The sequence below is a fragment of the Odocoileus virginianus genome, chromosome 15 (genome assembly GCF_023699985.2).
Source record: "Odocoileus virginianus isolate 20LAN1187 ecotype Illinois chromosome 15, Ovbor_1.2, whole genome shotgun sequence".
NCBI lineage: Eukaryota > Metazoa > Chordata > Mammalia > Artiodactyla > Cervidae > Odocoileus > Odocoileus virginianus.
In genome coordinates, this window is record NC_069688.1 from 49,025,540 (window position 1) to 49,097,628 (window position 72,089).

A 72,089-nucleotide genomic window follows, 5' to 3' on the forward strand; every position below is an offset into this window, starting at 1 on the left:
CCATCCCCTCAGAACTACCTTTTGACAATTAAAATAGCCTAAGAAATTGCTTTGCTAAATCCAGCTCATTAGCTGAAGACAGTTCTTTCTCCTAAAAGAGGTTCTGTTGACTGCTTTTAACATTAGGAATTTTTCTCCCCACTACAGAGATGGAGAAGGAGAAGGATGGAGAAGTTTGGACTACAGTGGGCTATCAAGGTGGCCAGGCCTAGCCCAGGCCTGCAGGCAGAGTTTAGGGCCTGAAGAAGCTTCCTGAGTGTGCTGGAATCCTGAAGGAAAGGAACCAGCCTTGAGGGTGCTGGGAAGGAAGTGTGGTACTGGAATCTGGCTGACTATACTTTCACAAAGAAAGCTGACCCCCTTAATTTTGGATGCCAAGAGAGAGGCCAACAACTAAAGACCCAGAGGCCAAGAGACACTCTTCCCAAAGAGAAACCTCCTAGCTAAGAAGGTAAATCCAAACATTTCTTGGGAATGTGCTCCTGGATTTGTTTGGGATAACATAATTGTTTTCTTACTGAAAATGCATCTCTTAATCCTGGGAAGGTTTAGAATTAAACAGAGATAGTGAAGGAAATCAAACCTCATGATGTTGTAGCTCTCTATTAAAGAAATCTCTGTATTTTAAATGCTTCCATTTTTTTTAATTTTATTTTTTGACTACACTTTGAAAATTATAGGATCTTAGTTCCCCATCCAGGGATTGAACATGAGCCCCAGCAGTGAAAGCTGAATCCTAACCACTGGGCCACCATGGAATTCCCTGTTTGATGTTTTAAATACTTCTAATTTTTAATAGATTCGTTAAAAGGACTGGTGCTGAAGCTGAAGCTCCAATACTTTGGCCACCTGATGTGAAGAGCCAACTCATTGGAAAAAAACCTGATGTTGGGAAAGATTGCAGGCAGGAGGGGAAGGGGGCGATGGAGGATGAGATGGTTGGATGGCGTCACTGACTCCAATGGACATGAGTTTGAGTAAGCTTCAGGAGATAGTGAAGGACAGGGAAACCTGGCGTGCTGCAGTTCACAGGGTTGCAAAGAGTGAGACATGACTTAGTGATTAAACAACAACAGTTTAAAATATCTGAAAATTAACTTTGCAATGCTGATTTAAAGTATGTAACTGACTAATTAGTTTCAACATTTGATATCAAGTTTAAAATCTTCAAAAAACTTATACACCATATTGAAATTTTTAACAGAAGTTGTAGTTCAGTTGCTAAGTTGTGTCCAACTCTTTGGTGACACCATGGACTGTAGCCTGCCAGGCTCCTCTATCCATGGAATTTCCCAAGCAAGAATACTATTTACCATATTTATTTGTTTGATTTATTAGTTTTATGAGAATTACTTAAGTATTTTGGAAGCTGTGTTAATCAGAAAATCAATGTGTTTGAAAAATAAACAAATTATTAAATGAACAAATGCAGTTTAAAATGATTAACCAAGTAGATCAGACATCAGTTTATTAGATTTACAAATAGAATAATAAATAGGTATACTTAATGTAAAGCTGAAGAACAAATTTGAAATTTAAAAGTAATGAATTTTTAAAATCTAAAGTAACTTCTTAATAAATGTTTCAGGGTGAAAAGTTTAATGCGTTTTTAAAATCCTTTCTCCTATTTTTTTATGCTATCATAGAGAAAGTTCATAAGGAAATATACAAATTTATAAATGTAAATTCTTCTGAATAGTGAATTGCTGAGAAAGGAGCATTTGAGGCTATGTGAGTAGGCAGTGAGTGTATAGTTTGAGAAAGAGAGACAGAGATTGATGAAAATGACACAGTATAAACTTTGATGTCTCACCTTCTTTCCAGACTTGGTTCTCTGTTGCCTTCAACTAAATATCCTGCACCACCTTCAACTTTGTATTTTAAAAACTTAGCTCATGTTTTTTTATACCCAGCCCTCTACTCCTGGCCTCAGCTAAAGCCTTCCCTGTAGAAATCACACATTACTGCACCACAGCCAGTCCAGGTCAATAGACTGGAAACCTTAAGCCAGTTTTCATTCTTTCCTGTCCTCCCTCACTCTAAATTCATCACCTAGTCCTGATGGGCCTTCCTTTGCAAGGTCCACTTTCCTTCCCATTTTCTCAGTCATCACCACAGTCTGTGACCAATGTGACCCTACACCAGGATTACTGCGCCAGCCTTAGTCTCCGCTGCTGCAGTTCGCTCTACACAGAGCTGCCAGAAGAGCCATAAACTTTGTTTTCATCCCCAATGTTTATTTGCATGAGGCTTTACCAGCTTCCCAGTGTCTGTCAAATAAAATCTAAGCTCCCCTTGACATCTCAGGCCTTCTGTCATCTAGGAGTATGCCTCATCTGAGCATTCTCAGCTTTCACTATTTCTTCATGGAGCCCCCTCTCTTTTTGTCAAGCTAATTTGCTGGTGTGTTTTCTACATGACACTGTGCCTTAAAGCACCATATAAATGTATGTTTTTCAGTAATGATGCAAGGTAAGCATGTGACTAACAAATGTTAACATAATGACCAATACATGCTGACCTAATGACTCAAAAAGATTACGAGATGAAGAGCGTGAACCATTATGTCATAAGCAGCATCACTTCATAGAAGGCATGTCATAGCTGAATCAAGTAGATTTAGTGATTCAAACATACTGAACATATCTGACTTACAAAAGAAGTAAATAGGACTCCAGATAGATGTTAGTAGAATCAAAGTCCTCATACAAAAACAGCTTATTTTTAGAGTAATTTACTGTGTTTGTTCAATTATGTGGGACAATTTGAAAGGCATAGCACTTGACCGAATTCTCTCAGGTTCTGGGCACTATTTTTGAAATGAATTCAATATTTGCTCATTCAATGTTTTTTTGTTTTAGCAAATATTAATTGTTCCCCAATTGTATACCAAGCAGTGTTTTAGGTCCTAGAGTTACCCTGGCGAAGAGAGTCCAAGTTCCTGTTCTGAAGGATCTTACATTCCAATGGGAAAGAGAGGACATGTAAATAAAATAATTGCAGATTATAACAAGGGCCACGAAGAATGCAGTGGTGAGGGGACAACTGCAAGGGAGTCCTGTAGATGGCACACTCAAAGGCATCAAGAAGGTGACATTTAAGCTGAGACTCGATGAAGCAGAGAGTGACAGAAAGAGCCCAGAAAAGAGCATGCCAGAGTGAGTGCAAAGGCTCTGAAGCAGGAAGGGGCTGGCTTGTGTTAAGAGGCCTATGTGATTGGAGCCTAGTGATAAAAACATCTGGAGTCAGATCATGCAAAGTCCAGTGGGTCTCTGTGAGAAGTTTGGATTTTATTCTACATGTAATGGAAAGCTGCTAACATGGCTTACATATTATTGAAATTATAATCATAATATTAAAAAATCATAGTCAGTTTATAAACATTTTGGGCCACTTCACAAAACTTAGCATGATTTGGTTCAAAATACAAGTTTAGAAGAAAAATGTCTAGGCATTTTAAAATTTGGGCCTCCTCCATAAGGATGGACGAGCTGGCTATACTATGCCTATGCTATGCGATGGTTGCCATAGGTTCTACCTGCTATTAGCCTTACCTGTCTTGTGAAATTAAGATTCTTCACATTCCAAGTGCAAGCCATCTCATCAACAGAGAGGCCACCTTCAGGGATCCTTTAAAATAGATTCTTATGGCTATGCAGTCATAACAAAGGAGACTGCTGATGTACTAATATGAAATATCCCTAAACAATGTTAGGGGAAAAAAGCCTTGTGCAAAACAAAGGTGTCCTTGTATATGCGTGGGATCCATAAGAAATTGATAGCATTAGTCACAATGACAGTGAAGAGACCTGGGTAGCTGGGGAAGAGAGTGGGAGAGAATTCTTACTGTATACTTAAAAAAATTTTTTTAATGTTTTAAATAATGTAAACGTGCTACCTTTTCAAAAAAAATTTTATCAAAGTATAGCTAACTAATAATGTTAGTTTCTCAAAAAAGAATGTTTAATCCTAAGTTTTTTTCAATATAGATGTTTTATCTTAAAGGAAATGAACAATGTCCTAAATTGATGAGAAGGAATTTGCATTTCTGAGTAAATCTAAAGGTATTTTATGTAATTAAAAAGAAGTTTAAAATCTAGACCTGTGCTGTTCAGTACAGTAGTTGCAAGCCATGTGTCTATTTAATTTTAACTTTAAACAAATTAAATTTAATTTAAAATTCCATTTCTTGGTCACACTAGCCACATTTCAAGGCTTAATAGCTTTTAGCTGCATGTGACCAATGTCTACCATACTGGACAGCACTGATATAGAACATTTCCATAGCATGGAAAATTCATTCAGGTAGTCTGCTCTATAGACTTATGCAAAGTACCACCAGGGGTCTGATCTAGCTCTCAAGACTTAATCTTGCTGATTAATACATAGAGACTCAGGAGTACAGTAGTTCAAATATATTCCAATGCTAATTTCCCCAAGATGACTCACTAGAATGGTACTTTGAGGTACAATCTAAACTCTCACCACTAGGTTTCTAAGGCAGACAGGGATATAATTTTGTCACCACAAAAAATCAGTTTGCACTAGTGTAGACACTGACAGTTATGGCCTGGGAGTTAAAAATTATTTTCCTAAATGTAAATTTAGATTAAGTAAAACTAACATACTTGATATTTACTGAATTTGTTATTCTGCACTGATTCAATAAATGAGTCAGTAGTGCTAACATGATAAGGGTGAGTAATGAGATTTAATTATATTCAACTTCTTTAGTACAATTTGCCAACTTTTCTCATTTTTGCTATCATTTATTTATTTTTTATCTTTTATCTTGAGAATGTGTCACATTTTTCTGGTACTTCATATATCACATAATACTGGACTGTAACCTGGACAGTTTAAATGTTATGTTACAGAAACTCCAATTTTTTTTTTTATATATTCCTAAAAGGTGGGCTTCCCTGGTAGCTCAGCTGGTAAAGAAACTGCCTGCAATGCAGGAGACCCCAGTTCGATTCCTGGGTCGGGAAGATCCCCTGGAGAAGCGATAGGCTACCCACTCCAGTATTCTTGGGCTTCCCTGATGACTCAGATGGTAAAGAATCCTCCTGCAATGCGTGAGACCTGGGTTCAATCCTTGGGTTGGGAAGATCCCCTAGAGGAGGGCATGGCAACCCACTCCATTATTCTTGCCTGGAGAATCCCCATGGACAAAGGAGCCTGGTGGGTCATGTACAAGGGATCACAAGGAGTTGGACACAACCAAGCGACCAAGCACAGCACAACATAGCACAAAAGGTATTGAACTGTTTGCTTTAGTGGACAATTAACTTGTTTAAAGTCAAACTGCAAACATTATAATGCCTGTGTTGAGTGCCATTTATATCTCAGTTCAGATTTTAATAAGTCATTCCCGTATGTGCACAGTTGACAACTCAGAGGGGTTTGGGACAAGTTTCTATATGACTGGGTTTCCCTTTTTTAGTGGTCTCCTATCCTGCCTTCCTCTTTATTCTCCTATGTTCTTAGTTTTTTCCCTGGTACATTTTTGCTATCATTTATGACCACAGCTTTTCACAGATTAGCACATTTTAACTGACTATAGTCATCATTTTCTTTTGATACTCTAATTGATGGAAGTTAGTCATGAGTGTCCCTTTAAGTTGGCATTTGTGTTCTTCCATGCAATACCATTATTATTGACCAATAAAATGTTTCACGGCTCACCTGTGCCTTCCCAGGCCCAGGCTTGAATCTGTCAGTTTTCTTAAGCATGTTGTTTTCTTTAAGTGTAAAATAGCATCAGACCCCAACTTTCAGAAATTAGGAGTGCATAGCATCAGTCTCATGATGGTGGAGTAATATTGTTCCTTGACCATTTCATTGAACAGAGCTGGAAAAGATATGTTTTATTAAATGGCATTAGTTTATATTAATGTTTCTAACTTAGCCTCACATTGAAATATGCCTACCTCCATTTTTTATTCTTCATTCAAATTATATTTCTTTTTTAATAATTCAGTGAAACATTATCACTCTAAGTAAAAATGTTGGCTCCCTAACAAAGTTACTATAATCACTAATTTCTTTTATCTGATGATAAAAGCATAAAACAGTAATACAAAGAGTGGAACTACTACATAATGTTTGAATTTTCTTTGCTTTTCTCTTCAAATACATCTCACTAAGGATGTCAACACCAATCATTTTGCCGCTCAGTAAGTCTTCATTTCGCATGCTTACACTACACTCACCAGTGTAGGGCCTGGTTCTTTTCTCTTGGTCCATCTGACTGCGTCAGGAGGCAGATGACTGACACTTCTGAGTTCTTGGATGAAGTGACTTTCAGCTTCTCACTTTTGCCTCTTGAGAAATTAGGATTTTTTTCTCTTAATATATATATTTTATTGAAGTATAGTTCACTTACAATGCTTCAGATGCGCAGCAAGATGATTGAGTTATATATATGCACATATATTATTTTTGAAATTATTTTCCACTGTATGTTATTACAAGATATTGACTATAGCTCCCTGTGCTATACAGTAAACCTTTGTTGCTTGATACAGATCTATTTTTTAACTATAAATCTAGCATTCTATTTATATGAAGTCAAATAAGTGGAATCAAAATATCATAAAATTTTTAGGCAAAAATTTGTAAGTTTTCTAAAATATATATATTACATGTATTATTCATATATATGTATGCAAAGCTTTTCTACTATGCTTGATAAAGCCTTGAGAATATCAGAAAAAAGAAGAGATGGAGAAATTAGAAAACATAAACTAAATTAAATGAGAGCACTGAATATGAAATACAAAAAGTGAAACAAGCCTGATAAAAGTAAAAGATCATTATATAACCCATTGTTTTTAAACATGGTTGTTCAATAGAGACCTATCTGGAACTCTGGGGAAAAAAAGCAATACCTGGGCTTTGGTATTTTTCAAAAAATTTCAAGATAATTCTGATATGCATCTGGGTTTTAGAAAGTGATTACAGGTTTTCGTATTAAATCATAGTTTTGGTGATATAGAGTTCTATTATTTTTATTTGACCAATCATACACAATGGTATTAAATGAGTAATAGGTACATAATCACAATAGTGAAAGATATTTATCAGTTTTCATAATCAATCTGTGACCTGTGACGTTGCTCAGTGGTGTCTGACTCTTTGCGACGTCATGGACTGTAGCCTACCAGGCTCCTCAGTCCATGGAATTTTCCAGGCAAGAGTACTGGAGTGGGTTGCCATTTCCTTCTCCAGGGGATCTTCCCAACCCAGGAATCTAACCCGGGTCTCCCGCACTCCAAGCAGACGCTTTACCGTCTGAGCCACCAGGGAAGCCCTCACAATCAACAGCCAGACAAAAAATAAAAGATAATTGCAATTGCAAGCCATAATGGGAACATGATTAACTTAACAATATAAAATAATTACATACAATCTGGGGGGGTCAAGCAGAGTGCTGTGGTAAGTGGAAGTGCATACATGCACATGTTTTCATACTCCCAGCCAGTCTGTGTCTTTTGGTGGGTGCATTTAATCTATTTACATTTAAGATATGTATGATCCTATTACTGTTTTCTTAATTGTTTTGAGTTTATTTTCTGTAGAACTTTTCCTTTTGTGTTTCCTGCCTAGAGAAATTCCTTTAGCATTTGTTGTAAAGCTGGTTTCATGGTGCTGAATTCTCTTAACTTTTGCTTGTCTGGAAAACTTTTGATTTCTCCGTCAAATTTGAATGAGAGTCTTACTGGGTTAAGTATTCTTGGTTGTAGGTTCTTCTCTTTCATCACTTTAAAGATATCATGCCACTTCCTTCTGGCTTGTAGTTTCCCTTGAGAAATCAGACTGATGGGACTTCCCTTGTGTATTTTTTGTCATTATCCCCCCTGCTGCTTTTAATATTTTATCTCTGTCTTTATTTTCGTCAGTTTGATGACTGTGTGTCTCGGTGTTCCTCCTTGGGTTTATCCTGCCCTGGCCTCTCTGTGCTTCCTGGACTTGGTTGACTGTTTCCTTTCCCATGTTAGGGAAGTTTTCAGTTATTGTCCCTTCAAATATTTTCTCAGATCCTTACTCTCTCTCTTCTCCTTCTGGACCCCTATAATGTGAATATTGGTGCCTTTAATATTGTCCCAGAAGTCTCTTAGGCTACCTTCATTTCTTTTCATTCTTTTTTCTATACTCTGTTCTGTGGCAGTGATTTCCACCATTCTGTCCTCCAGGTTATTTATCCATCCTTCTGCTTCAACTATTCTGCTATTGATTCCTTCTAGTGTGTTATTCATCTCTGATGGTTTGTCCTTTAGTTCTTGTAGGTATTTGGTAAGCATTTCTTGCATCTTCACCATTGTTTTCCCAAGATCCTGGATCATCTTCACTATCATTATTCTGAGTTCTTTCTCTGGAAGGCTACCTATCTCCATTTTATTCAGTTATTTTTCTGAGATTTTATCCTGTCCCTTCTGTGATTGTGATTTTCATTCTGTCTGCCCTCTGATGGATAAGGATAAGAGGCTTGTGCAAGCTTTCTAATGGGAGGGACTAACTGTGGGGGAAACTGGGTCTTACTCTGGTGGGCATGGCCATGCTCAGTAAATCTTTAATCTAATTTTCTGCTGATGGGTGAGGCTGTGTTACTTCCCTGTGGTTTACGTCCCTGAGGCCAATCTATAGTAGGGGTAGTGGCAACCTCCTCCAAAAGGACTTATGCCAGCTGGGCCTCCCAGGACAGCTGCTTTCAGTGCCTGTGACCCTGCACTGACCCTGAAGCAGGGCATTGTTGACCCATGCCTCTACCAGAGACACCCAAACACTCACAGGCAAGTCTGACTCAGTCTCTTGTAGGGTGCTCCTTTCTCCTGGGCCCTGGTGTGCACAAGATTTTGTTTGTGCCCTCCGATAGTCTGTTTCCCCAGTCCTGTGTAAGTTCTATAATTGCAAAATTCAGACTTGAATTGAAGAAAGTAGGGAAAACCACTAGGTCATTCAGGTATGACCTAAATCAAATCCCTTATGGTTATACAGTGGAAGTGACAAAGAGGTTCAAGGGATTAGATTTGATACACAGAGGGCCTGAAGAACTATGGACAGGGGTTTGGAACATTGTATAGGAGGCAGTGATCAAAACCATACCCAAGAAAAAGAAATGCAGCAAGGCAAATGATTGTCTGAGGAGGGCTTAAAAATAGCTGAGAAAAGAAGAGAAGTGAAAGGCAAAGGAGAAAAGGAAAGATATATCCATCTGAATGCAGAGTTCCAAAGTATAGCAAGGAGAGAGAAGCCTTCTTAAGTAAACAATGCAAAGAAATAGAGGAAAAGGATAAAATGGGAAATAAAACCATTTAGCTCAGATTGGGACTTGAAACCACCTGGCTGGGACTGGAACCCAGCCAAACCTATGCTACCTGGTTTCAGGACCTAATGAAGCTCAGGTTCTTGATGTCTCATTGCAGAAAGAATTCAGTGAGAAACAAAGTAATAGGTAAGAAATGGATTTGTTTGAACACACTCTACATACAGAGTGTGGGCCATGTAGCATAGTTCATTTTTATGGTTTGGGTAACATCATATGTTAATAAGTGGGAGAATTATTCCAATGATTTTGGGGGAAGGATGGAGATTTCCAGGAATTGGGCCACTTCCCACTCCTTGGTCTTTTGACAGTGCCTTGGAACTGTCATGGTTCTGTGTCATTTAGCTTGTTGATTGAGGATTAAGGTCTAGTCAAAGCCATCTTGGACCCATTTGATTCTAATCTGTCTATGTTGTGTCCTTGGGCTATGTCATTCTTTCATAAGTTGTGCCTTGCCCCTTTCCCTCCTGTTACAGAGAGACTAGCAATCTCTTCAGGAAAATTAGAGATACCAAAGGAACATTCACCCAAAGATGGGCACAATAAAGAACAGAAATGGTGTGGACCTAACAGGACCAGAAGATGTTAAGAAGAGGTGGCAAGAGCAAACAGAAGAACTATACAAAAAAAGATCCTAATGACCCGGATAACCACAATGGTGTGATCACTCACCTAGAGCCAGACATCCTGGAGTGTGAAGTCAAGTGGGCCTTAGGAAGCATTACTATGAACAAAGCTAGTGGAGGTGATGGAATTCCAGCTGAGTTATTTCAAATCCTGAAAGATGATGCTGTTAGAGTGCTGCACTCAATATGCCAGCAAATTTGGAAAACTCAGCAGTGGCCACAGGACTGGAAAAGGTCAGTTTTCATTCCAGTCACAAAGAAGGGCATTGGCAAAGAATGTTCAGACTACTGCACAATTGTACTGATTTCACATGCTAGCAAGGTAATGCTCAAATTCCTTCCAGCCAGGCTTCAAAAGAATGTGAACCGAAAACTTCCAGATGTATAAGCTGGATTTAGAGAAGATCCAACTGCCAACATCTGTTGGATCATAGAAAAAGCAAGGGAATCCCCAAAAAAAATTTGTTTCTGCTTCATTGACTATGCTAAAGCCTTTGACTATGTCAATCATAACAAACTGTAGAAAATTCTTAAAGGGGTGGTAATACCAGACCACTTTACCTGCCTTCTGAGAAATCTGTATACAGGTCAAGAAGCAACAGTTAGAACCAGACATGGAAAAATGGACTGGTTCCAAATTGGGAAAGGAGTATGTCAAGGCTGTATATTGTCACCCTGCTTATTTAACTTGTATGCAGAGTACATCAGGAGAAACGCTGGGCTGGATGAAGCACAAGCTGGAATCAAGATTGCTGGGAGAAATATCAATAACCTCATATATGCAGATGACACTACCCTTCTGGTAGAAAGCAAAGAGGAACTAAAGAGCCTCTTCATGAAAGTGAAAAGAGGAGAGTGAAAAAGCGGGCTTAAAACTCAACATTCAAAAAATTAAGATTATGGCAGCCGGTCTCATCACTTCATGGCAAATAGATGGGGAAAAAATGGAAACAATGAGAGACTTTATTTTCTTGGGCTCCAAAATCACTGTGGATGGTGAATGGAGCCGTGAAATTAAGACGCTTGCTCCTTGGAAGAAAAGCTATGACAAACCTAGACAGTGTATTAAAAAGCAGAAACATCACTTTGCTGACAAAGATCTGTGTAGTCAAAGCTGTAGTTTTTCCAGTAGTCATGTACAGATGTGATAGTTGGACCATAAAGAAGGCTAAGCACCAAAGAATTGATGCTTTCACACTGTGGTGCTGGAGAAGACTCTTGAGAGTCCCTTGGACAGCAAGGGACTCCAATAAATCTTAAAGGAGAAACCTTAAAAGGAGAACCAGTAAACCTTAAAGGAAATAAACCCTGAAAATTTATTGGAAGGACTGATGCTGAAGCTAAACCTCCAATACTTTGGCCACCTGATGCAAAGAGCTGACTCACTGGAAAAGACCCTGATGCAGGGAAAGATTGCAGGCAGGAGGAGAAGGGGGTGACAGAGGATGAGATGGTTGGATGGCATCATCAACTCAATGGACTTGAGTCTGAGCAAACTGCAGGCAATTATGAAGGACGGGGAGGCCTGGCGTGCTGCAGTCCGTGGAGTCACAGAGTCAGACACCACTGAGCAACGGAACAAGAGCAATCTTGTCTCTTCATCTGGGACATAACTTTCTGCTTTTTCATCATGATTAACTTTCTGTAGTATGGTTTTTTAGTGCTGTGGGACCGTGCTTCTTGCTTCCTCAGTCTCCCTCTGATGGAAGAGGCTAAGTGTAAGCTTCCTGATGAGAGGAACCGCCATGGGAAAAACTGGCTCCTGCTCTGGTGGGCAGGGCCTTGCTCGTTTGCTGACGGCTGGGGTTGTGCTCCCTCCCAGTTGGTTGTTTGGCCTGAGGCAACCCAACCCGGGGTCTAGGGATAGTGTTTTAAAATTATTAGTGAAAAGGACATGATATGCCTGGGTAAATCTGAAGTAACTCTAACCAAGTAAAAGTAGGTTTACCATCCAAATTATATAGATATAGTTTTCCAAGTCAGAGACATAACTGGACTGGTACTTACCTAATTTTGTCACTATAACCATTCAACATACATGTGAGGACATAGGCAGCTATCCATCACTTACTGTAAACTTTTTTTTTTTTTGGCTTAACCTATGAAGGAACCCAAAGAATGATATCTATACGGAAGTTGTTCATACCTGTTGGTTTCCTAGAAGAAGAAACAAAATAAACCAGTGAACCACAGTTACAGGAGCTGTCTAATCATTAATGATACAGAACCGGAACTGATTATCTTCATTTAATCTGACAGGTAGGTCACTAATGACTCACGAGAGCAGCTGCAGTGCTCTGTCAGGGCCTGACCCAGTGGAGGTGGCACCATCGCCGAATGCATTGCTAGTGGGCTGGCTCTGTGCTGACCTTCCCTAGGCCTCACTTTGTTTCTCCCTTGAGCTATGTGTTGAGTAAAGGAGCTTGCTAAATCGTGGCTGTTATTAAATTAGGAAAAGTCAACTTGATTGCTTCTCTCATGTCTCTGGCCCCAGATGCCCAAAGCTGAGTTCAGTGTACCTGTTTGTGTACCCAGAACGCCCTGTGCTCACCTACTCCTACACCACTTACAGTGCTGCCTTGCCATTGGTAGCAATCATGTCTGTGTCCCCACTCGACTACATTTCCTTCATGAAATATTTTACCATTAAAGCAAAAAAAAAAAAAAGAAATATCTTACCATTAAAGAGTCTCCAGAAAGTCTGCCTTTTCAGTTAGGAGATGCTATATTCCCTCTCTATTCATAGCAAGTGCGTTAGTAGTAAAGTTGTGTCTGACTCTTTGCAACCCTGTGGACTGTTCATGGAATTCCCTAGGCAAGAACACTGGAGTGGGTTGCCATGTCCTTCTCCAGGCGATCTTCCCAGTTTAGGGATCGAACCTGGATCTCCCATATTGCAGATGGCAGATTCTTTACCATCTGAGCCACCAGGGAAGCAGTTCATAGCAAAGAGGCTTCTTACTGTTAGACTTGAACGCATCATGAAACCATTCAACCCTGATTTATCTTATATAATAAAGTATATTGTATAATATATAATGCTTATATAATAAAGTATTTTTATGTATATCCTAGAGAGTAATAGTTTGAAAATTATTTGTAAATCACTAAGGAAGTTCAATGGGGTTTCCCTGGTGGCTCAGTGGTGAAGAATTTGCCTGCAAATGCAGGACAGGTGGATTTGGTGTCTGGATCAGGAAGATCCTCTGAGAAGGAAACAGCAACCCACTCCAGTATTCTTGCCTGGGAAATCCCAGGACAGAGGAAACTGATGGGCTACAGTCCATGGGGTCACAGAGTTGGACACGACTTAGCAACAACAAGAAGGAAGTTCAAATGTCAAGTTTTCTAGAGAACTTTTCAATCCACACACTAAGCTTAAATCAATATCTACACCAGAGCTGAATTAAATGATGTTAATGTCATTATGCATTCTTTAAGGTAGAGAGTCTCTTGTCCGTTTCTGTATCCACAGTGTTTCAAAGTTCTTAACATATCACTCAGTAAGTATATGTCCAGTGAATTAAGACACATGTAAATGTAGAGCCAGTATAGTTGTCCTTTAGTCACTCACGAGAAACCTCAGAGACTTCAGTCTAGCTTTTTTAAAGAGCCCATGCATGTTTGAGATATGTTGCCTAATGGCTACAAGACCATCAGTTTCTATAGAGTTGGTAAGCTTTATGTAGAGCCTTAAACAAGCATACACCATGGGCCTAAATGAATATTTGGTTTGTAGTAAACAAAGGGATGAATTCTATAATTCAGTGTCCTTTATATAAAGATACATAATAATTTTTAAAGAGAGTCCCAAGGAGACTTTTAAGACACCAAGGAGATCAAACCAGTCAATCCTAAGGATATCAACCCTGAATATTCATTGGAAGGACTGGACTGATGCTGAAGTGAAGCTCCAATACTTTGGCCACGACGCAAAGAGCTGACTCACTGGAAAAGACCCTAATGCTGGGAAAGACTGGGGACAGAAGGAGAAGGGGGCGACAGAGGATAAGATGGTTAGATGGCATCACCAACTCAATGGACATGAGTTTGAGCAAACTCCAGGAGATAGTGAAGGACAGGGAAGTCATGGGGTTTCAAAGAGTCAGACACAAGTTAGTAGCTGAACAACAACAAGATTTATTACAGGAAAAAAGTTTGTATTCCTGAAAAAAACTTGCGTGCTTCTTTTCATTAGGCAGTAAGAACTTGTCTTCTCCCAACTTCTTGGGAGAGCAAAGTGAGATGGTTCCAAGAATATCTTAATTGGTCTCCCTTTTCTCCTCTTTCAAACCAATACTTCTACACTGCCACCAGAATTACCTTCTGATAATCCACAGATGGCAAGATTAGATCCCATGCCCCAGTTTATTTTTCTAGTAATAAATCCCCAATCTAGTTTTCCAATATTTAAGCCCTAATCTATTTTTCCCTTGTTATGCCCCTCTCTTTCACTCTTTCACTTGCCTTTACTGCAATTTGTGTGCCATGTTTCAACCATAAGATTTTCTCATACGCTCAGCACATCTTGCTTATTCCCACCTCCATGACATTCCTGATGTTATTTCCTCCACCTTACAATGCTCTTTCTTCTTTTTATTCCAAGTATTAGTTCCCTAATTCCCAGATCAAAGATTTTATCCTTTGATCTTGCACTACCTATGTTTGAATCAAGGTTATTTGACTTCTTTAAGCCTTGGTTTCCTCACTGGCAGTATTGTTTCATATCTGATAGAGTCGTTGTGAAGAGGCTTGTAAGTACTCAACAAATATTAGCTCTTAGTATTAATAAAATTTCTATTTACCTGAAATATATTTTTGTCATTCTCTATAGCTTAATTTATGTACTTAGATTATTAGTGCCATGGTCCTCGAATAGAATCCATTTCAAAGTTCTCTTGTTGAGCCCCTCCTCACATAATCCACAACCTAGATAATTGACTTTAGTTTTACTATTGTTATTCATCTGACATTTAACACTGTCTTAATGTAGCCATTGCGATTTTCTGTTCTCCAGATTGGCTTAGGACAGTAATGGTTGTATCTTTTGTATGTCTGTATATGTATGTCTCTGAGTAATATTTCTGCCATGGATTTGAATTTAGAATCTGCCAAATTGATATGTGCTTATATTTGCAAAACTAGGAACTGTTCAATCAATGGTAGCATTGCGCATTATATAATTTAAGCTTACATATCATATCCTATTTGGGTCTCACAATAATCCTATTAGGTGGTGGTATGCCTATGGTAGCAGTATTCCTGTTATTATCATTATACCAAAGAATGATAGTGATTTAACTAACACAGATGGCTATGCCATCAGAAGAGCATTTTGTAAGAGACCTAAGTATGCTGAAATTTCTCTAAGTTTCTTATTCTCTTTCACTATAAAGCCATTAATTATCCTTTTCTCCCAAGATTGCTTCTCTGCTTATGAGTCAACGTTTATGACTCTAAGTGGGTCTTTGTTTCAAGATCTGTATCTTTGTACATGGCAGCCATTTTCTCAGAACTAATGTCATGTTACATCATCTGACACACAATGTCAGAACCACTTTCAAACTTGTATAAATCCCTTTGTTCTTTTGGTATGAGGAAAATATGTAATGTATATGGAAGAAAACGTAAAATCTGAATGGGACTCATAGGAAATCTTTCTGATTATGAGCATGACAGTTTACAAATTTGAGTAGGTGCTATATTCTTCACCAACCCAGCAAACCAATGAAGCAGTAGTTAATATTCTTAAACATTGTATAGCTTGGGTCTTATCATGGACATTGTTTAATATTTTTTTCTTTCAAGGATCTATGCAAAGTATATCCTTTCAGTTGGGAGGCACTATTATATTACTTTATTATTCAGCTCAAATGTATCTCTCAGTATTATCCAAAGATCTTATAAGGCCAGTCAACTTTAGTTTGTCATATATTACGTGAAGGTACTATAAATTGTTTTGGATATATTCTAAATATATCCTAGATATAGCCTGAAAATTATTTATAAATCTCTAGTGAGGTTCAAATGAACAAGTTCTCTAGAGAATTTCACATTTTATTTCCTAAGATTAAAAACAGGTTAATTGAATGATGTTGATGTCATTAGACATTCTTAGGCACCCACAGTGAGATGCTACACATATGAAGACATTATCCTGTCCCACAGCTTGCAATCTAAAATTAGAAATACACAGGCAAGCCAGATAAACATAGACAGCACGCTTTTTTTTTAAGACCAAAAAAAAAAAAAAATGATGGGAGAGAAAAATGAGAGTGGTGAATCAAAAAGTCAAAGGGAATTGACACGTATTCTATCTTCTACCTTTTACCTGTAGCCTTAATTCTCTTTGTCAGAAATGATCACACTATTGAAGTCAGAGAGGGAAGCTGTCTGATAACCTCTGACAGGTGATAGAACACTAATGGCACTGCCATGCACAGTGTCCTCTGCTTCGGAGATCCCCAAATTCCTTTTATCCAGAAGTTCCGTTTGGGAGTGCACTTAAACATACTTCCTATTAGCTTGTCCCATGTGTGCAGAGTTTGGGAGTAGTGCACTGTGGCAGGCCACGAAGTCTGGACTTGAACCCAGCCCTAGCTTCCCACGTGAACGTCAGACTGAGAGCCCACTATTAACCCCCAACCTATGTGGTTAGTCTACAAGCCTGTCTGGCCTTCTCCCTGAAGTAGGTTAAAAAAGAAAAAAGCATCTCCATTGTGCCAGCCTTCATGCTCCATGTTGGGAATACAGATAAATAGAATCTAGACCCCCACTCCAGTATTCTTGCCTAGAGAATCCCATGAACAGAAGCCTGGCGGGTTACAGTCCACAGGGTCGCAAAGAGTCGGACACAACTAGCACGTAGACTCTCTTTTGGAGCTTACAGCCTATTCTGGAGAGACAGCTTAAGAACAGACTATTTTGCTCGATAACATAATGTGCTAGATGTAGCAGCACAATAGTGGTGAGGGTAAAGATCAGAAGAAGAGTACCCAGCCCAATCTGGTGGTCCGGGGTTGGGGGCAAGGAGACAGGGGATAAGTCTGAGAGCAGGACAAGACCAGGAGAGTTGCCTCCCAGAAGTCAAGAGAATGTGTTGAAAAAAGAGAGACGGAGGAGAAAAACAGAGTCAGATCCTTCAGGTACTGAACAGTATGGACAAGGCAACCCATTGGATTGACAGATGGAGGTCATTGATGACTGTTGATAGGGCAATAATTGGGGAGGTGCAGGGCAGAAAGTCAGTGTAGTGCTCATGCTGAGGAATTAAAGGGAAGTGGAAATGAAAATCTTTGCTGTGAAAAGAGTAAGTTAGAAATCTGTCACTGAGGGAAAGTTTGTCTTGACTTTTAATCAGAAAAACAGGTTTCTAATTGGAGAGAAAGGAGCTGGCTGAAGCTAAAGAGGTGAATGATGGATCAAGGGAACAGGTTCTTGATTCCAGTTCCAGATCCCACTCTTCTTCCTCCTAAGGTGGCCTGTCTCCTCCTGACTCTATTAGCTTCCTCCTCTCACGGATGGACTTTGCTTCTAGTCTCCCTGTACAGACTCAGCTGTAGCTCCCTAAAATATGACAGTGACACCAACTAAATGTCAAGAACCACAGCTGCACAGGAATCCTGACCAACTTGATTCCCACAGTATTTACTAATCTACAAAGAACTGATACACCTTTCCAGACAAAAATACTTTTGTCTACCACCTAGAGCATCTTTTCCTGGGTCAAGGTGCCCTGGGGGTTCAACTAGTAATTGGGAGGTTGTTTGTTCAAAATTGATTATAACAAAGAGAAGTCTTCTGTGAGTTATTTAATCCAGCAGCTAGTGAAACCTGAGAGTAAGCCCTTTCTAGTGACTGGAGAACCCACATCCACTTTAGAGTGCTTGCCAAAGTTTCCGCTCTCTTACAAAATTTTCTAGATTCAAAGCAGACCATCCCCCCCCCCCCTCCTTTATTACTTACAATGATGTTTCAGTGAGCTCCATCAGAAATTGCACCCTCATCTTTCTCTACCAGAGGTGTGGATACTCTTAGCAATTATATATGTTTTTTGGTGGTTTCAGCTCTTGGTGTGATTGAATTTCCAAGTTATAGGTGGTGATTTCATTTCACATTTCTTTTAATTAGTGTACTTCTTCTTTCATTCGTCTGATTTTTTTATACTCTGTTCAGTAATTTAATGAAAATACTAAAATGAAGTCATATTTTCTTTTTAAGTAAACAATGGAATTTCCATCCTCATTTTTTAAGAAAACAAATTTAGAATCTTAATAGAAAATCATCACAGCCAGATAAAACACTGGGATTGGATGTTTACTGTACTCACTGTAATGCTTATATTTATATGATTACCAGAGAGCTCATTAGAAGACTCCTGAGGAAAGAAACTTGTGTCTGTCAAGTATCTTCCTTACATCCAGATGCACTTGGTAGGTATTCAATAAACCTATGGATGGACTGACTTTAACTACAGAGTTCTAATAATGGTGATTTGTCATCTAGATAAGATCTGTCTTCCTAATGCAGAGTCCTCAGTCTCCAGTCTTGCTCTTTTACCTAATAAAATACATAAGGTAACTTGTTTTCCAAAATATCAGTATTATCCTCTTCCTACCAAGATAGGGGCAAAATAGCACTTATGTGGGATTCTGCAGGTTTAAATTTGAATTGAGAATAAAGTACCAGTCCACAACCAAAGATATATTTAACGTGCCTTAAAGTTTACTGAATTAAAGAATGAATTGGACAGTCATTTGAGACCGTTCTCTTAACAGTAAAATAAAATTATTACTTCTCGCTTCACCTTTCACACAAGATTGCTGTAGGGAACAAAAGATGCTAAAGCTTTAAAAATTGTAAAGTACATCGCTTTTCTCAGCCTTTTGGCTAAGATCAAGTGTAAAAATTGTAAAGTTCAGTACTACTTTGAAGTGGGATTTGTATGTTCACTTAATGTCTTTCCTATCAACTGGTATTTTTGCAGTAACCTTCCTATTAAAGCCCCCAACTAACTCCACAACTGTTGTACACATTTTTAATACTGCGTTTAGGCGATTTCTAATTATGCCTGGTTGCAAGTCTGTGAAGCCATGTACGACTGTGACAGAGTCGCACTTTGCAGGAAAACATTTTTCTGGAGTCGTGTTCTCGGTTTCAAATTGCTGGCAGAAGTAGCACGAAATCAGTGACTCCACCCTGTGATCACGGTACTTTAAAAACGGAAGCGGACAAAGACCTCAAAATAGTTTGCCCAAATTAAAATCACGCTGACCAACGACAGCACCCAGATGGGAGACCCGGGAAGAGTCTTAAGGGCTCGGAGTGGAGAGGCCCGGGAGTCCGAGAGCCCCTCCGCTCCCCGGTCCTCTATTGGAAGCACGACCTAGGTCCGGAGCTGAACGGTTGCGGGGGGCGGGGATGAGTGGGCCCCCGAGCGGGCGGCCAGGACCCGCGGCCGGTTGGGGGTCAGCGAGCGCCGCGGCCGTTGAAGACTCCAGCTCCCAGCAGGCACCGCTTCCGCGGCCAAGGCGCGTGGCGGCGCTGCCCGCTGGGACTCGTAGTGCGGTCTGGTAGGAGAACTCGGGAGCCAGCTTGGGCTCCTTTTCGCCCACGTTGCGGAAACTAGGCCTGGGGGTATCACGCCGGCCCACTCTCGCCTGGCGGCCCTAGGGGACGGGGTGGGGGGGGCGAGTGGAACGACTGGCTGCGGCGGGAAGAGGGCTCTTGGGGGTCGCGCACGTGGGGGGTAGTTAAGCGCCGAGAAACCCGGAAGCCCCGAGCACCGCCCACCGCCCTGGTGACGGCTCAACGCCTCTCCCGGGTGGAGGTGGGGCGGGGTGTGTGGGAGGAGGGGCCGGCCCACCCGGCTCCTCAGAGAGCCGCCCGCGAGCCGGCCCTCATCTCCCCTCCCCCACGGGCCCTACGCCACGCGGGGCCCGCCCACACCCCCACCCCCGACCCCGGCGCGTGCGCAGAAGCCCCGCCCCGTCCCAGCCCCACCCCCTACACCCGCAGTCGCCGCCGCCGCCGCCGCCACCACCACCACCGCCTCCTCTCCCTTCCTCTCTGCTCTTTTCCCCCTCCTGTTTTTCTCTTCCCTCCTCCCCCTCCGCCTCCTTGTCTCCTCCCCCTCCGGTGCTGACGCTCGCGTAGGGCCCTGGCGTCAGACGCGCGGGGGGCGGGGCGAGTGCGGCGGGGGGTATAAGTAGAGGGTGCAGGAGGCGGTGCTTCCCCTTCTCCCCGGCGGTTAGTGCTGAGAGTGCGGAGTGTGTGCTCCGGGCTCGGAACACACATTTATTATTAAAAAAATCCAAAAAAAATCTAAAAAAATCTTTTAAAAAACCCCAAAAAAAATTTACAAAAAAATCCGCGTCTCCCCCGCCGGAGACTTTTATTTTTTTTTTTCCTTCCTCTTTTATAAAATAACCCGGTGAAGCAGCCGAGACCGACCCGCCCGCCCGCGGCCCCGCAGCAGCTCCAAGAAGGAACCAAGAGACCGAGGCCTTCTCCCGCTGCCCGGACCCGACACCGCCACCCTCGCTCCCCAGCCGGCAGCCAGCAGCCAAACCTCCAGCGGCAGCGGATCGACCCGATTCTGCGGCCGTTGAGTAGTTCCCGATTCCGGTTGATTTTTGTCCCTCTGCGCTTGCCCCCGTTCCCCTCCCCCCGGCTCCGGCCCCCCGGCCCCGGCACTCTCTCCCTTCCTCTGACGGGAAAGGTCGCGCGGCCTGTGGCCCTGCAGGCAGCCGTGCCGAGATGAACCCCAGCGCCCCCAGCTACCCCATGGCCTCGCTCTACGTGGGGGACCTACACCCCGATGTGACCGAGGCGATGCTCTATGAGAAGTTCAGCCCGGCCGGGCCCATCCTCTCCATCCGGGTCTGCAGGGACATGATCACCCGCCGCTCCTTGGGCTACGCGTATGTGAACTTCCAGCAGCCGGCGGACGGTGAGAGCCGGGCCCGGCGGGCGGGCGGCCATGAGGCTCAGGCGGCGGCGGGCGGGCTAGGCCGGCGGGCCCGCGGGGGGAGGGGGCGGGAGGGCATGTCACCCCACCCGAGGCCAGCGGGCAGAGGCTGGGGCGTCAGGACCCCGGCTCCCCGCGCCGGCCGGGGCCCGCGCCGCCGGCAGCCGCACGCCCCTCGCGCGCCCGGCCACTTCCTTTTCCGCGACCATTTTCTCGGCCTCAGCAGCGCTCAAACTTTAGGGTGATGACGCGCCCGGAGGGTTGGTGAGGTTGGGTTCTAACACGACGCGGTGCTCCCCCCCGGTAGCGGCGAGATCTTGGGGGGTGTCGAGCGCCGATCCCCTTCTCCGGTAGTCGGTGGAGGCGCTCCCACCACCCCCAGGCTCCTGCCGGCGCCCCAGGACAGGGAGGAAGTGCATTTCGGTGCTCGAAAAATACCACGTGTTGAACCCGGTAACCTCCCAGGCCCGAGGCCTGTACCCTGTCGCGGGTCCAGTCGCCTGAGGGAGCCGCGGGGACTTGGAATAAAGTTAATCTGGTGCTCTGGTGGTCGTCCTCAGGTTTCTGCGACCACTCTCACTAACGTGTGTGTGACTGACGGCTCCAGAAGTGTAAATTACCAACGAGACGTTGCTTTGGGTGTTTTCCCTTAGTTCAGACAGTTCTTGAAGCAGCAAGTTCGGAGAGAGGGAGGGGATGTAGAAGATGACCCATCGTTTTCTCAGGCAATTTAGTTAGTTTTGATTTTTAAAATCTAGTTAGTTTCGTGGTACTGGTAATTCGGGGTTTGTTTTTTTCCATCTCCTGAAATCGTCTCTGGTTTTGAAGGATTTTACTTAAAAATGTCGTCCCCAATTTTGACTGTAAAATGTTGCTTGTGAGTGTAGTGTGTACTAGACCATTATACTTCTGTGGTATTCTCGTGGTGATTATAAAAGTGGTCCATTATATTCATACATCATGGGGAATGATTGAGTGAAAAGTAAGGGATTAATTAGTTTGAATGTATGGGAAAAAGATTCGATTAACCTTATATTTTTAAACAGTTCACAAAAATTCGAATATTTGGCAAATAGATATGTGGCCTGAATGAGTTGCCAGGATTTTTCTTTATAGCTGAATCAATTGACTTGGAAAAGCCATTTTCACTTAATTTTATGATCCATTTTTGCCCTTTTTTCCCTTGGCTACTTGAATATATGTCAAGTATTATAAAACATAAGGAATTAGTTTTTGTAGGAAAGGCCTTGAAGGTGGAATTTAAAACTTTTATCTCGTTAAGGAATTATTTTGTGATCAGTTTTTCACTAGGTAAAGTTAATACTGAGATTTGGGGGTAGACAGGCTGTTGAACCACACCAAGTTGTAAAACTGCGCTGCAGGTTTTCTGCCCTTTGCTCTGTAGGCAGTAGTTCCAAATGCCTCTCTGTAAGGATTCTTCCCAATTCTGATCAAGTTTATCACTAAATGGAAGATCAGGGAAGGTAATTTGGGTGCAGATAATCAGAAACTGAAAGCTTGATAGAGAAAATTTGAATGAACAAATTCTAGAAATGTGAACTTTTGAAACTGACTGTTAATAGTTTCTAAACTTAACAATTTTAAATCAGAAAAAAATTTTTTTTTAATTTCTTGGGATTCTAAAAGTTGAACTTCAGGTTACCGTGGTTACAGTACACTCACTGTGTATTATCCTCAATACCAATAGACCTGTACTGTCACTACTGCAAAGAAGGTAGCATTTTTCCATCTTCAGTTTATTTTATTCCTATACTTATACAGATACAAATTATACAAATTATTATACAAATTATTTACAAATAATTAAGTGATTTTCCTTCTACTCTCCTTATTTTGCTACATTGGTGCACTTGTAGAATAGCTTCTAAAAGTGATCAGTTTCCAATTTAACAGGAAAAGGTGACTCATTCAAAAGAAGCTCAAGCAAAGTCAGCTAAAAAACTAGGGGAGCTGAGTAGGTGTGGCCAATTGATAAATGAGCTGACAGCTGGTTGTCACTATCTTCTAGAAACTGAAATTTTCATTTATAGAGAGAAATGGCTGGAAAATTTGTTTCTCACTAACTTTACAGTTAACACTAGCATGGCATTTGTGAAAATTGATGTTTCAGAACTTCATATGGACTGTTTGTGTCCCTTGAGGAACTAGTCTTTTCTACTTAAAGATACATTTTTCCATTTAGAGTCCAAACTACTTTAATAAGTGTTTCTTTAATGGTACAGGTGTGCATAATTTGATCCTTTGTAGACTCTGAACTCAGATTTTGAAATTTTCTAGCACTATGCAGAAGTAACTAATCATTAGTTCTTAAGTAAATGATCTAAGATAAAACTGGTTTTATATGTATTAATAGTGAGTTGGACTATTGTAAACCAGGTTATTTTAAAAATTTTGTTAATAGCTAAATAAGCTCAACTTCACATTAGTTTTTAAAGGCATGACTCAAATATTTCTGAATGGATAGAACCTTTCTTTTTTTTTTTAACATGGTAGTAGGAAGTTGTGCCATGAGTCACTGAAACCCCCCCCCAATAAGTCAGGAACTTTCTTAGAAGATGGGCTAGCTTTTGTGTAATACTGACAGTAATAAGTAATAAAACATTTTTAACAAGTAGTAGGGAATAAGTTAAAATGCTTGAAAATCTGTAAACTGCTCTGCTTGTGGATAATCTATAGTTGCTTTTAGTGTCTTTTTATATTGCTTATCAAGCAGATTGTGAAGGAAATCTGTTTTTATAGTTGATTAGGAACAAAAAAGCACTTTTAAATTTCATGGCAATTAAAGGAAGAGATTGCTTCAGAAATATGTTAGTTCTAAACAATATGTCAACTGTTAACATGTGGGAAATTTGCGATTTCTTGATACTTGTGTCTTTTTTGTGTTGTATGATATAAATCTAGACTGACAGGTGTAAAGTCCAGTCATCTTCAGTTTAAAGAGGTAGAGGGGTTATGTGCTCAATTATTCCCTCCACAGTAGATTATATTAAGTAGACTGTAAAAGTTTTGAATAATATTTACTTTGAAAATGTCCTGTTTTGCAGCGGAGCGTGCTTTGGACACCATGAATTTTGATGTGATAAAGGGCAAGCCAGTACGCATCATGTGGTCTCAGCGTGATCCATCACTTCGCAAAAGTGGAGTGGGCAACATATTCATTAAAAATTTGGATAAATCCATTGATAATAAAGCACTGTATGATACATTTTCTGCTTTTGGTAACATCCTTTCATGTAAGGTGAGCAAAAATGTGACAAGTAAACATAATTTACTGTTCATGTGGTTCTCAAGGCAAGAATACTGGTTTGCTATTCCCTTCTCCAGTGGACCACGTTTTGTCAGAACTCTCCGCCATGACCCATCTTGGGTGGCCCTGCATAGCATGGCTCATAGTTTCATAGAATTAGACAAGGCTGTGGTCCATGTGATCAGATTGGTTAGTTTTCTTTGATTGTGGTTTTCAGTCTGTCCGCCCTCTGATGGAGAACGGTAAGAGGTTTATGGAAGCTTCCTGATGGGAGAGACTGACTGAGGGGGAAACTGAATCTTGTTCTGATGGGCAGGGCCATGCTCAGTAAATCTTAATCCAATTTTCTGTTGATGATCAGGGCTGTGTTCCCTCCCAGCTGTTTGACATGAGGCCAAACTATGGTGGAGGTAATAAAGATAATGCGCAACCTCCTTCAGAAGGTCCCATGCACTGCTGAACTCTGCCCCTAACCCTCCAGCAGGCCACCACTGACCCAGACCTCTACGGGAGAATCCTGGACCCTCGGGGGCAAGTCTGGGTCGGTCTGTTGTGGAGTCACTGCTCCTTTCTCCTGGGTCCTGTTTACAAGGTTTTGTTTGGGCCCTCTCAGAGTCTGTTTCCCCAGTCCTGTGTAAGTTCTGGTGGCTCTAAGGTAGGGTTAATGGTGACCTCCTCCAAAAGGGCTTGCTGCACCCAGAGCCCCTGCCCCACAGCAGTCTGCTGCTGACCCGTACTTCGCAGGAGACACTCGAACACAGTCCGGGCTCGGTCTCTGGGTCCTGGTGCATGCAGGCTTTGTTTGAGCCCTCTGAGCATCTCTGGCGAGTATGGGGTTTGATTCTAAATGTGATTTTGCCCCTCCTGCCATCATGCTGGGCTTCTCCTTTGCCCTTGGACGTGGGGTATCTTTTTGGTGGGATCCAGCATTCTGTTAACTCCTGTCAGAGCCTAAATAGGCCCCAAAGGTGAAAGTTGGATAAGACAGGGTTCTTGCTCTTACTGAGCATAGTCATCTTTCACTAGATTATCAGAAACCAAATTTGGAAGATAATTGGAAACACTGGTGTAGGTCAAAGAACCCTGTGTGAAATACTTGGTCAAAACAACAAACTATCAGTGGTGGAATTTGTCTAGTAATAGTAGGTTATAAAAATGAAAATTAAACGAGTAATAAAAAATTTTAAAGTGATGCTAGTAAAAATATATCTAGAAATTTCTCTGGAGCTGTTGTGGGTAGTGTGAGCGACTGAACTGAACACTCATTACAGTGTTGTAGCCGTGTGCTTAGTCACTCAGTCTCATCCGACTCTTTGCAGTCCTTTGGACGATAGCCTGCCAGGCTCCTCTGTTCATTGGGTTTTTCAGGCAAGAATACTGGAGTGGGTTGCCAATCCTTTCTCCAGGGGATCTTCCTAACCTAGAGATCAAACCCCCATCTCCTGTACCTCTTGCATTGTAGGCACACTTTACCCATCGAGCTTTGGGGAAGCTACTTATAGTGTATTCCTTAAGATAGCAACTGTGCTTTCTGTTAATGGATATCTTTATTTCCCAAACACCGAGGTAAGGTAGCTGACAAGTTATCTGAACATTGGAAAAATCCTAAATCAGTAGTAAGTAATGAAAAATTGGTATACATTTTCCCCTAGGTGGTTTGTGATGAAAATGGTTCCAAGGGTTATGGATTTGTGCATTTTGAGACACAGGAAGCAGCTGAAAGAGCTATTGAAAAAATGAATGGGATGCTTCTAAATGATCGCAAAGTGTAAGTATAAATATGAAGTTAATCATACTTCAAATCTGTTTTTAATAGTTAAAATCAATTCATCCATTTTATAAGAAATATATTTGTGCTCAAAAGAGATAACAGCTAGAGTGAAAATTAATAAACCATATCTTGGTAGATTTTATAATTGTCTTTTCTCCATAGTTACTGTAACATACATATAACAGGGAATACATACAACTGGTCAACATTCAAACTGAAAAGAAAAAGGAGAAGCTAGGTATGCTGAAATATAAAGCTTTCCCAGAAATAAGTGCATAGTTGAAAAACTTAAGAAATGCAGGCAGAAACTTGGTCATATTCTCAAGGTGATAATTAGCCCATTTTACATTCAAAGCTGGGGCTAAAGTGATTTGCCTATGTTTTACATGCTGGTATGAGAGAGAAACTGGGATACAAATTCGTTGCATAAATTCGGAGCCCGGGGTAGCTCTTTACTTGGCCTTGTTGGTCGCTCAGTTGTGTCCTAACTCTCGGTGGCCCCCATGGACTGTCACCTGCCCAGCTCCTCTGTTCAGTGGAATTCTCTGGGCAAGAATACTGGAGTAGGTTGCCATTTCCTTCTTCAAGAGATCTTCACGACCCAGGGATCAAACCCAGGTCTCTTGATTTACAGGCAGATTCTTTACTCCTATAACAATTGTTGTAGTTGTGACAATTTGGCTCCCTTTTCTCTGTGAAGATAAATCAGAAATAAATCAAAAGTCTTCATGGTTTATCTTTTCTGAAATAAACTTGTTATTAAAAGTTGAAAACTGATTAAACCTCTGTAAGGCTTTCTGCTACAGGTTGTAAAAATAGAGGTTTTTATGAGCCCAAAGAAATTACAGATCTCAATTTTCTTATATCTTCTATGCCAGTGGGTTTTTCTTATCTGGGCAGATTCTGCCTTGAGGTCACCTTGTAAGTGATGTGTGAGTTCATGTTGCCGTGTAAGCTGGGGTAACGGCGCACACAGTGGCTTTGGCTCTAGAAGTCCGCTGCATCACTTACATCTGTGGCAGGTGGTCCGGTCAGTCTGTCCACGAAGGAGTCGTGCACGTGGTGTTAGCTGTTTTGAGTTCTGTCACCTGCTGCTTAAGGAAAGATTAGGAATATGTAACGAGCCTCCAATATGTGTAAGAAAATCAGCAACTCCTCAGTATGAACAATGTTTACAAAGGATGATTCTTAAAGTTAGTACATCTTTAGATGAGAAAAATGTTCAGCATCGCCATCATTTACAGATGAAAATATCTTTGGCCTGTCAGCAATGGTTTAGAGGAGAAAATGGCCACCACTGGTGACAGTCTAGATTAAGAACTTGATTTATTGCTGTTTTCTGAGTATAAAATGATATAACCCTATTTTGGAAAGCAGTTTGTAGGTATAAACTTAAGGTTATTTATATAACCTTTAAACTGCCGTGATTTCTACAGTGCTATCCTAAGAAAAAGTAACAGTCTTGTAAAAAGTTATGGCATTATTTATAAAAGCAAAAAGTTGTGCTATCCACAATGGAATATTATGTTCCCATTGAGAACATTTATAAAACTAATTGCATGGAGAAGCACCACCGTGTGGGAGGAGGGAGATGGGGGGGGGGGGGGTTCTAAGGGAATAAAATCATAGGTATCTTCTCTGAAAAGAAATTGTGCTAGATAGACTTAAACACAGAAAACAAAAAGACACTAAATTCAGTCATGTTCCGGGTGGAATTATCTGAGATGGATCTTTACTTTGATGTTTATTCTCCTATTCTGTAGTGACGTACATATTACTTTTATACTGGGGAAAGTCTTAATTTTTAAAACACTTTTGTTGATAATGTCACAAAGAAATTCGTCCCAGGCTGTTAGGTGTATGAGGACAGAATTCAGTAGCGTAAATTTCTGTTTTGGAAGAAGCCATGTTGGAAGCGCAGTGATGAAAGTTTTGTCTCCTCACTGGCCTGTTCCGTGCGTACTTCCATTCCGTTGCATTTCTGGACATAATCTTCTTAACCCAGGTTAGCTAGAAGGACGGCAAAGGGGTATATTAGGGAAAATATCCTTTTTTGTGGTTATAGTTGAGAGGCTTGTTACATTTGGTGCTTTTATTTTTTCACTTAAGACCCTATTTCTGTTTTATAGTGTGCTCTTTATTAGAGATTCTGAAATTAGCACTGACTATTACAGAATCACCTATCAGGCTTAGTTAAGCTGAACTTCATAAAGTAGAACCTAATTTTATAGTTCTTACATATTTTATTAGATTTGTTGGAAGATTTAAGTCTCGTAAAGAACGAGAAGCAGAACTTGGAGCTAGGGCAAAAGAGTTCACCAATGTTTACATCAAGAATTTTGGAGAAGACATGGACGATGAGCGCCTTAAGGATCTCTTTGGCAAGTTTGGTAATGTGTCTGAATTAAATTTTTATATTCACATTGTTAGTTTTGGATAATATTTTATACTAAAAATAAATGAGACTTCATGGTACTTAAATTTTGTAGTTAATTTGGATTAAGCTACTGATAGTCCATTATTCTAGCATATAAGTAAAATTCTATCCAGTTTAAAGGTTAATAGCCTTGCGTTAGCACAGTAAGTTGTCACTGTGTAATTGGAACAGACTTTAAAAGGTTTTGCTATGTTAAGAAATTGTGCTAGATTTATGCACTAACAGATCCCATCTGATGAGAGGCATTGCATGTGACACAACCAACTTAGGTTGAAATGTAGTCTTTAATTATGGGTTAGGAAAGCTGGTCAGCTTTAGGATATTTGGCCAGTCTCAGCATCATGTTTGAGCAATTTAAAATAATAACTTTGAATGATCCAGATTTTCCAGTGAAGTGTAACCAGTCTCACTTTAGATAGTTGTATAGCTAATCAGAAGATGAACCTCACATTGTACTCTTGCAGATGATTTGCTTGCCCCTTAACTTTGCTTTCTCTTTTGGTTAACTTAAACAGGTGTCCTGTTTTTTTAAGAGCATTTCAAATCATAAAGAATTAGGAAATGTAATACTTGATTATTGCCAAGCCGTCATGCCACATTGAACCCTCTAAACAGTCGTATCTCTGCCCATAAATCTTGCAGATTCTCTGTAATTAGATTTTTTTTTTTTTTAAACTTTCCCCCACCTCCCTAAAATAATACCCAGTTCAGTTAAGTATTTTATTGAGGGGGCTGGTGGGGAAGAAGTGTGTCTCAGAAACATGCCATCTCTAGGTGCCTCTGTCTCGTCTTCCCCAAAGGTCAAGGCCTTTGTCTCCTCTCCTCCCTGGTGAAAATAAAGTGGGCCAAGGCTTAAGGAATTCTTAAGAAAATCAAGTTGTTTTAGAGCAATGCATCTGTTTTGTACTAAATGCTAAGAATAAATTAACTTTGTCATTTACATTTGTCTGAAACATACCTCCTTAAATGGAAGGAGGAATATTTCAGAGAAAGAGTTTACTTAGCTTCTTAGAAGAAGTAAAGGGTCTTTGAAGAGAATGTTTAGTGCCTGTGATAGGAGAGAGGGTAGTAAGAGGAAGAATAAATTTTTGGAGGTTTGGGATTTTTTTTAATCCCCATTTTTATATTCTTTTCTGCACAACTTTTTTGAAACTTGAAATGTATAAACTAAATGTTGTATGGAATATAGTTGAATCATTAAATTTTTTTTCAGGACCTGCCTTAAGTGTGAAAGTAATGACTGATGAGAGTGGAAAATCCAAAGGCTTTGGATTTGTAAGCTTTGAAAGGCATGAAGATGCACAAAAAGTAAGACTTATATACTTATCAGAGGCAGTGTGGGTTTTCCGTATTTTATAATAAGAAATGGGGGATATAAAGTTGAGTTGCTCTTGCATCAAAATACACAAGCATACCACTGGCTAGTCTACATGTTGTTTTTCACATGTATTGTTTTGAATTGCTTGCATTTCATGTATTAGTTTTGAGAGTATAAATTGAAAACCTATATTATGTCTTAAAACCTCAAAGTTTAGTTTTTGTGATGGCTTTTTTTTTATCTTTAGCTTTTATAATCTAACATTTTCTTTATTGTTAAAAAATGAACTTACATATAGTGCAAGCTAGTAATTAAAAATTTTTTTTTTCCATAAGGCTGTGGATGAGATGAATGGAAAAGAGCTCAATGGAAAACAAATTTATGTTGGTCGAGCCCAGAAAAAAGTGGAACGACAGACAGAACTTAAGCGCAAATTTGAACAGATGAAGCAGGATAGGATCACCAGATACCAGGTTCATTTTTTAACTGAACAAGTAAAACTAAGGCAGGAGTGAGGAAGCCTATTCTATATTCATTTCAATTGCTGCCAGGCAACCAGAGGGTGTGAGGGGAACACGGAGGAAACAGGATAAGCTAATAGGAAGTATGTTTAAGTACCACTGTGGTTTTCTTTTTCCAATTTTTTTTTTTTTTTAAGGGTGTTAACCTTTATGTGAAAAATCTTGATGATGGTATTGATGATGAACGTCTCCGGAAAGAGTTTTCTCCATTTGGCACAATCACCAGTGCAAAGGTAAAGCATATGATGCATATCTTTTTTTAAGATTTGAGAAAAATCTGTGCTCATGGATGTATGTATATAAATTTTATATTTCATACTGGAGTGTTGTAAGAGAACCTGGAGTATGACAATATTTATTCCTGAGTGTGTTTGTCCTTTATGTTCCCTGAAAAGCATTTAAGTGGAGTCTTGTGCATCCATTTATTTTGAATGTATGAAGAAGCATGCATGTTTTACAGAGGAGAGTCTTTATAAAAAGTCCTTTTAAAAAGAAGTCCTTTGTGGATCACTATATCACTGTTAGCAAGAAGATAAAAAGTTTGGCAAGAATTTATTTTGAGAGAGGAGATCTTCATGTTAATTTGATAACACTTGCTGAAAAAACATTGATCAAGACTGAAAGGTGACAACTCCATGCTAAAGTCTGGCAAAGGACTTGGTTGGCTATCCTGGATATTTTTCCATGCTTGTATACTTACTGTATGCATATAAAATTTTTATAAAACAGTCATAGTATACCTATTCTGCAATTTGTCTTTTTATTTTACAGATCTGGATACATATTTATCTCAGACATTTTCTCATTTTTCACTAAGGGCTGGCTGTTCATGGTGTCTAAGTGTACCATAATTTATTCTGCTGTGCCCATATTGTTGGACACTTGGGTTACTTGCATGTTAACACTATTAGACCTACCACTGTAACATCCTCATATATCTTTGCACACATACATACCAGTATTTCTGAAGTCCTAGAGTTGAAATTGCTGGTTAGTGGGTATGTATATTTAATATGACAGAATTGTTCAAAAAGGCTGAACAAATTACTACTAGTCTTGTCGAGTTAGTAGAAAGTGATACACATCTTTTTAAATGAGACATGCTATTTATGTGTTTACTTGTTTAGCCTATTCTTTGCCTGTTTTTACATTGCATTGTTTATTGATTTCATAGGGAGAATTTTATGTCAGCTCTTTGTTTTATATTGCAAAAATTTTTTCTAGGTCTTCCATTTAGGACTTGGGGGTCTTGTGTCATCTTAGATTTTCCCTGTATTTTGCATTTTTTGTTTGGAGTCAGAATCTATCTGGCAATTGAAACTGTTTCAATGTGATGTGAATATAAGCTCTACGTTAATTCAGAATTATCCCGTTGTACCATATGCCAGATAGTCCAAAGTCCGTCTTTTACCCACTGTTTTAAAATGTAAGCTTAACATCCCAAGTTCCCATACTTGCATGGGTATATTTCTAGACTCTTTCTGAGATGTAACTGACATAAAACATATTCAAATGTACAACATAGTTGTTTAATATTTGTGTATACTGCAGAGTGATCACCACAATAAGTCTAGTTAACATTTATTACCATAGATTAAAAATATTTTTTTCTTGTAATGGTAACTTTAAAGATCCACTCTATACAACTTTCAGATAAGTAACTCATATTAACTATAGTTCCCACACTGTCCCTATACATCCTATTCATTGCGTCCCTAGTCATTGCTTCCCTGTGACTTTATGCCTAGGAGTTTGTACTTTTTAAACACCTTCATGTGTTTCCTGAAGCCCGCTGTCTCTCTGGCAGCCACCAATCTGTTCTCTGTATCCCTGAGGCCAGTGTTTTGTTTTGTTTTGATTCCACATTTATGTACGATCATGAGTCTGTTTTATTGCTCTTCTGTTTGCTCCTGTGTCACCAGCATGCTGTTTTGATACAGCTGTATAGCATGCTTATATGTAGGTCTACTGAGTAGTTCATTTCCTTACTGCTTCTTTAAAAAATCTTTGGAGTTATTGTGAAGTTTTCTGAATGTTTATACCCCAATATTTATGGCCCTTACGGTTGTGAATGTGAAATTTTAATTGTAAAATGAGACTCAACTGCTTCCTCCCCTCAAAGAGTAATAAAGCATCTTGTCAGCTTGACTTGTTAGAATAGTCAGATTTTAATTGTGCATTTTTCTAAATTTTTTACTAAGTAAATTTAGTAGGCTTTGAATGTATTTAGAAATTAAACCTTAATATTGAAAATCTAGAAACCTTAAAGTTTCTGTTGTGTCTCTGCCTCTACTTTTGCTTGGCTAGGATAATGCTTACATGTAGTTTACCCTTAGTATTTGGATATTAACGGGAAAGTTGTGGGGAAAAGGATGAAAGTATTGACAGGGTTTAGTTAAGTGTGAGTTGGTGGCTCAAGTTGATACTGTTCTTAATGCCTCATCCTTCCATTGCATTAATTGTGTGGTTTTTTAATTTTCTTTCAATAGGTTATGATGGAGGGTGGTCGCAGCAAAGGTTTTGGTTTTGTATGTTTCTCCTCCCCAGAAGAAGCCACTAAAGCAGTTACGGAAATGAACGGTAGAATTGTGGCCACCAAGCCATTGTATGTAGCTTTAGCTCAGCGCAAAGAAGAGCGCCAGGCTCACCTCACTAACCAGTATATGCAGAGGATGGCAAGTGTAAGAGCTGTGCCCAACCCCGTAATCAACCCCTACCAGCCAGCACCTCCTTCAGGTTACTTCATGGCAGCTATCCCACAGGTAGGTTCTAGAAGAGGACAAAAACCTCATGAAGGTTTTCCTGTTTGGTCACCTTTAATGTTTTGTGTCCCCCCCCCCCCCCCCAAAAAAAGAGTAAAGTCTTAAGATGAAAACATTGAGATGTGAATTATGATTGGATTTGAAAAAGGCTTAAAAGTGTGCATGCTGTGTACTAAGTCACTTCAGTCGTGTCTGACTTTGCGACCCTATGGACTGTAGCCCACCAGGCTCCTCTGTCCTTGGGATTCTGTAGGCAAGAAAATGGGAGTGGGTTGCTGTGCCCTCTTGGGGATGTTTCCTGGAGTGATGACCTGTTAAATATTTTGAACATGCATAATGTGTTGTATTATTTGCTTTTTCTATGATTGATACATTTGCTTGCTTCCTACAGACTCAGAACCGTGCTGCATACTATCCTCCTAGCCAAATTGCTCAACTAAGACCAAGTCCTCGCTGGACTGCTCAGGGTGCCAGACCTCATCGTAAGCCTTTTTTTTAAGTTGCAAAGTATTTGAACTAAAAACATAAATGAGGCAAATTAGCTGTTATATCCCAATGGTATATTAGCTGTTGCTTTCCATAATTTATAGTTACAGGTGTTCATTTGGGGCATCTTTAGCATTTTGTTCTTTAAAAAGAATCTTAAAATGTTAGTAAAATATATGCTGGTTTGATTTTTTTTTTCTCTTTTTATCACAAGTTTGAGAATGCATCCAACTCCATTTCATATTTTTATGATCTGATATGAAGTGGCATAAAAGTCTGAAGAAATGGCAAATAGGAGCCTAAGCTTTTAAAAAATATACTTGTTTATATTTGATCATTTTTAGTCTTTTGTGCAAATCTGAAAAAGCAAGATGAACACAGTTTTTCCCAGTTAATGTGTGTTCATATCTTTAAATGTAGCATTCCAAAATATGCCCGGTGCTATCCGCCCAGCCGCTCCTAGACCACCATTTAGTACTATGAGACCAGCTTCTTCACAGGTTCCACGAGTCATGTCGACACAGCGTGTTGGTGAGTCTTAACCCTTCCCATAAAAGTTGGTCTCCAATTGGAAATACGAAGATAAATACAAAAAATGTTTCTATTTTTTTAGCTAACACATCAACACAGACGATGGGTCCACGTCCCGCAGCTGCTGCTGCTGCAGCTACTCCTGCTGTTCGCACCGTTCCACAGTACAAATACGCTGCGGGAGTTCGCAATCCTCAACAACATCTTAATGCACAGCCACAAGTCACCATGCAACAGGTGTGGACTTGATGGCTTCTTTATGATAAAGATGACAGTCCTTGATTGCAGAGACTTTGAGGACAGCTGTATGATGTGTGAGAGCTTAAGCTATCTAGAACATCTTGTTGAAGTCCTACTAATGGCTAGTATGTAAAAATATGTGCTATACTCAAGCTAGAGCAGCGTTTTCCCTTCCTGAATTGCTTATGTGATTTGAGAGTTTTATTTGGCATAGTTGTAAGAAAGGGTGAAATAAAGTTTAGGTTGTAAGATTTGGCTTACTGTTTTTTTGGTTTTTTGACCCCTGGGACCAAAATTGTGGTTGATTATACTAGAAGTACGGATCCAAAGACTACCCCAGATAAAGAAAATTCAACATCCCTATGCTTATAATACTTCAGCACTTAGGTGTTAATAGCTGCCTTAGGCTGCATTTTCTGATTCACTCAGCTTCTCCTGTTTATGTTTAGATTATAGTCTTTATCCAGTTATTTTCCAGTGATGACTGTATTTGTGCTTGTCATTACTTCTGTACTTAGGAATTTTCCCATTTTCTTTCTAGCCCGCTGTTCATGTACAAGGTCAGGAGCCTCTGACTGCTTCCATGTTGGCATCTGCCCCTCCTCAAGAGCAGAAGCAAATGTTGGGTAAGTACCTTTGTCCCACCTGGTCAGTTATAGTAAGAGACTAGAAAATAGGAAGGCACTTAGACTGCCTTTGCACCTAAAAATGACAGACAGCGTGGCGGGATCTGAATTGGTATGAATGATTACCATGGCAGTTTGTCTGCCTAACTCATTAAAAGCCTGGAAAACTATTTAAATGTTGCCTTTGAGGGACAGGGTAATGGGGCATGACTTGCCAGGTATCCTACCACATTTTCTGAAGGAGGAGTTTGAAATTTGAACCAAATGAGTAAGTCACTTTGGTTTTGACTGAGCACAGATTTAACACATAGCTTCATTTCATCTTTGTTCGGCAAACTGATGCTTCCAAGAATTAATTGCCTTGTGGTAGATCTTAATCCATTTTATACTGATCATCTCATGAAAGATACTGAAATGGTGGATTATGGGTTCACATTTATTTGCTGTATACGAAGGGTTCATAAACCCCAGTTTTACTATAGTAGATGCCTTAAAAAATTTTTTTTTTGATTGAAGGAGTTTTTGAATGTTTTTGTTCCTAGGTGAACGGCTCTTTCCTCTAATTCAAGCCATGCACCCTACTCTTGCTGGTAAAATCACTGGCATGTTGTTGGAAATTGATAATTCAGAACTTCTTCATATGCTTGAGTCTCCAGAGTCTCTCCGTTCTAAAGTAATTTAAATTTATCATTTACCTACCAGCTTCTTATACTACATATTCCAGGATGTTTTGTAGAACATTTATAAGTGCTTTGTACAAGTCACGCACAGTTCTAAGAGCTTTATAAATATTAATTGAAAATCCTAATAACTATAGTGCTGTTACCCCTATTTTATAGACACAGACAGGAAACCTGAAGCAGAGAGAGGTTGAATAATTTGTCCAGTTGCTCACAAAGCAGCTAGTGAATGGCAGAGCTCGGCTTCAGATCCAGTCACTGTAACTCCAGTGTCCATTAACTCTTAGCTGTGCTCATCTGTATTTAAGAAAGGGATATTTGCTGATATTTCTGAACTTTGGGGGATTTTTGGTGGGGGGAGAGTAGGAAGTACAAGAGGTTAATAATTCCAAAACAGTGGTGGAATAGAGCCCGAAGGATACAGATGTATAGTTGGAATGTTGGTTTTTTTTTTTGTAGCAGTCATTAACACTTTGATCTGAGGAAAGAAGTTTGCTTTTGTTGGACATTTGTAGGTTGGCGGTTTGAAGCTATCTTCTAATTATTGTTTTTCAGAACCAGTTTGTTTTCGTTTTTTCAGGTTGATGAAGCTGTAGCTGTACTACAAGCCCACCAAGCAAAAGAGGCTGCCCAGAAAGCAGTTAACAGTGCCACCGGGGTTCCGACTGTCTAAAGTGAGCCTGCCTTGTCTTTCTTATTCTCACAGTTTGAGCATGTATTGAAACGTAGCAGAAACTCATTTTATCACTAATCCAAATGCCTTGCCAGTTTTTCAAAGAGAAGTAAAGATACAGAGGAATTAACTACCTGTTAACCCTGGTATAGACTTGAATTTTTGAGATTAAGACCCCTTCAGACATTTTGCATAGTAATTTGTGTTAAATGGCTGTAACATGGATTGGCCCTGTGTAGATAGCTATTCTTGAAGGACTTTCATAGCTTAATACATTTTCTTGGGTGGCAGTGATGAAGTTGTTTTTTGGTCTCTAATACTGCCTTTCATTACCCCCAAGAAATAGGGTGATATAGCTGTGTAGCCAGAGCCAGGCGTGTACAAAGCTTTCCTATAAAATACGAAATCGCTGGGGCTGTGCAGGCCATGTTCCATGTTGAAGCTCCTCTGCCCCGCTGTCACCATGGGAGAGCCGCCCCGCAGCTTGAGCGGGGGTGGCTGTGGTTCGTAGAGCTTTTCAGAGACAGCCTCTCAACAGGCTGAGCGTGGCTGAGGGCTTGCATACTGCCAAGTGCCAGTATTGGTCCTCTTACTTGTGTTTTTATTCAAATACTTGACATAACAACATTGTTTAAATTTTAAGGTGTGCAGCGTGTTAATTGGATACATTTATATATTGTAAAATATGACTGCCATTATAGCTATAATTAGCATTTCTGTCACTTAGGTAAATGTCCTTTCTTTTTAGTGATTGGAATCATTATGTTCTGTGTCTTAAATTTGATGACCATCATCTCTTTTCCCCACATTTACAGACGATCAGGGACCATGAGAAGAAACTCGTGCTTCACCGAAGAAAAATACCTAAACATCGAAAAACTTAAATATTATGGAAAAAAAACATTGCAAAATATAAAATAAATAAAAAAAGGAAAGGAAACTTTGAACCTTATGTACCGAGCAAATGCCAGGTCTAGCAAACATAGTGCTAGTCCTAGATTACTTATTGATTTAAAAACAACAAAAAAAACACAAAAAAATAGTAAAATATAAAAACAAATTAATGTTTTATAGACCATGGGAAAAAGAATTTTCAGCAAAGTACAAAAATTTAAAGCATTCCTTTCTTTAATTTTGTAATTCTTTACTGTGGAATAGCTCAGAATGTCACTTCTGTTTTAAGTAACAGAATTGATAACTGAGCAAGGAAACGTAATTTGGATTATAAAATTCTTGCTTTAATAAAAATTCCTTAAACAGTGCACAGTGATGTTATGCTATTTTATTTCTCTTTGTAATTGGCTTGGGAAAATAGGTGATAGTTGGAACTGACGTTAAGAGCCTCTTTCATAACAAAGGTACTGATTGTTTTTCAGAAATTTATTAGGTTTATGGAGGAGACATAAGACAATGCCTCTAATGCATTTTATGAAGTCAGATTTCCATGTTATTTCTATTAAGGTGATTTCAGTATATGATACGTTAAGGTTTCTAGGCTGGGCGATAGCTTTTAAACTATCACTTATGTGGTATAAAACAGTAATAACTATTGTGTTTGCTGGACAGGAAGGTGTAGATAATATAAAAATTATACCCAAAACTAGTTACATTAAGTGTACTTAGGATTAGTTTTAAGCCTTAATTTTATAGACTTGTAATTTGACTTATTGATTATTGCAACTTAACTCAGTATAATACCTTATCATCCAAAGTACTTTTAAATAATGAAGATAATAGGATTTCTACATTGAGAGAAGTGGATTTAGAACATCAGGATTGGGGCCCGGGGCATACACATTAAACAGGTATCCCTGACAGTTTCAGTGTGCTTTAGAGAATGATCTGGTTTCAACTCAATTTCATTCTCTACACACTACTGCCAGAGTTTGCTTTGTGAGTTGCATATCTGATTATCACCATGCTAGAATTACCTCAACTGTCTTGCCTTTGGGAGCAAATAAGTCTAAAACCTTAGTTATGGCAGTGCCAGCCCTCCCTGCATATTGAAGCCTTAACCATGCTTCTGTACCTGGAACACGTTTCACCTTATTCTGAAACTAAAGATACACAAACCCCACTTTCTGCCCCATGGCTTATATCATGCACCTAGTAGGCATTATTAACGTGATGATTTTGTATTTTCCCTGGCTGTAGTCCTACCCTGACTGTTGAGATGAAGACAGTTTTTATGAATCATGAAAGCTTTCCTCAATGCTTTAAGAAGGCAGGGATATATCTCAATTTGAGTACAGAATGGTTCAAGCCTTCACGTTTTAAAGGAGCAGCTTCTAAGATGTCTTGAGCTAAAGTTCTCACGGTTGAAAACCATTCCAGATCTAGAGTTGCAGATAATGTTCACAGACAGTAGTTTGCTTTGTATGTTGGATAGCTAGAATTCAGTATTTCTTGTGTGATACAAAGATATCATTTGATTTTGAAATGTCTGTTCTCTTAGAGGAGACACCAAGTAGATGTCTGTAATCTACTTGTACGAGTTGACATAGGAAAAAAATGTTCATTGATGGTGTATTTGTAAGTTTACCTACTCAACCAAAAGTTACTTGTCACCCACAAAATCTTTGTGCAAACAGACTTCAGTCATCTGCGGATAGCACAGAACGTTGAAAAAGGAGTCACCTGAAATCCATGTGTTTCCAGCCAAACTAGAAAATGCCTTGTTTCAGCTCTCAAAAACAAGTGTCCGTTTCAAGGCCTGTTTGTGTCTCACTTTGACATTCTTGTGCTATGTGTGTCTGTGAGTGAGTGTGTGTATGATTTTACTGTTTAAATGGCCCCTCTGGAGAAAAATGTAAGTTTCATTTGGGCATAAGTTATAGAGCTGTCAGCTGTGGGTTCAGTGTTAACAATATATATCAAATGAGGTGTCTTTAGACAGAAACAAAGCTGTATGTCAGTTGATGAAAATGTGGTAGGCTTACAGGTACCTAACTTATTTCCCCTAGGAGCAGTGATTCAGTTATTTACTAGGTTCAGTGTTAGCAAGACTTCAGAAAACAATCTTCACAGATGATAACTGACTAGTGTCTGATAAATACATGGCTGAGCACTCCTGGTGGCTCAAGCAGTAAAGAATTTGCATGTATTCGGGAAACCTGGGTTCAGTCTCTGGGTTGGGAAGATCCCCTGGAGGGAGGGCATGGCAACCCACTCCAGTATTGCCTGGAGAGTCTAGGCTACAGTCCATGGGGTTGCAAAGAGTCAGACATGACTGAGCACACCCAGCTTCAGGTAGGATTTGAAATGAAGCACAGTGAAGGATGCTACCGTATCTTACAAGGCTTACGGCTGCTTCTATTGACAGGAGATGATAATGGCTACTTGGAAACTGCTTTTTTAGCCTAGAATCTCCTTTTGTATAGCATGCACACTAAGTTGCATGGCTAAAACAAGCTACTGTATCTTGTTTACAGGATGCTACCTTTTTATACCTCTGCCAAACCAATGGATCACAAATGAGTGAAATTTTAGAGAGTACTTTGAAATTTTCTTACTCTTTTGATGTAAAACCATGGTCCCTATTAATTTGCAGTGAGTAAATGAAGACCTGGATAGCTGTGCTTAATAAGTGCATTTTTCTGCAAGACCAGTTCTCATGGAAATGATCAGTTCAAACTTTAAGCCCAGTGGCTGGAGCTGGCCATCTCTGCCCCGCCTTGATGGTCTGACACATCTGCTGGAGATCAGTGCCACACAGATGAGTTCTGATCTTTTTTTCTAGGCTTTACATTGAAGATTCTTCACATTCACAGAGTCAATTAGACAATCTTAACTAGTTGAACTTAAAGGGTTTTAAGTTACTTTGATAACATCTCAGGTGTTGCTTTGTCTTCTCAGCCACCTAGTTGCAAGTGTTAGGTGTAAAAGTGGCAGAATAAGAAGAACGCTGATTTTAGGTGTTGCCTTGTTTACTTTTCTGTCTGGGGCAAAAAAGTAAGTTTTTAAGTTTGGGGGCGGGGTAGGGGCGAATTGTCTTTTCAACAAAGATAGTGTTGGTGATGGTGGTTCAGTCTCTTGAGACTTGTGACTCCATGATCTGTAGCCCATTAAGATCTGTACATGATCTGTAGTGCATGGAATTTTCCAGGCAAGAACACTGAAGTGGGTGGTCATGCCCTCCTCCAGTTATCTTCCTGGCCCAGGGATTGAATCCAGGTCTCCTGCATTGCAGGTGGATTTCTTTACTGACTGAGCCACCACGGAAAGCCCTAACAAAGTTAGAAAAGCATGCAATTTACTTTGTTACTGAAAACACCCCCAGAAAGCCTGAAACAGTTTATTCATTTATTAGCCTAACCTAACATTCTCCCTATAGAGAAGAAGCTCTTCATGTTGGAAGGCAATATTTTTTTAGATCCCACAAAATACATAGCATTAATTGATAAGGTATATATGAGCAGGTGGATATGTGACTGGTGATAAGGTTTTGTTTCTATGTACTTCCAATCCCAAGAAAAAATGTACTTGAAATATTTTATTCTGGTATTTAAATCTCTAAGTAAATATGCCAGACTGACATCCAAAAAGTCTTTTAATCGTCCCCCAGATGTTAATATTTCCCAAACCATTGAAATCTAAGATATTTTGACCGTTTTTCTGAAGTAACAGCATAAAAAGTTCTAAAAATGTAAAAAAATGAATCAGATACTTAATTGTATGCTAGACATGGTTTTTAAATTTGTTACAGACTTCATTTTTTTAATTAATCACTTAACAAATGTTGGTGATTATTTACAATACCGATTATGATACAGTGATAATTTGGTGGAACAGTTAATTATGGGCAACAACAAAAATTGAAATGAGTGAGGAATGGAGATCGTGTGCACTAAACAATTATGGGCACCTGTAGAGCAGGGATTCTTAAGATGGGCGGAGCATTTGAAAAATCAATTTTTTTTACAACATTGAAAAGCTTGATTTTGAATATTGAGCATGTGCTACATGTTGACGTATCAAGTGAACTCATACATGCACTATCTCATTCAGTTATGAAAACCATCCCTAAGTTAGATTCAATCATATGTTCTCATTCTACAGATGAGGAAAGTTAAAGAAGTTTCATGACTTGCCCAAGGCACATAAGTGGTAGTGAAGCTTGGATTTGAATCCAGACCTACAGGCTCTACAGCTCATGCTCTTAGGGACTGTGTAAACTGCCTATGAACTATGAAAAAGTGAAGTTCCATGAAATCTCAGATGCTTAGGCTACCTTCAGCCTAGGAGACGGGAGGTGAGGAGGTGACGGGAGATATCACTGCTTGAGAGTAAGGCAAAACAAAGATGCTTTTCTGTTGTCACATTTTAGGGCAGTCAAAAAACGGGGAAAGAGAAAATCATTATTTAAGAACATGAAAAAGGACGTCTTTAACCAACCTGAGCATTTTAAATCAATCCTTTCTTTTGAGCATCTCGGACTGCCTGGGAACATCAGACTTTTCTTTTAGCAACCCTGTGATCATTTTTCTGAGTTTGTTCATATTCTCATTCTAGGTTTCCTTGGAATTATAAATGGACTTAACCAAAACCTTTTAATTACCCTAAGAGTTTTCATAAAACTTGTGGAACTAACCTGGCCCTGTATTGTACTTCTGTGCCGTGCGTGCATGCTAAGTCACTTCAGTCATGTCCAACTCATTGTGATCCTATGGCCTGTATCCTGCCAAACTCTGTCCATAGGATTCTCCAGGCAAGATTGCTTAAATGGGTTACCATTTACTCCCCCAGGGGATCTTCCTGGCCCAACAATCGAACTATAAATCTCCTGCACTAGCAGGCAGATTCTTTACCACTGAGCCACCTGGGAACATACCAACCTTTTCTCAACAGTTATTAGCAAATAGATAAAATGCTAATTGGCTGCTGCTAAAGAAGAAATTTCCAACAAGTTGGGTATGTTTTTTTTTTAAATAACCTGCTGTTAGTAAGTAGCAAAACCAAATCTAGAACTCCAGGATCTGTGACTCGAGTCTGTGCTATTAACTTTCATTTTAGTTTAGCTTTTATTTCTCTTGCTATTCCTTTATGCTGAAAAAAATTCAGCAGACAAGAATTCTTTGTACTTCCTTTCCTAATTACATTAATGGATAACAACTTTTAAAAACAGAGATCGCTGAAGTGATGTTAGAATCATGATGATCTAAGTCCTTTTCTCTATCCTTTTGAACAACTAACCAGACCACAAGAGAACAGAAGTGCCTCCATACATGACACCAAAGGACACACCAGCCCATCTGTGCAGAGATAACAGCTTTTTAGTAGGTTGTGGCTCTGAGGGGTATGATGAACCTACCCTGCCCACCACCACTTGCCGTAGATTGGGGGGAAACGAGCCCAGAGGGTGCAAAACTGGGTGGATGGTGGATATCCACCAGCAAGAGAAAGCTGGTGGAAGTCTGGCCTGCCTGGGGAGATTCTTGTCCGGGGAAGCACATTGATTGAAACCACCCACCCCGGCCAGGCACCATAGTAACCATTTCCATGAGCTGTCTTATGACAGGAGATCCTGGTAAGGAATACGGAACTAATAAGCCACCACCAACAGGAAGAGTTTGGGAAAGGTCGAAACGAGACACCGCGTGTCCGTCCACTTCCCAGAATCCCTCTCACTAGCATCCATCTTGGCTGAGTGATGCGTGTGCCACCAGGAAAGACCCTGAATTAGTATGATTGGCCAAAGACCAATCCCATCACTGTAAAACCCGAGACTGGGAGCAGAGCTGTTCTGGGTTCCCTCTACTGCTTTCCACTCAGGTGCCCTTTCCCAATGAAATCTCTTGCTTTGTCAGCACGTGTCTCCTCGGACAATTCTTTTCCGAGTTGTTAGACAAGAGCCTGCTCTTGGGGCCCTGTAGGGGGGCCTCCCCCATCCTACAACAATTCCAGCCTGCCATCAAAGCAGCGTACACACAGAGGTAAGTTCGGAAGAGGGAAGAACTCACACGGGCGGCCCCTTTCCCAAGGAGGGTGCAGCAAGGGGCTGGGCTTTTTGTGACAGCAGTGGTCACCTGTAAGCAGAGGAGGTGGAAAGTAGTGACCTCACTCATGGAGGAGGTAGGTGGAGGGCAAAAGTGGTGAATGAATGCCCAGCTACCACAGTTGTGCAGGGTTTAACTGGAGAAACCCATCTCTCCAGCAGCACCAGATTTCTGAGGATGGACCTCCGTGACTTGAGAGGAAAGAGAAAGGTAAGGATATGAAAGAATATTAAAGAAATGCATTTCCTGTCTGTTTCAGGACTTCAGCAGGACCCACAACTTAGAGTATTCCACTCAAGGCTCCCCCCACCAGGCTGTGGATACACTGATTGCTCCCAGTGCCAAATGCCCCTACACCCCACTCTACTGCCTACTCCTTGTCCACATTCCTGAATCCATCCCAAGACCCAGCTCCAGGAGGCACACAGATGCCCAGACAGGTCAAGTTCAGTGAGCAAGAAAGAAAGTCACAAACTTGAGCTTTAGAACCACAGTCTGAAATACAAAATAAAGGATTCTAATAGCCAGCCTGTTGAACTCTAAAATCCAAAGAGAACGTAAAATTTTGGTTAAGAATGTAGGTGGTGTTTTGTCACTCCATTGTTTCTCTTTGCAACCCCATGGACTGTAGACCACCAGGCTCTTCTGTCCCTGGAAGTTTCCAGGCAAGAATGCTGGATCTTCCTAACCCAGGGATCAAAGTTGTGTCTCTATGTCTCCTGCATTGGCAGACAGATTCTTTAACCACTGTGCACCCGGAAAGCTTAGCTGCTGCTTCAATGGCAAAAGCAGGAGTGCATACCTACAAGCCTGAATACTTTAGTCTGGTGTCATAAAAAGAAAAATAATTCACCAGCTGAACACAAGACACACAAGATTGCAACCTAACTGATAAAGAACTTAGCTTTAATGAAAAAATCCAATGAGCTGCAAGAACACTCAGGGGGCTTCCATGGTGGTTCAGTGGTCAAGAGTCTGCCTTGCAATGCAGGGGATGCCTGTCGGACCCCTAGTCCGGAAGGATCCCACATGCTGCTGAGCAACTAAGCCCAAGCACCACGACGAATGAGTCTGGACTCTAAAGCCTGCAAACTGCAACTGCTGAGTCCATGTGCTGCAGCTACTGAAGGCTGTGTGCCGTAGAGCCCATGTTCCTCCTCAAGAGAAGCCAGGGCAATGAGAAGTTTGTGCACCACAACTAGAGAGGAGCCCTTGCTCCCTGCAACTAGAGAAAACCTGTGTGCAGCTACGAAGACCCAGCACAGCCAAAAATAACTAAATAAAATTATATATATGTGGAAATTCAGATAATTCAATGAACTTAGAAATAAAATTAATGAACAGCAGTTTTTAAAAATTTTTATTTTATATTTTATATTATATTTATATTTAAAATTTATTTTTACTTTATTTTCACATGTAAATATATTTATATTTTTTATTTTATTTGTATCTTATAATTGTATAGTTGATTTACAATGTTGTGTTAGTTTCATGTGTACAGCAAAATGGTTCAATTACAGAAGGAATTCTTTAACAAAGAGATTTAAATTATAAGAAAGAACCGAAGGAATTCTTTAACAAAGAGATTTAAATTATAAGAAAGAACCAAATGAATTCTGGAGCTGAAGAATTCAATAGTGAAGAATGCAATAGAGAGTATCAGTAATAGGACAGACCATATGGAAGAGAGAATAAGTGACTTGGAGAATAAAAATACAGAAATAATTCAGTTAGAAGAGAGAGAACTTAGATCTAAAAAGGATAAAAAAAAAAAAGACCCTGTGAGAGCTATTGAATATAAAAGGCAAGATTAATTGGTGTACCAGAAAGAGAAGAGGGAGAAGACAGATTATTTAAAGAAAAGGCGAGAACTTCCCAGAATTTGGACAAACATACAACAAAGCTAATAGAAAAGCCTATTACTTCAATGCAAAAAGACCTTCTCCAACACACATTACACTGAAAACTGTTAAAAATCAATAATAAAGAATCTTAAAGGCAGACTGAGGGGAAAAAAGGTAACTAACAAAGGAACCTCCATTAGACTAGCAGTGGATTTCTCAGCAAAAACTCTACAGGCCAGGAGTGAATGAAATGACATATTCAACATGTTGAAAGATAAAAAATGCCAGCCAAGGATACTTCATCAAGAAAGTTATCCTTCAGATATGAAGAGAAATATTCTCCTACACAAAAGCTGAGGGAGTTTACCACCACTAGACCCGCCTTGCAAGAAATGCTGAAGAGTTAAGTTGAAATTAATATGCTAATTAGAAACATCAAAACATACAAAAATATACAATATTCTGGTAAAGGTGAAAAAGAATTAGAAAACTCAGTAATGGTGTGTTAGGCATTTAGTTATAGTATAAATATTAAAGGAAGAGAATATTAAAAAATAGCTACTATAATTTGTTAATGAATATATAGCATAAAAGAGCCAAATTATAACATCAAAAATAGGAAAGGAGTAAAAGGGTAGAGCCTAATATAGACATATGAAGGTAAGTTGCTATCAGTATAAAATGGACTGTTTTATCTATGCGGTGTTTTAAGTAAGCCTTATGGTAAACACAAAACAAAAAATCTGGAGTAGATTCAGGAGACAAAAGGAGGAGAGAGGACACCACCATGGAAAATCACCAGTGGACAAATGTAGGCAGAAACTGAGGGGAAAAGAAACAATGGAGATACAAAATAGCCAGAAGTCTAACAATTAGATGGCAGTAGTAGGTCTTTAGGTATCAGTAATTACTCTAAATATAAGTGTGTTGAATTCACCAATCAAAAGGCCAAATGGCTGGATCAATTTAAAAAAAAAAACAAGACCCCAATATGTTTACTGCCTGAAGAAGATTCATCTTCAGCTGTAAAGACGCACAGGCTCAAAAGTGAAGGGATGGAGAAAGATATTTCATGTAAGTGGAGACCAAAAGAAAGCAAGGGTAATCATGCTTATATCAGACAAAATAGACATTAAATCAGAGCCAGTAATGAGACTAAGATAGTCCTTATAATAAAGGGGTCAGTACATCAAGAAAATACAACAATCATAAAACCATACACACCCAACATTGGAGCACCTTATATATGTCAAGCAAATACTAACATCTGAAAGGAGAAATATACAATACAATAATAGTAGGGAACTTCAATACTTTGCCATCAGCAATTGATAGACTATCCATACAAATATTAAGAGAATGTTGGAATTGAACCATACTTTTAAACCGAATTGATTAATAGGCATATTTCATCTAGCAGCAGCAGAGTACACTTTGTTGTAAGTGCACACAGAGCATTCTCCAGGATAAATCATATATTAGGCCACAAAACAAATCTTTATAAATCTGAGAAGATCTAAATCAGGTATGATTTTGTGACCACAACAGTAAACTAAAAATCAACAAATGGAAAACCAACATGTGGAAACTAAACAACATATTTCTGAATAACCAATACATCAAAGAAGAAATCAAAAGAGAAATAAAAATTTATCTTAACAAATGAAAATGAAAACACAGCATACTGAATCCTATGCTGCAATAGTTCTGAGAAGAAAGTTTAAAGCAATAAATGCGTATATTAAGAAATTAGAAAGATCTCCAATAAACGACTTAACTGGACAACTTAAGGACAACGTCAAAAGAAGAACACATGAAGCCTGGAACAAGAAAAAGGAAGGAAATATAATAAGCAGAATGGAGAATAACTGAAATAGAGAGGCCAGAAAAAAATAAAAAGGATCAACAAAACTAAGTGCTGTTTGTTCAGAAAGATAAACCAACAAATTTTTAGCTAGACTAAGAAAATGAGAGCAGACTCAAATAAAATTATAAAGGAAAAAAGAGACATTATAACTGATTGCTATAGAAATACACAGGATCATGAGAGACTACTATGAAAAATTATATGTCAACCAATTAGACAACCTAGAAGAAATGGCTAAACTTCTAGAAATACACAGCCTACTAAGACTGAATCAGAAGTCAAAAATCTGAACAAACCAATAATGAGTAAAGAGATTGAAATGATAATCAAAACCTCCCAACACAAAAACCCCCAGAACCAGAGAGCTTCACTGGCAAATTCTACCAAACATTTAAAGAAGAATTTATGTCAATCATTTTCAAACTCTTTCAAAACATGAAGAGGAGGGAATGCTTCCAAACTCAACCTCCAAAGCCAGCTTTACCCTGACACCAAAGCCAGATAAGAACACTATAAGAAAACTCTTAGGTCAATATTCTTGATAAACATAGATGCAAAAATTCTCAACAAAATAGCAAACTGATTTAAAAAACATATTAAAAGGATTATGCAACATGAGCAAGTGGGATTTATCACTGAGATGCAAGAATGTTTCACCATATGTAAAACAGTAAGTAACAAATCATATTAAAAGAATGCAAGATAAAAATCACTTGTTCATCCCCCTAGATAAAGAAGAAAACACTTGACAAAATACAACATCCTTTCAAGACAAAAACCTCATGACCCAGCAATTCCACTTCTGAGTATATACTCAAAGGAAATGAAAACAGAATATTGAAAAAGTATATGCATTCCATATTTATTACATCCTTATCTACAATAGTCAAGATATGGAAGCAACCTAAATGCGCATCAACATTAGATAAAGAAAATGTGACATATATATAACGGAATATTATTTAACCTTAAAAAACAAAAAGAAACTTTGCAATTTGTAACCATATGTATGGGTTTTGAGGACATTAAGTGAGATAAGTCAGACAGAGAAAGACAAAAACCACTATGATCTCACTTTTATGTGGAATCTACAAAAGCCAAACTCATGGGGTCCCAGATGGCAATATAGGAAGATCCTGAATTCACCCTCTCCCATGAATACATCAAATCTACAGCTACAACTAGAATAATTTCCTCTGGGAAATTACCTAAAAGTAGGCTGAGAAACTCCTACACATCAGGTAAATGAGGGAAAAAACCCACACTGAAGCAGGTAGGAGAGGTTAAGACATAATCTTACCATAAGCCCCATCCCTTACACAGAAAACCCTGAATTGGGAGGAAACTAAAAATTTGGAGATTCTTCTGAATTCTTTTCCTAATGTCTTCATTTGGGGCTTCCGTCATAGTTCAGTTGGTAAATAATCTGCCTGCAGTGCAGGAGACCCAGGTTCTACTCCTGGGTTGGAGAGCTCCCCTAGAGAAGGGAATGGCAAACCCACACCAGCATTCTCACCTGGAGAATCCCATGGACAGAGGAGCCTGGTTGGCTATGGTCCATGGGGTCGCAAGAGTCGGACACGACTGAGCGACTCAACCACCACCACCACCTTGAAGAATGAAGGGTTTGAACCCCATATTGGACACCCCAGTTTTTAAGATCTGCATCTTACAGATGAGCCCCCCAAATATCTAGCTTTGAAAAACCAATGGGGCTCATGTCTGTGACACATACAAGGAGATAGTGAACAGAGGAATGACTCTTAAGGGGCATGTGTGTTCAGACTCACCCAGAGAAGAGCACAGAGGCTGCCAACTGAGAGGCGCTGAGACGTCCTGTAATAAAGCTTTATTTGCTTACCTTAAAACACTGACCTGAGCGGCAGGCACCTGTTGGGGTTCTCTCTGGGGTTGGACACGGCGGGTGTCCTCTTTGCTCTCTGCTTCTGCCTCACGTCCGCTTGCTGGTGTCTCCAGGAAAGGAGCGTGTCCCCTCCTTGAACGGTGCTTTTCATGGCTGCACCGGGGACACCTTTGAGGCTGACCGGCTTTGGTGACCCGTCAGGCTTACACTAGCAGGTCCCAGAGGCGTGTAACCAATGGAGAAAATGTTCCCGATCGGCTACCACTCCCGGGCACAAGAAGCAACAGACTGAGGCGCCGAGTCCTCCTATGAAAGCAGCCTACTAGCTTATCCTGATAGTGGTGTCCTAAAGGGCAGGCTTCTCCTGAAACACACGCACGTGAGGGTCCACTATAATCCTCTGCAGAGCTGCCCGAGTGTGGGCACTGCCTTCACGCTGTCCCTCTGCCGTGCCCCAGAGCGCCGCTATCTCCTGGAGCGGGATGTGCACACGTGTCTGGTGCCCTGGTTTTTTGTGGCTGCTGCCCAGGGGCTGCCACTGATTGCCCAGCTCTATGGCCATTGGGGCTTCTGTTCCTTGTCCCCTGGGACTGTAACATGGCAAGACAGTTCTGGGCTGGCTACCGCGCCCAGGGCTCTAAGCAGACAAGCAGTCTGAAACACGCTCTCACACTTTCTGTGCAAGAGACCTATTTGCTTATACTGGAGCTTCAACCTTACGGGCAGACTTCTAGTTTGACACACACTTAGGAGCCTCCTCATGCTCTAGGGATGGAGGTCAGTGGATCCATTTTTCATTCTCTTTATCTTGCTCCAGGTTACCAGTATCTCCTGAAAGGAACTAGTATACTCCTCTGTTAGCTCGGTTTTTGTGACTACCACCCAGAGAACATCTCCAGATCACCTGGATCTGGTGGCCGGTGGGACTTATGTTTGCAGTTCCATGGGTCTGTATCTGTCTGCATACTTTAGAAGCTGCTACCTGGGGGTCTAGCTTTCAATCATCCTGAATCTAGGTACGGAATGAGACCTGTCCCTGTGGAGTACTGACAGGTCTTGACATACCCTCAACTACTGGGAGCTACAAAAAATCAAATAGTCTGCTTGGACAATCACAAAGTTTTGAGAGAAAACTAAAAGAGGGCACGGTCAAATGATAAGGCTAATCCACTACACAAGATTACTCCAAGACAAAGAGAGGGGCTCTTTTATCTAATACATAGAAACTAACACAGAATGTCAAGGAAAATGAAAAACCAGAAATAAGTTCCAAAAGAAAGAACGAGGTAAAACCTCAAAAAAAGCCATTAATGAAATAAGAATAAGTGATTTATCTTATAAAGAGTTCAAAATAATGATCATAAAGGTGCTCACCAAATTCTGGAGAAGAATGGATGAACACAGTGAGAATGTCAACAAAGAAACAGAAAATATAGCTTCCAGCCCTAGAGTCATAAGAAGTGGAAGAACAAGCAAATGTGCAGGCTAAAGTGCCAAAGGAAGAGGCAGAGGTTCAAGTAAATGTGCACACCTATGGAAGCCACAGGAGCAGAAACAAGGAAGCCAGAGGCCAGGGCTGCTGGTACGAACTGTTGGACTGCAATGCCTACTGTCTAGAACTTGTCTTAATGGATCTAGAACACCTATGGCCACCCCAATCACCTAGACCACCTTTGAGAGGCACACCTTGCTCATATCAAAGGACATTTTGGTCCTTTGTCCTGGACCCATGACATTCTGGACTAGTTCTGTTCTGAGCCATGGCTGAATGTGACATATATAATAAGTCATCTCTTTTGAAAACACAAAAAATCAGTTTTTTTTTTAAAGAATATGTAAGATAGACCCAAATAGAAATTATGGGACTGAAGAATGTAATGAAGTGAAGTGAAGTCACTCAGTCATGTCTGACTCTTTGTGACCCCATGGACGGTAGCCTACCAGGCTCTGCGGTCCATGGTATTTTCCAGGCAAGAATACTGGAGTGGGCTGCCATTTCCTTCTCCAAGAATGTAATAACTGGGCTGAAAAATACACTAGGGGTAGAGGTGTTCAACAGCAGACTAGATGAAGAAGAACCAACGAACAAGAAAGTGGAACTTACCCAAGCAAAGGGAAGAAAAAAAGATAGCGTAAGATTAAGGAACTTATGGGACAATATCAATCAGATCAATATTTATATTATAGGGATCCCAGAAGAAGGGGAGAGAAAAGGGGGAAGAAAACTTATTTGTAGAAATAATAGCTGAAAACTTCCCATGCCTGGAAAAGAAAACAGAAATCTAGATTTAGGAAGCTCAGAGACTTCCAAAAATGATGAACCCTAGAGAGCAACACCAAGATGCATTATAATTAAATTATCAAAGTTAAACAAAGAAACAAAGATAGAGTCTTAAAATAAGCAAGAGAAGAACAACTTGTCATATTCAAGGGAACCCCTATAAGATCATCAGTAGATTTTAACAGAAACTGCAGGCCCAAGAAAATGGTCTAATATATTTAAGTGCTGAAAGAGAAAAAAGAACTTGCCAACCAGTAATCCTTTATCAGCAGAGTTGTCACTCAGAACTAAAGAAAAAGTAAAGATTCCTCCAAGAAAGCAAAACCTAAAGGAACTTATCATCACTAGAACGTCCTTCATCTTCATCATTAAGATGAAACAAAATGGTGCTAAAGAGCAACAGGAAAATACGTGAAAGTGTAAATCTCACTGGTAAAGGTAAATGTGCAGTAATATTCAGAATAATCTAATGTTGTAAAGGTGGTGGTTAGTTACTAACAAAGCTAGTATGAAGATTCAAAGACAAAAGCAGTAAAAATTACAGTAACTGCAATATATTTTAGAGGGAAATACAAGATAAAAAATATAAAATGTGACATCAAAAGCAAAAGATGGTGCTGGGGCGGGGGCAGGGCGCAGTGTAGAATAAGAATGTAGACCTCCAGAATGTGTTCAAACTTAAGTTGCTGTCAGCTTAAAAAAATACTGTTGTAAGTTGTTATTTGTAAGCATAACAAAGCAAAAACTTATAGTAAATAAACAAAAGAGAAAGAATCTAAGCATACCACTACAGAAAAACCATCAAATCACAAAAGAAAGCAAGGGAAGAAAGGAACAGAAAAGGAACAGCAACAAAATAGTTAATAACATGGAAATAAGTACATATCTATCAATAATTAAATGTAAATGATTGAATTCTCCAATCATAAAACAGAGCAGCTGAATGGACAATTTACAATTGCATAAAAAATAATAAAATAGGAATAAATTTAACTAAGGTAGTGAAAGACACGTACACTAAAAATTATGACATTGAGAAAAAACTGAAGACGACACAAATAATTATCCTTTTAAGAGGTCTATACTACCCAAGTGAAGTCGCTCAGTCGTGTCCGACTCTTTGCGACCCTGTGGACTGTAGCCTACCATTCTCCTCCATTCATGGGATTTTCCAGGCAAGAGTACTGAGTCGGTTGCCATTTCCTTCTCCAATAGCAACCTACAGATTCAATGCAACCCTTATAAAATTTTTAATGGCATTTTTTCACAGAAATAGAAAAAACAATTAAAAAACTTTTATGGAGCTAAAACACACACACATGCACCAAATAGCCAAGACAATCTTGAGAAAGAACAACACACCTAGAGGTATTATGTGCTCTGATTTCAAACTGTATTACAAAGATCTATAATCAACACATTACGTGTCTATCTTATGCCAAAACCAAAGATCAACAGAGCAGAACTGAGAGCCCAGAAATAAACCCATGTGTATACGGCCAATTTATTTAGGGCAATGGAGACAAGAACATACAGTGCAGGAAAGGACAGTGTCTTCAACAAACAGTGCTGGGAAAACTGAACAGTTCCATGCAAAGGAATAAAACTGGACTACTGTGTTACAGCATACCGCCAAATTAACTCAGACTGAATTAAAGATTTAAACATAAGACTGAAACCATAAAATTCCTAAAGGAAAACAGGTGGTAAGCTCCTTGACTTTGGTCTTCCTTCAATACGGCAAAGGAAACAATTAACAAGATGAAAAGGAAAGCTATAAAATGGGAGAAAATATTTGTAAATCATATCTGGTAAGAGGTTACCACTCAAAATATATAAAGAATTCATATATGTATACATGTGAAAATTTGCACATGTATATAAAAATACATAAAATATTATAATAAATCAAATGTTCCCATCACCCACTTCCAACACTTATTGACAGTCAATTTTGTTTCATCTACCTTTCCCTGAAACCACATGCCTTCAGATTATTTTGAAGCAAACTTTTTTTTTACTTTTAAAAATTTATTTATTTTTAACTGGAGGATAATTAATTGCTTTACAATATTGTGTTGGTTTCTGCCATATATCAACATGAATCAGCCAGAGGCATATGTATATGAAGCACACTTCTAACAGTATATCACTTTACCTATAATTATTTCAGAGGCTATCTATAAAAAAGACTCTTAAAATAACCACAATGCCATCATTCCAACTAAAAGAAATGAACATTAATTCTTTAATACATAAAATATCCAGTCAGTATTCTTGTTTCTCCAATTGTTGAACTTTTATTTGTGTGTGTGTGTGGTCTTGAGTTTGCTTTTGTTTGTCTTTTGGTAACAGTTTGTCTGTCTGAATCAGAATTTAAATAAGTTCAATTTATTGGTCTTGGTTGACATGTCTCTGACACATCTCTTACTGTCCTTAGTCGCTCAGTCATGTCTGACTCTTTGCGGCCCCATGGACTGTAACCCACCAGGTCCTCTGTCCATGGGGATTCTCCGGGCAAGAATACTGGAGTGGGTTGCTATGCCCTCCTACGGTAGATCTTCCCAACCCTGGGATCGAACCCATGTCTCCTGCATTGCGGGAGGATTCTTTTACCAAATGAGCCACCAGGGGAGCCCAACACATCTCTTAGTGAAAGTTGCTCAGTCATGTCTGACTCTTTGGGACCCCATGGACTATACAGTCCCATGGAATTCTCTAGGCCAGTATACTGGAGTAGGTAGCCTATCCCTTCTCCAGGGGATATTCCCAACACAGGGATTGAATCCAGGTCTCTTGTATTGCAGGCAGATTCTTTACCAGCTAAGCCACAAAGGAAGCCCAAGAATACTGGAGTGGGTAGCCTATCCCTTCTCCAGTGGATCTTCCAGACCCAGGATTTGCATCTCTTAAGCCCCTCTGAATTTAAAGTTTCCTACTACTGACCAAAAGTGATACTGGGCACTTTTTCCTTGTTTATTCACCACTCATGTGTGTATCTTATTTTGGGAAATATCTTTTCAAGTCTTTTGCCCAAGTTTTTTAAAACTGGGTTTCTCACATTTTTAGAGATATAGAAGTTCCTTATACAGTCTGAACACCAGCCCTGTGTGTGTGTGTGTAAAGTATTTTCTCCCATCCTGTGACTTTCTATCCATTCTTTTGAAAGTGAAGGCGAAGTCGCTCAGTTGTGTCTGACTCTTTGTGACCCCATGGACTGTAGCCTATCAAGGCTCCTCCGTCCATGAGATTTTCTAGGCAAGAGTACTGAGTGGGTTGCCATTTCCTTTTCCAGGGGATCTTCCCGACCTAGGGATTGAACTCGGGTCTCCCGCATTGTAGGCAGATGCTTTTACCACCTGAGCCAGCAGGGAAGTCCATGAAGTTCAATATATCAAGTTTTTCTTTCTTCATGCTATCTGGGTCCTTCTCTGTACTCAGTAAAGGTATTATACTTAATATTATTAAATTCCTTTATGATTGTTGGAGCAGGGTGATGAGGGTCACTAATTAGCAAAATCTTAGAGGCTAGGATGGTAAGTTGTGACATTTAAAAAATCGAGGTGTAGTTAACACATTAGTTTTAAGTGTACAATGATTCAATATTTGTATATACTGAGAATTGAGCACAAATTGTTGCTAGTTAACATCCATCACCACAGGTAGTTACAATTTTCTTGTGACAAGAACTTTTAAGATCTTCTCTCTTAGCAACTTTCAAGTATATAATACACTGTTGTTATCTGCAGTCACTATCCTATACATTACATCTCCATGACTTATTTTATAACTAGAAGTTTGTACAATTCTGTTCACTCATCTTGCCTGTGGCATGTTTTCAGAAAATGTCTGTATTATTTTGTCCTCTTACTTATTCTAAAAATAACAGCTCCTGTTAAAAACGATCCAAAATAAAGCAGAAAGTAAAAGCCCTTCATTACTGGGTGTATGTGTCGGGGGTGGTATTGGGGATGAGGAGCTATGAAGTAAAACTTAGAAATGTCTATTACATCCTAAAAGAATGATTTTTATACTTTCAAGCAAAAAATCTTGACATGACCAAATCAAAACAATCACGCCCATGTTCAAGGCTCCAAATCAAAATACACCCTACCGTGGAGCAGCTAGATGGAAATGTCCTGTCACTCTGCTGAGTGTACTGGTTTTTAAGTCAATTTAAGTTTTTTATTTGGAAACAATCACAAGTTAAAGAAAAGTTAGAAATATAATACAAAGAAACATTTTTCTAAACCATGTGTGAGTTGGTTGCCAACCGGATTGCCCCTTTCTGTAAAACAGTTCCTGTTTTCTATAAAAGGACATTTTCCTACAGAACTGTAATCTCACTATCCATAGTATTGAGACATTATGGCCATCCAGCCCTCAGACCCCATGTAAGTTTCTCCAGTTGTTTCAATAATGTCCTTTGCCGCAGAGGGTCTAGTCTAAAAGCACGTGTTACACTGAATTGTCATGCCCTTTGTCTTCTTCAACTTGGGGCAGTCTGTCTATTCTCAGCTTTCCTGACCTGGATGCTTTGGGACCCGACAGCATATCCCTCAATTCAGGTACATCTGATGTCTCCTTTCTGTGAGATTGAGAGTATATATATTTTGGGGGGCAGTGTCACAGAACTGGTGCTTTCTTCCCATCACATCCTGCCACTTGGCCCTGATTTCCATTTGTCCCATGACTGATGATGTGCAGTTTGAACACCTAAGTTGGTATCTGACCCTGTAAAGTTGCTATTTCCCCCTTTGTATTTAATAATATTTTGTAAGCAGTATTTTGAAACTATGTACATACCCAATTTCTCCTCACGTGTTCCATTTATTCACTGATTCATTCGTATTTGTGTGAAGACATGGCTCCCTACTTTATCAACAGGTTGTAATCTGTTACTCTCATTATTAATTGTTATATGCCAATTGTCCATCATGTGACCAGTGGCAGTCCCTTCACGCTGGCTTTTGTATCCTTTTGTTCCCGTTATTTTTTTGAGCAGCTTCTTGGTTGGGGAAGATTTTCTTATCTTTTTCCTGTTCCAGCCCTGAATTGAATCTTTTTCTCTAAAGAGCCCTGGTTTCTTTTGGTGGAAAACAGCATTTATAAACTGACACTTGGGTGTATATATTATATATATGCTTGTATATTTTAAGAGGGTTTCTGCTCTTAAGCTGTCTCAGTGAAAAGTGCGAGGGAATATACCGAAGGCCTGTGAATTAGAGTATGCATTTTTAACAAAACCCCTGGCTGATTCATGCATGCATTAAAGTTTCAGGAGCACTGCCCACCTACCGAGTAATGACTGCCGTGTCCTAACCAGCTGTTGGCGTACCAGCTGTCGCAGCTCCATCTAAGGCATCAGGAAGGAGAAAGGAGGCAGGAGGACTCACCCCCTGTTGCCTCACTTTCCTTTAATCCCAGAAAACCCTCACGGCAATCCTGCTAACATCTTGCTTAGAACTTGTTCACATGGTTGCATGCAAGGGAGCAGGAAAATCTAGTTTTTCTAGTTTTTCAATTCTTCCTGGAGAAGGAAATGGCAACCCACTCCAGTATTCCTGCCTGGGAAATCCCATGGCAAGAGGAGCCTGGCGGGTTACAGTCCAGTGGGTTCTAAGAGTCAGACATGACTTAGCGACTAAACAGTAACAATAACAACCATCATGTCTGCCCACCTCACCTTCTGCCCAGCCCAAGAATGCAGCGAGGGTCAGATTTCAAGGACCAGCAAGATAAACCAGAAAGCATGGGGTGCAGGGTTTAGCACAGAGTCTTAGCTGGGAGACGCTAGAAACCAAGCCCCCTAGATTGAAACCCCAGCACCAGGACTTACCAGCTGTAGGGCTTTCAGTAAGTTACATCTCCTTGCTAGACCTCAATGGCCTCCTCTTAAAAGGAATGAGCACAGGCCAACCTCACAGGTTCTTGTAAGGATGTAATGGAAAAACGCATAATAATAATGATAATGATGATAATAGTAATAATGCAAAGCTCTTGGAGTGCCTGGCTCATGGAATTCTACACGAACAGAAGTTATTATTACTGAGCAGAACTACCACGAGCAAAGACATGACCTCCCTGCAGACAGCTGCCAAGTCTGACAGTGGATTTGGGTCCAGAGACCCATTGACAGGAAGTATGAAAACCACTAACTTGGAAGTGCTAGTTATTTACTTAATACTGTCATCTGCTATTCCCACCAGCTTAGAGAAGAAGGCAAGCAGCTTCACTGACTATTTAACACCCTTGTGACAAATCCCCAGGACTTTCCTGTCTGTTGTTATTTTATGGCGCAGTATCTTTTCTTTCCATGAGTTTGGTTTCCCTTCTTGACTATTGGAACTGCATTTTTTTTTTTTTGAAACAACACTTAAGTAAACAAAAAACCAACATGCTAGATAGAGCGTTTGACCTTACACTCATCTTTTCCACAGTAAAGCCTGCAGCCACCACTGTCCTTTCACAAGGACTTAGCAAATGCTGGCAAATCCACATTTGTCACTGGATACATGAAAAGGGACACTATCATTTTCTTAGGCAAACATCCTGGGCAATCTGGTTTCTTTTACTTTGTCATTAACAACCGGTTTTGCTGAGGGCCTTAGGGGACCTTGAATGACCAGTTCTTATTATTTCAACCTCTTCACTAGCTTATCATTTGGATTTGTCATTCTAACATATTTGCCAATGGCTTCCAGGTATCATTGAAAGAAATTCCTAAGATAAACAAACAGCATTTCTTTCTTGTTTTTTCTGAGATCCGTGTCTCCATAATAGGGAGTTGAAGAATGTCAACAAGTCTGTGAGCAGGTGTTTAGGCAAAGCCAGGACTCAATGTCCCCAGCAGCCTCTGTTGAGCCCTTTTGGCCACTTCCCAGTTTGGCTGAAATAGTCGCAAGTGATCCCTTTGCCTCTTTAACCTATGATTTATTTAAACTAAGACCTAAATGACACCTGGTTGGCCACCGCGTGGACCAGAGAAGTGAGAAGAGTAACAGCGCCCCCTACAGGTGCGTGCCTGTGACAGTGACCTGCTGCTGCTGCTAAGTCACTTCAGTCCTGTCCGACTCTGTGCGACCCCATAGACGGCAGCCCACCAGGCTCCTCTGTCCCTGGGATTCTCCAGGCAAGAATACTGGAGTGGGCTGCCATTTCCTCCTCCGTGACAGTGAACTAGACCATCGGAAACCTCTCCTAGGGCCCCTTGAAGCAACAGGGTTCTGTCCCCTGGTATCTGGCCAGATGGCAAGTGCAAACTGGTGATTAATGGGGACAGTAAGGGTGGTACCGACTGCCAGTGTCTCCAGGAGCCGGGAGACTGGGCCCTCCCTGTAGTCTCTAGGCGGGCTGTGGGAGCTACAGCTGGGGTCTTTCCAGCCGGTTTCCCCCTCTTCTTCCCCTTTCCCTTCTCCTCCACTCCAAATGAATCTAGTGGGTTTGATAAGCCACCGTGTTCCATCCTGTCCACAGGGTAGGTTATGACCCAGCCAGGGCAGTCTTGGATCTGCCTCCCTTTGGACGTGGTTGAGCAAGCTGGAAATCTGTATGTCATCCATGACACCAACCACCCGCTCAGCAGCTGTATCAAAGCTGTCAAGGCCTGCCAATCTCACCACTGACATTTCTTTCTTGCCCGTCTCCCGGGTCATCCTAATCCCAGCTGTCATTTTCTCTTTCCCAAACCACTGTCTAGCTTCTAACTGAAGTTCCCACATCCTTCTGGACCACCTCCATCTAGTCTACTGCAGTTAGAGTCCTTCTTTCAAAGGACAAATATGGGACTTCCCAGGCAGTCCAGAGGTTAAGAACTCGCATGCCGATGCAGGTTATATGGGTTTGATCCCTGGTCCAGGAAGATGCCACATGCTGCCGGGCAAGTAAGCTTGTGCATCACAACTACTGAACTTCTGAGCCCACGTGCTGTAAAGCCAGCCCCACCATGAGAGGAGCCGCCACGATGAGAAGGCCACACTCCACAGCTAGAGGAAGCCCCTGCTCACCTAGGAAGACCTAGCAAAACAAAAAGAAAATTAAACAAAGAAAAGGACAAATATGATTGTGTCACTCCACCCATATCCTGTGTCTATCCTGGCTTCCCATGGCTGTAGGACAGAAACAAACAAACAAAATGTTTTTAATGTTTATTTGACTACGGCAGGTCTTAGTTGTACTATGCAGAGTCTTTCTTGGACCATGCATGATTCTTTAGTTGCAGCACACAGACTCTCTGGTTGTGGTGCGGGGGCTCCAGACCTTACGGGCTGCAGTAGTTGCTGTGTGCAAGCTTAGCTGCTCCACAACACGTGAGAGCTTCCCCTAACAAGGACTGAACCTCAGTCCTCTGCCTTGCAAGGTGGATGCTTAACCACTGGACCACCAGGGAAGTTCTGACAAAATTTTTCTAATGTCACCCCCAAGGTACTCTACAGACTGCCACGTTTCTCCTATCTTACTTGAACTGCTCTCTGCAGGCCTTCCTGCAGCCCCAGGCCTTTGTATTAAAATGCTGCTTCTTCTACCCTACAGAACCCCCACCCTGACTCTTCACCTAGGGCACTCTTTGGTTTGATCTTAGCTCAAACATCATTTACTTAGGAAAGCTTTCCCTGACCTCCAAGGTCAAGGCCTCTTATATACTCTCATAATACCACCTATTTCTTTCTCAACTCACTTGGCCACACTGCCATCTTGCACTTGAAGCCGTTGATTTATATTTGTCTCCTCCTACTGATTATGAGCTTCATGACTATGGTGTCATTTTGCTCATTACCTAATGAAGAAAATGACACTATAGTCATGAACTTCCCTGTGACTCAGCTGGTAAAGAATCCGTCTGCAATACAGGAGACCTGGGTTCTATCCCTGGGTTGGGAAGATCTCCTGGAGGAGGGAATGGCTACCCACTCCAGTATTCTGACCTGGAGAATTCCATGGACTGTATAGTCCATGGGGTCACAAAGAGTTGGACACGACTGAGTGACTTTCACCTCCTACTGATTTTGAGCTTCATGACTATGGTGTCATTTTGCTTATTATATTTATTGAATGACTGACAATAAATTGGTCCAAGTGGTGAGCAAGCATAGGCTGGGCTGACTGGAGCTTTTCCCCAGCTTTCCCAAGTCAAAGGTGGAGGAGAATGGTTCTCTTTTATTTTGGGCTCAGGAGTTTCCAGGAGGCAGGCTCTAGGTTGCAGATGACCATCTTCCCTGCCTTATCTGTCCACAAGATGAAACCCAGCAAGTGGAGAGGAGACACGGTCGTGCCAGCATGGTGTCCCTCATTTCATCCTCAGGCCCCAAGCTCAGGAACTCTCCCCCTAGCTCTTCAAGCCTCCCCAAGTCATTCCCAGCAGTGACAGCCAGTAAAACCCCAGGTTGAAAAAGCTGGTTGGGGTTTTGCAACTTGCAACAGAAAGATCCTTGGCTCAGGCAAGTTAACCTGGTGGCTTGAGCCGAGAGACTGGAGAGACTTTAAGTCAGGACTTTAACAATCAGCCTAAAGGCAAGTTAAAATTGTATTTGACATGGCAAGTTTTGCCTGCTACAGTTAGACAGCATGAATGCTCAGAGTCATCTGCCATAGGGAAGGTGGCTCTAACCTGCCAGCCAGCTTTTGGGGAGTGGTTCAAGTATTTCATCCAAAAGCTGAGTCCATCTCTGCAGCAAGTGAGCAGCCAATCTAACCAGCCATCCATTCCTGCAACACACATGTATTGTGTACCTACTATATGCACCAGAGATTCCACAGGGAACACAGGATGGATGGGATCCAGCCCTCTTGAGAGATTTACAGTGTGGTTTGCTAGGGGGTGGGGCACGGATGTGGACAGGATAGAAAGTGATCGGAGCCAACTTCCGACAGGTGGCATGAGGGGTGGGGTGGCAGCATGCTGGTTAGAGTCAGAAAGCCCGGGCTGTGGATTTTGGCTCTTCTGCTCACTGACGCAGAGCCTCACTTAGTTTCCCCTGCTGTTAATAGGGATAATAATACCACTGCAGGTTATAAAGAGGATTAAAACAGAATATAAGAAGTGCCAAGCCAAAAGGCTTTCAGCAAACTGGAGTTAATGTTATTATGTGTCCAGATGTCACCAGGGAAGAGCCCCTGCCCAAATTACCCCTCCACACATCAGCTGGAACACCTGAAATACTAGCATGAGGGATTCGGGTTTTGAGTTTATGGTTTGATTGCTACAAGGTCCCTGTGAAAATGCACATGTATTGCTTGAAAGTGCTAACACAATGAGTCAGTGGAAGGGATGAATTAAGTCAGCAAAGAGCAGACTAGAACTGGAGAATGAGGAAAAGGATACTATGACCCAGCTACATGCAGGCACTGTGCAGCCTGTGTTTTTCATACCCAATTTCCCTCGGATAATTGACCTAAGCTCCTGGTAGCTCAGCGTCCTCATCTGAAGACCCTAATAATAATAGCATCTCTCTCATAGGATTGTTTTGACAGGTAATTAAGATATTACAGGAAAAGCACAGCCCCCATGCCTGGGCACCCCAGAACTGGAGGCCCAAGCCTGTCTGAATGGTTAGGAAGCATGTGGAGCTTGTGTCCATCCAGTAAGAAGGGAGACAGCAAAAAGGGAGGAGGGAGCACTCAAGTTCATCTGCGGCCAGAGCACTTACGATGCCGTAGTAATATGACCACAGAGCACGGCTTCACCAGCTATTTTCCCTGGATACAGGCCCAGGAGTGAGATTACTGGATCATATGGTAGTTCCAGCTTTTGAGGACCCTTCACATAATTTTTCTATAATGACCTGACCTGACCAACTGACATTCTCATCAATGATGTTATAAGGGTTCCCTTCTCTCTGTATCCTCATCAACATTTGTTACCACCAGCTGAAAATGGTCAGTGAAGGGATAAGGAAAGGCTGATGCAGCTGGGTCCTCTTGTGATGGCAATAGGAAAGACGAGATTGTTACCAGATCTCTCTGACCTTGAGAAAATCTGTTCCTGAAATTCCACCAGTTCTGGAAATGCCACCTAATTTTAAGGTGCATTCTCTCTTCTTGTATTTCTAAGGACTAAAATGTGCTCCATGTGTAATATTTTAAGACAGGGGAATTGATCATAAGATGGTGCCAGTAGAAAAGATTGAGTTATATATGGTTAAAAGATCTGAAAGTAATGTAAACACAGAGACTTCTTGTTGCAATAGTCCACAGGGGGGCATTGCATGACAATTCATAATTTATGGAATTTTCTATTCCACCACTAGATACCTGAAGATCACAGACTCCTACACACAAACGAATGACAACTCTGCTATCATCTCAGTGGGAATTGATTCTCTTTTGTCTTTATTAACTCATACTCTTCTTCTGATGGGAAGGGTTAATTTTTTTTTCCAAAAAGGTCAAAGGCAACAAAAGCAAAAAAAAAAAAAAAAAAAAAGTGGACTACATTAAACTAAAAAGCTTCTGCACAGCATAGGAAAACCATCAACGAAGTGAAAAGGCAACCTGACAGTGGGAGAAAATATTTGCAAATTATATATCTGATAAGGGGTTAATATTCAAAATATGGAAAGAACTCATACAACTCAATGTTTTCCTGATAGCTCAGTTGGTAAAGAATTAGCTTGCAATGCAGGAGACCCTGGTTCAATCCCTGGGTTGGGAAGATCCCCTGGAGAAGGGAAAGGCTACCCACGCCAGTATTCTGGCCTGGAGAATTTCATGGACTGTATAGTCCATGGGGTCACAAAGAGTCAGACACGACTGAGTGACTTTCACTTCCGCTCTCATACAACTCAGTAGCGACAAACCAAACAATCTGATTTTTTTTAAATGGGCAGAGGATTTGAATAAACATTTTCCCAAAGAAGACATACAGATGCCCACCAGGTATATGAGAATGTAATCAACATCACTAACAGGGAAATGCAAATCAAAACCACAGTGAAGTTCCAGTCACAACCAGTGGACAATCACAACTTAGATTTTGTGGAATTTCTAAAAAAAGACAAAGCATACTAACTAAACAAAGAATTGAGCTCATGGGTACACAGAAAAAATTGGTAGTTAACAGAAGTAGGGGGATAGGGAGTGGAGAAAATGGGTGAAGGGTGTTAGAAAGTACAAACCATTAGTTCTAAAATAAATGAGTCCCGGGCATGTGATATACAGCACAGTGACTATAGTTAATGTGTGTGTGTGTGTGTGTGTGTGTGTGTGTGTGTGTGTTTGTGTGTGCGTGTGCGCTCAGCTGTGTCTCTTTGTGATCCCTGGGGCTGTAGCCTGCCAGCCTCCTCTGTCCATAGAATTTTCCAGGCAAGAATACAGGAATGGGGTGCCATTTCCTCCTCTAGAAGATCTTCCTGACCCAGGGACTGTACCCACAACTCTTGTGTCTCCTGCATTGATAGGTAGATTCTTTTTTTTACCTCTGTGCCACCTGGGAAGCCCCCATAATTAATAAGACTGCATTGTATATCTGAAACTTGCTAACTGAGTAGATCTTAAAAGTTCTCTTTACAAAGAAAAAAACATTGTAACTATGTGTGGTGAGGGATGTTGACTAGCCTTATGGCGATCCTTTCACAACACATACATATAGTGAATCATTTTGTCCATACCTGAAACTAATGAAATGCTCTGTGTCAGTTAAATCTCAATGTAAAAATATGTATCAACTTTGGAAACAGAAAAGATGGAGGAGAGATCAAGATGGCAGAGTAGAAGAACGTGGAGCTTGCCTCCCCCACGAGGAACATACCAAAAATACATCTAACATGTGGGACGATTCTCACAGAGTACCAGCTGAAAGTTGGCAGAAGATCCCCTGTACAACCAAAGTGACAAGAAAGATCCCCACATAACCGGGTAGGATGAAAAAGAAAAGAAAAAAGAAAAATCAGGATGGGACCTAAGCCCCTGGGAGAAAGTGGTGAAACAGGGAAGTTTCCACGACCCCAGGAAGCACCTTTGCAGCAGCTGGGTGCTGAAGCTCCGGCGACAGCTAGCAGAACTGGGGAGGGGACTCTGTTTGGCCGTGCCTGGGGTATGGTCTGGGCTGTCACTTTGAGTACAAGCAAGACAGAGCAAGGGTCCATCAGAGAAGCGCCTTTATGCCTACATGAAGGGCAGGCACAGGTCTGCCATTACAAGCCTCACCGTCAGCATGTTCATGGTCCAGCTGGGTTCCAGCCACCTGGGGCTTTGAGAGAGCTTGTGCCCAAGGGGGAGCTGATCTCGGGGCCCATTAGAGGCACCCCCACAGCAGATGGGCTTCAGTGGACTTGAGGACCTCGGGTTGGCCGGACGTGAGACTGATGTCTGAGCTGATTACTAGCGCTCCTATGGAGGGGGTGGGTCTGGGGGCAGGTCCAGCAGCAGCAAACTTTGTGGACACGCACAGCAGCTGGTATGCCCCAGAGTCACACCTCCTGGTGGACAGGTAGAGGAATTAAGAAAGACTGTTCATAGAAACGCAGATCACTGTAACAAGGAATTAGAAACTAGAAAGAGGAAGCGGTCAAAATTAGACAACTCAGTTGCCAAGAAAAATACTAAGGTAAAGGCAATGACTAGCAGATGAAATAATAGAGAAGAATGAATAAGATATGGAAAACAGAATAATGGAAATCACCCAATCAGAGCTGCAGATAGACAAATGAAAAAAAGAAAATCAAAGCAACAGTTGAGATCTCTGGGATAATATTAATATAAAGCATGCCAACCTACACATAATAGGGATTCCAGAGGAGGGAGAAAGAAAAGGGGATGGGAAATATATCTGAAGACTTTGTGGCTGTAGACTTCTCAAACTTTAAAAAGGAAACATTCAGGTAAAGAAGACACAGAGAGCCTGAAACAGGATGAACCCACACAGACCCGCACCAAGGCACATTGTAAATAAAATGGCAAAAGTTAAAGAGAGGATTCTAAGGCAGCAAGAGAAAAACAAGAGAGTCAGTTACTAGGGAACCTCTATAATGCTATCAGCTGATATCTCTATAGAACTTTGTAGGCCAGAGGGGAGTGGCAAGACACATTTAAAGTCCTGAAAGGCAAAAATATGCAACCTAGGATACTCTACCCAGTAAGATCATCATTTGGAATAGAAGGAGATAAAGAATTTCTCAGACAAGCAAAAACTAAAACAATACAGCAATATTAAACCTGAACTTTAAGAAATTAAAAAATCTTCTCTAAATAAAAGAGAAACAAGAATCTACAGAAAAGGGAAAAACAACAAAGAAAAGCCAAACATACTTAAATACTTAAAAAAGCCAGTACATAGATTAAAAAACAGTTTTCCTGAAAGTGATCATAATTACAATGAGTAGCAAAATGATAGATATGAAGATATAAAATAGAACATCTAAATCACAAAATGTGAGGATGGGGAGTAAGAAAATGTAAATCATTTAAAATGTGTTCAGACTTACATGACTATCAGTCTAGAAGTAAGTAGATACAGTTACTAGGTTAGCATACTTGAAAACCAGTGTAACCCCAAAGCGAGAGTATGTTACGGATTCACAAAAATCTAGAGGACAGGAACTCAAGCATAACACAAAAGAAATCCATCAAACCACAAAAGGAAAAACAAGAAGGAACAAAGAACTACAAAATCAACTGAAAAGCAAGGATTGAAGTGGCAATAAACACATACTTATAATTACTTTAAATGTCAATAGACTAAGCACACTGATTAAAAGACACAGAATGGCAGATTGGACAACAAAACAAGAACCTACTACAAATGATAAAGCTGGAAAGGGTATAGAGAAAAGGGAACCCTGGTGGGAATGCAAATTGTTGCAGCCACCATGGAGAACAGTACGAGGTTCCTTAAAAAACTAAAAATAGAGTTACCGTATGATTCTGCAATCCCACTCTTGGGCATAAATCTGGAAAAGATGAAAACTCTAATTTGAAAAGATATATTCACCCCAATGTTCACAGCTGCATTCTTTACAACAGCCAAGACATGGAAGCAAGCTAAATGTCCATCAACAGATATATGGAGAAAGAACATGTGGTATACACACACAAAAGAATATTACTCAGCTATAAAAAATGACATTGGCAGGAACGTGGATGGACCTAGAGATGATCATATTAAGTGAAGTAAGTCAGACAAAGAGAGACAAATATCATATGAGATCACTTGTATGTGGAACCTGAAAAACTGCACACCAGGGCATTTGGCAGTGTAGGGAGGTATTTCAGGTTGTCACGCCTGGAGGAACACGGAGTGGGAGAGATCAGAGATGTTGCTAAATATCCAAAAAGGCACAGAACAGCCCCTGCAACATAGGATTTTCCTATCAAAGTGTCAGCAGCGCCCAGGTGGAGAAGCCTTGCCTGGGGGACTTAACGGAGGACATGGAGGACATTTGGGAAGTGAAGTGCTAGGAATCCGTCTTCTCCCTTTTCCCAACTGAACCACGTATGGACAATTTCAAACCTCCACAACTCAGCCTTTCCCTAAATATCTTCAAGGAGAAGGGACCCACCTTCCTTCGGAATTCTTCCCAGAGTCTGAGATTTATTGTTTATATTAGGGGTCCTTATCCCAGGATCCAGAGCTATGGGGAATTTATGAGCCACCTGAAATGGTTTACAAAACCAACACAGTGAGGGAAGGAGGGGGGCAAACAGAGAGAGAAGCAGTGACAGATACACGGCCACGTACAAAGCAGATGGTGAGTGGGAAGCTCCTGTAAGGAACAGGGAGCTCAGCTTGTGCTCTGAGAACCTGGGGGAGTGGGAGGCCCCAGAGAGAGGGGATACAAATAAATATACACACACACACATACAGCTGATCCACGATACCGTACAACAAAAACTAGCATTGTAAAGCAGCAGCTGTTATTTGTCTTTAATGTGTGCATGTCAAGTTTTCTGGAAAAAGTGTCATTTCTAAGTGGGTTAATGAGTCAAATTCTTTAGGTCTTCTAACCATTTTCCCACCTATTCAGTTTTCTGTGGTATCTCTTCATAGGTAGAAAGTTCTGTTATTTGATGTCAATTAAGACAGAATTGAGAAGAAGCCATGGTTCTAACAGGGAGGGGGTTAAGCCGTTTGTCCAAGGACACTGCTCACTGGTGTCAGAGACAAGTCTAGACCTTCCCTTGGAGCCTCACGGAGAAAGAGGCTTTGCAAAAATATTCTAGCAAAATGGCCAAGAGCACTGGCCTTGGAGTCAGGAGGTCTGGCTTGGAATTCCTGCTCTGGCACCTCTGGTTGTACAATGTTAGGGATTTTTAAACCATTTTGTGCTTCAACTTCCTCATCTGAAAAATGGGGGTAGTAATACCAATCAACTCACATGGTAAGAATTGAGAGGTTAACATGCTTTGAATGATCCTAGCAGGGGATAAACACTTCATTCTTTTATATCTGTCATTTACACAGTACTGCTCTATATTTTTAAACAAATGAAAATAGTAATCAATGTTTTTGACATGTCAGCATGAGGATTTTTTTTTTTTTTTTTGGTATCCTCGAAGGCAGATTTTTGTGTGCAAAATTAAAAAAAAAAATCAATGTAATATCCAGAATATAATCTGCCAGATGGTGGTGGGTAGTGCTGTGAAGACAGATAACGAAGCAGGACGAGGGGTATAGAGGTGAAGGAGTAAGCAGAGGGCATGGAGGATTTTGCACAGGGATGGTCAAGGAAGACATCTCTGAGAAGGTGACATCTGAGTGCAAGAAGGCAAGGGATGACCCATGTTGCCATCAGGGAAAAGAGCATTTTGGCAGAAGGAACAAAAAAGTGCAGAGGACCCAGAACTGGGATACTTGTCTCAGCCATGAATCTGAAGTAAGCAAAGCAGAGAGCAGTAGGACATGAGTCAGGAAAGTTGGAGCAGCGGGTGGGAGTTAGCATCTTGAGTGAGAAAGGAAGAGCCAGAAGTTGGAAAAGTGTCATGACCTGGCTAATAGACGATGGGGGTAGAAGTAAGGGACCACTTTGGAACCTGTATTTTTTTTTTTTTAGCCCAGGAGAGAGACAATAGTGGCTAGATCATGGTGGGTGTAGGAGTGAAGCTAAGTAGGGAGGAGGACTCTGGATATTTTTTAAAGGAAGCACAAACAGGCTTTGCTAATCAGAATGGGATGTGAGAGAAAGGAATCAAAGTAAATTACTATTTCTAAAGTAAACACAAGCCCCTTCTGAAACTTAGTTCAAGTTCTGTAAACATCTTAAGCTGTGTTTATATATTTCACATGTTCAGTTTAAAGCATCTCAAATGCTAGATTAACCAGGATAACCATCCAGTACTTAACCATAAACAAATCTAATGAACTAGATGACTGGTGAAAGGAATTTGCTAGTTATCTTAAACACTAGACTATTGTTAACATATTTGGATAAATTCTATTATATTTTAACTTAAAATCTAAAGTCCACAATTGATTACTCAATTACACATTTTACAATGGAACCACAGGGCTAATACGTTACAATCCCTTTAAACATTACAAACACTGCAGGCACCAACTGACAAATGTTACACAGACAATTTTCAAATTTAATACAAAAATATTTAATACAATTGCTTTAACTTCATCATCTCTAATATGATGAAAGCAAAGATGATGTAAAGTCTAAGACTTTACCATCACACACACTCAGTAAGGAAACCGTTTCCCATCATTTCACCTGGGGTGATATCTCCTCACTGACTAGTCTGAGATTAGTGGTGAATCAGATAGTATTGGCCAGGAAATAAGTTCTGAAGATGCAGAGATCCAGGGAGAGATGTGTGTTTCTTTTTTTAATGGAAGGGCAAGTGGAACTTACATAGGAAGGACTCCTTGCCCTCCCCAGAGGTTTTGGTGGGGTGGGAATTTAGTGGACACCTCCCCTGGACTCAGATTACTCAGTGCCTAAGGCTTTTGTGATTTCCTTCTATTTTATCTCCAGATTTGATGGGACAATAACCTTCCCTCTGATTATTTCACCACTCGATCAGACTCAATCTTGGGTGTGGCTCTCAAACTTGGCTGCCCGGTGTGGGCACCCCACTTCTGTGGGGCGTTATCAACAGTGAGGCCAGGGTCCCATGCAGAGATTCTCATGTAATGGGCCCAGGATAAGACCCAGGTCTTGGAGTTTTGACAGCTCTCAGGTAACGGCACCGTGCAGCCAAGGTTGAGATCCATTGCTGATGCTCATCAAATGTGGGTACAGGCTAAAATCTCCCAAGTCTTTCTGATCTTGCGGTGATTCAGAAATCCTTTTACGTCTTGGAGTACTCAGGGGCCGGGGTGGGAACACTCAGCAGCAGCATTTGTCGAGTGCTTATCCTGCACAAGTCATTCCTTAGGCCCTGGAGGTAGGTGCACAGTGGTGGCTGAGACACATCTCTGCCCTACTAGCACTTATCAGTCCAGAAGGGAGACAGCTGACTGCCAAATAACGAAGAAAATCAGTCAACAACAGTGTGAAGAGCAGCTATATGGCCTAGTGGTTAAGAACATGGACTTGAACTAGCTGGAATCTAAGTCCCAGTTTGGTGTGACCTTGGACAAGTTCCCAGGTGGTGCCAATGGTAAAGAGCCCGCCTGCTAATGCAGGAGACATAAGAGACACAGGTTCGATCCCTGGGTTGGGAAGATCCCCTGGAGGAGGGCATGGCAACCCACCCCAATATCCTGCCTGGAGCATCCCATGGATAGAGGAGTGTGGTGGGCTATAGTCCATGGGGTCACAAAGAATTGGACGTGCCTGAGCACACACCCACATGGACAAGTTACTTACCCTCTCTTGCTTCTGTTTCCTCATGTGTGATAAAGGGATTGCAGGACTTCGGTGGCTCGGTGACTAATACTCCACACTCCCAATGCAAGTGGCCTGGATTCAATTCCTGCTCAGGGAACCATATCCCACACTCCGTAGCTAAGAGTTCGTGTGCCGCAACTAAAGATTCTGTATGGCAGAACTAAAAGATCGAAGCTCCTGCATGCTGCCACTAAGACCTGGTGCAGCCAAATAAATAAATGAATTTTTTTTAATGTTAAAAAAATTGTAATAGCCAGGTCAGTACCCACTCATAAAGTTGTTAGAAGAATAAAAAGAGTTAATATATGTAAAGTATTTAGACTAATTTCAGATGAATAGAAAACAGGGAAAATTAGCCATTAATTTAACACCAGAAACTGATAATTTTATAATAACAAATCAAACTGAGTTAGGGAATAAAAACAGTGGGAATAAGAGAACAAAAGTCTGGGAAGGAAAAGGAGGATTGTCATTTTAGCTAAGGTGGTCAGAAAAGGGCTCTCTGAGGAGGTGACATTTATGCAGAGACCTAAGTGCAGAGAGGAAAGAGTGAAAGAAAAGTATTAGTGGCTCAGTTGTGTCCGGCTCTTTGTGACCCCCATGGACTGGATAGCCCATTAGGCTCCTCTGTGTGATTCTCCAGGTAAGAATACAGGAATGGGTAGCCATTCCCTTCTCCAGCGATCTTCCTGACCCAGGGATCTAACCTGGGTCTCCTGTAGTGCAGGCAGATTCTTTACTGTCTGAGGTCTGACCCACCAATAAAGAGGAAGGGATCCCTCAAATACTCTGGGCTGAGAAAATAGCAAAACACAAGACCCTGAGGCAGAAGACAGCTGGTGGGTCCAGAATAAAAAAAAGGAATGGAAAACATGGGGTGGAGTGAAGTGGAGGTGGAATAGGGGCGGGGAAGAGCCCATTGTGTTGGTCAGCACATCTGTCTGTAGACTGTGATCACCCCCTAGACTATGAGTGTCAAGTCTTTGTATCACTAGATACCCTGCCAGGCCACGGAATATGCTCAATACATGTTTACTGAATAAAGGAAAATCAATTATTAACCATATAAAGCCTCCTCCATCAGCAAATTAGAATATCACTATTCTAGGCTCAGTTGTTCACCCCCAAGTTCCATGCAAAACCCAACTGGGAGGTGTGACCTTTATGGAGGTCTCCCAAGGCCTTCTTTTATAAAAGATAGAGCCAGCAGCCCACGAGGAGGGATGTCAGATGGGCCACCAGTAGATAAGAACAATGCAGTTCCTTCCTTGGTACTTACAAGTGAGTGGACGCAATTCCCTAGAGGGCCATGATTACGTACAGTTGCTTCGGTGCAGCCAAGGGTTACCAAAATTAGTGCTTAGTGCTAGTGTTTCCTGGGACTGATTTAACATTCAACGGAGGAGCCGAGCTGCCAAGTCCGGCTCTAGGGGGTCGCCGTCTCCCACTGTGTGTGTACACGGCATAGCTGGAATTCCTGCCAATTTTAGGTAAAAGCTTTCTTATTATTGCATCATCAGTGCAGTTTAGACAGGAATCATGGCTTTCTCTTGCAGTTTTTCTTGCATTTTAATCATAACTTTCTGTTTCTCTTTATCCTTAGGAATCTGGTTTGTTGTGGGTTGTGTGGTAAGCCCTGGAGGTTGTAGTAGAGAATGTTCCATCGACGTTTCTCCATCACTTAGGTTCTAAGTCATGGGTAAACTGGTTTTTGGTCATAACTGTTACCTTAGCCTAACCAGCTTCACTTCTGCTTTCATGCAGAAGCAGCACTCCAGTTTTACTTTGGGGACCCCTCCTCAACTCCACATGTCTCTAGTGGGGTGTTTAACTTGGACTCTTGCCTTTCCTGCCTCCTTCCTGGCCCCCGATCCAAGGGTGTTCAGCTACCCAGACTAGCCAAGAAGAGCACTTCCTTCTAGCCACAGTGAGTCTGGGCTCAGGGGTGGGGTCCGACCCATTCTAGATGATCGAGGTCCTCATTGTGAAGTTGGCAAATTGATGCTCATTAGGCAGGAGAAGTCTTTGTCCTTTTCCTCTAGGACAGTGGTTCTTAAATCCAACACTTCCTTTTTAAAAACAAATATTGCTATTATCCCTTTAACATACCAAAGAGAATTCATAGATAATACTCACCATTAAAAAATAAAACAATGTTGCCCTAATGCTAATATGAAAGAGAAAAATGACATAATAAAAATAGCTTATAAAAAGTTTCCAACAAAA

At 40.7% G+C, this 72,089-nt stretch overlaps 1 protein-coding gene and 1 long non-coding RNA gene across 2 annotated transcripts; one reads left to right on the top strand and one right to left on the bottom strand.

Moving 5' to 3' along the window:
- The first annotated feature begins 20,162 nt into the window (after window positions 1-20,162).
- PABPC1 (poly(A) binding protein cytoplasmic 1) lies at window positions 20,163-37,498 on the top strand. Its single transcript, XM_070477319.1, has 15 exons — window positions 20,163-20,905; window positions 23,989-24,182; window positions 25,844-25,959; window positions 28,213-28,352; window positions 29,613-29,707; window positions 30,053-30,190; window positions 30,376-30,471; window positions 32,728-33,000; window positions 33,392-33,482; window positions 33,907-34,017; window positions 34,100-34,254; window positions 34,799-34,883; window positions 35,426-35,556; window positions 36,144-36,237; window positions 37,052-37,498. The coding sequence occupies exons 1-14, from the start codon at window positions 20,713-20,715 to the stop codon at window positions 36,234-36,236; spliced, it is 1,911 nt and encodes a 636-aa protein (XP_070333420.1). The 5' UTR covers window positions 20,163-20,712; the 3' UTR covers window position 36,237; window positions 37,052-37,498.
- On the bottom strand, window positions 25,982-52,346 carry LOC139038483 (uncharacterized). Its single transcript, XR_011491520.1, has 3 exons — window positions 48,807-52,346; window positions 26,974-27,972; window positions 25,982-26,654 (listed from the first exon to the last, which is right to left on the bottom strand). It is a non-coding gene; the product is annotated as an uncharacterized lncRNA (long non-coding RNA).
- Between the last annotated feature and the right edge of the window lie 19,743 nt (window positions 52,347-72,089).

Bases quoted from the DNA above. Each gene is read 5' to 3' on its own strand.
- PABPC1 (XM_070477319.1), top strand. From the start codon at position 20,713: ATGAACCCCAGCGCCCCCAGCTACCCCATGGCCTCGCTCTACGTGGGG. The intron at 29,708-30,052 runs GTAAGACTTATA...TTTTTCCATAAG, and splicing joins GGCATGAAGATGCACAAAAA to GCTGTGGATGAGATGAATGG. The intron at 34,255-34,798 runs GTGTGGACTTGA...TTTTCTTTCTAG, and splicing joins CACAAGTCACCATGCAACAG to CCCGCTGTTCATGTACAAGG.